Below are 72089 nucleotides of genomic sequence, written 5' to 3' on the forward strand. Positions count from 1 at the left end.
AGCCAGTAAAAGACCCCTAGACACTTTTTTCACCTGGTCATAACAGAAATTTGGGTGCTAGCATCCAGAATTTTACCGAACGAGAGAAATTAGAAGTGGGAAGCCAAATTGTTCTCAATCAAAAAAGAGCAAGGTATTCTTGTGGTTGCATGTGCTTGAATACTAACATGTATGAACATTACTAACTAAAATGAGTAGCTCTCCAAGCCAGGGTGAAGTAACTTGGGATAAGTTAAAAGCACTGTCTATGGAGGAGTTGAGAAAAATGGCTGAGCAGTGTGGGATCACTGTACGTTGCAAGGCTAAGAAGTCTGAACTCCTAAGGCTAGTGGCCAACCATTTTTCCCTTGAATCTGAAGAGGCAGTGTTAGAAGTAGACCCAGACAGGGTACTGCTAGCAAAGATACAACTGGAACAAAAGAAACTTGAATTAGAAATCAGGGAAAGAGAAAGAGAAAAGGAGAGACAGGAAAAAGAGAGAGAGTGTCAAGAGAGGGAGAGAGAGCCTTCCAGAAGGAATGTGAAAAAACAGAAAGACAGGAGAGAAAGAGAGAAAGAATATTCCAGAAAGAATGTGAATAAAGAGAGCTAATGTGGCTTGAGTTAACTAGGAGTGACAGAGTAACCCCAGTGAAAGCATGGCCAATATGGAGGATCAGAATTCAGGGTTGGGTACAAGATTGCTAAAACTCACTCAATTAATTCCAAAATTCAATGAGGAAGATGTGGAAGTGTTTTTTGTGTCTTTTGAGAAACTGGCAAGTCAGCTAAAATGGCCATTTGAGACCTGGTCTCTCCTATTGCAAAGCAAACTAATCAGAAAAGCCCATGAGACTTATTCCTTGTTGCCAGATATGAGTTCATCACATTATGAACTGACCAAAAATCCTATCCTCGGGGCATATGATTTAGTACCCGAAGCCTACCGCCAAAAATTTAGAACCCTCAAGAAGCAAGCTAATCAAACTTATCTGGAGTTTGAAAGAAGTAAACAGCTAGCTTTGACCAGTGGCTTAAGGCTCTAAAAATACAACTCTGCTATGAGAATCTCAGAGAAGTAGTCCTGTTAAAGGAATTTAAAAACTCTCTCCCACTTTCAATAAAGGCGCATGTAGAGGAGCAGTGCAGCCAGGGAGCAACGCAAGCAGCAGTTCTGGCCGATGAGTTTGCTTTAATTTATAATTCAATTTCCCAGGGGAGAACCTTTCCTAATCACCCCCACAAATCTGAAAAGGACAAAGGATGGGAAGGATAGAAGCCCAGGCAATCCTGGGAGAGAACGGAAAGCAGGAGACACAGGGGGCTCTCCTCCAGCCAAAAAGGAAGGTGCCATGAGCAACAGTGAGACCCGGAGACCTGTGTGCTTCCATTTTAATAAAGCAGGGCATTTAAAACCTGACAGCTGGAAACTAAAGGGTAAACCGGTAGGGTTAATCAGGGCACACCCTCTCAGTGAAGATGAAGGGACCCTAATGGAAAGCACAGCAGAACAGGCTGGGGCTTTAACTGCAGTAAGAGTGCAACCCAGGAAGATTACTACGCCAGTGCAGGAAAAGTTAATAGGATGCCTGAACGTTATCAGGGTTTTGTGTTTGAAGGGAAAGTAGCTCCATGCCCTTCAAGTGGGGCAAGCAAGCCCATCGTGATTCTCAGCAACACAGGGGTGACTAGATCCCTTTTATTGGGAAAAGGCCTGACCTTTCCCCCAGAGAGTGCAGTGAACACCAAACTGGTGGTGAATGATATTGGAGGGCAATGTATGCTTATACCTGTACCTGTACACTGGGTGTACCTGGAGTGCTGCCTAGTTTCGGGACTGGTGACTGTAGGGATTGTCCCTAGTTTGCCTGTGGACGGGGTTGACCTGCTCCTAGGTGATGATCTGGCAGGGGTGATGGTGGTAGCCCCCCCAGTTGTGAAAGAAAGACCACAGGAGGTCAGAGAGATAGGGGAGTGGCAGGAGGCAGTCACCTGCAGTGCCCCCGAATGTGTAGTAGATCAGGCCATGATCAAACCAGCTCCCCCAGAGGAGACTGCATTGGCACTGCAGGAAAATGACCATGAGGTCTGCCTGTTGCAATTTTCTTTGGAAAGTTAGGAAACACACGGAATGAATTAAATGGATTTTCCCTAGCTGAGGCTCAGCGAGCTGACCCAGTATTGCAAGAGTTAGCACAGGCTGCCCAGTCTGAAAGTGAAGCAGAGGGAGTCCCTGATAGCTACTATTTAAAAAATGAGGTACTGATGAGGAAATGGAGTTCTCCTCACAGACTTGAGGGCAAGGGGTGGACAGTTCACTAGTTAGTGGTGCCACAGAGGTACTGGGGAGAAATAGTAACAAGGGCCCATGAGACTACAGTGGTTGTACATACAAAAGACCAAAGCCCGCATAAGACAACAGTTTGACTGGCCAAAACTCCACAAAGATGTGGTGGAGTACTACAGGAGTTGCCACATGTGCCAGGTTGAGAGGAAACCCCAACCTACAGTGAAACATGGACCCCTAAGTCCTGTCCCGCTGTTAGGAAGACCTTCCAGCAGAGGGTTGGTGAACTGTAAGGGACCCCGCCGAGAACAAAAGGGGACAGGAAGGCACACGTATGCCAAAAGTTTGCAAAGAGAAGGGGAAAAAGTGACCTAGAGGGCAGATTAAAGAAAGTCCGGAAGGAATCCGGGATGAAAATACCTGCTGTCCAGTCAACCAATCCAAGAAAATGTAAAAGATTAGACCCCACAACCTCCTATGTAAATGCAGACACTGGAAGCACCCCACCAGAGTTGCTAACAGCATTTACAGGAACATGCAGAGGCAAAGAGAGACCTCTAAGGGGCAGAGAAACCATGAAGGTGAGGCCTCACCTAGTTGAAGTGACACAAGAAAGTGCAGTCAAGTCTGCACAAACATCTGCAGGCAGGAGTGACCCAGAGAACAAAAGGGAGATTAACAAAGAATCTTCCCCCACAGTCAGAGGAAAAGGAAACCACCCATCCCCTGAAGTCAAAAGTCTTTGCATGATTCAGAGAGTTCAGGATAGACCCGCCCACTACCAACTCTCCTGAGAGAAAAAACAGAAAATTAAAGCATCACTGGCACCCAGAAAAGAGCATTTTAAAAAGCTTTAAGATTGGTGAATGAATGGAAATGAATGAGAGAAATGCATGCTTTTTCTTTCTGTATCCTATATTTCTCTCAAACCTAGTAATGAAAAGTGCCATTTGTTTTCAAATTGCATTTCATTCCATTGGGTGTGGAGGTGTCATGCAGGCCCCCACCTGCCAAAACTGAGGCATACATTATCTTGCCACATGAAAACTTAAAATTGTGACTGGGAAGAAAAGAGGGCCAATCACAAGGAATTGCCAAGGCCCTGACTGGAAATACATTTGCATGCTAGCAGACAGTGTTGGAACAAGGGATCCAGTCCTTGCTTCCCCAATATACAGAAGAAGTGGTCAAACCAGTTTAGTCACATGACTAACTGAATTTTTTTGAATTTGAACTTGCTGAGAGAAAAAACTCAGAAAGATCATAGCTCCTGGACTGAAAAGACCTCTCTCCTGCCTGCTCTCATCTCTTTCTCACAGAACTAAAGACCCATTGAAGACACATGAACCCCAAGAGAGAAAAGTCTCCTACAGTGACCAAGGTTTAAGAAGAATACTGGGCCCCAATGACAAGCAAGACTGCCTACAATCAAGGACTACAGTGAGCTTGAAGCACAGTAAAATCCCTCTTCAGAGATTGCCTCAAACTTTTGTTACTTTATTTATCTTCTGCTCTTTTCTGTCTCCATTCGCATGTGCATATAATGTATGCATGCTAGCATTGGGTGCAACATGTATCCGTAGGCGTTAACCACATTAGAGTTTAAGTTTAAGGTTTAACAAATTTCACTTTTCTTCTTTAAACCTGAGAAAACCTGATTGTGCTCATGTCTTTACCTTATAATTGGAAAGTGGTGAACAAGGATTCACCAAGGGGGAGCACAAAACACAATGTGTTTAAAAACATAAATCCTGTTACATTAAGACTAGATGAAGACAGCCATAAAGACGGGGTTAAAGTGTTGCGAGTTGAAGAGACTTAGTAGTTGGCAGGAAAAAAGACAGAGGCGCAAGGGGAGAGTCAACTGTGTAACAGCCCCAACAAACAAATTTCTCTGCAGCACCTGTGGAAGAGCCTGTCACTCTAGAATTGGCCTTTATAGCCACTCCAGGCGCTGCTTCACAAACCACTGACCACCTCCAGGCGCTTATCCATTGTCTCTCGAGATAAGGAGGCCAAAGAAGAAGAAGAGATGAAGACAGTAAAAGACCCCTAGACACCTTTCTCACCTGGTTGTAACACTAGTATTAACTGAAATCTGTGATAGCCTATCGTTAAGATAATTTTCTATTTAGTAAATGGCCTTGCCTTTTCATACCTTTAACCTTTCCCTGAATGTTTGTAATTGTGTGTGGTGAAGTTAACCCCCTTCCCGAGTTTAAGAGTGTGTAAATAAACCCTAATTCCTTGATTTAACTCTAACAACAGCGTTGTTGTTGCGGTCATTTATTATCAAGGTTTAAGGGAGGGAAAGAAATTCAATCACTAATCTATTTACGGACAGGTGGTTGGAAAAACAGGGAACAGTGTTCAGAGAAAAAACAAGGATTAATGACCTGTTCATAACAATGCCACACCCTGGAAGCATCATTAAGGCCATAGACACATTTGTTCAGTTTCCATACGTTTCCTTCTGCATCTGTTGCCTCTTTAGGTGATATCAGAAACATTCCTGTCTGAAAAGTATCACCCAACAGAAAAGCAGCTTTTATATCAATTGATCTACACACCCATGAATATGTGGCCAAAACAGCTAAAAAGATTTTCGAGATTACTTTTCCAGCTGTGGGAGAGGTAACTCTAACACCTGTATCATCCATTCTCCAAAAGCCCTTGCAACTAGCCTCGCTTTAGCCTTACGAATCCCCTCTGCAAGGATTTTCAGTACGAATCCTTCTATATGACAAGGCTGGTTGTCCCTTATATGGTACCTCAGAATATACATCAAATTCTCTCCAACTTTCTAACTCCTTGTGTTTTGTCTCTTATTAGTTTAACATTCGGTTTATTGACAGCCACCAGAACTTTATGGTCATGAGGACTTCTGCTTCTAGTTCTATTGTGAGACTGTTCCTCATCCTTCATTTCATTGTGTAATCTGTCCAAACTATGGCCTCTACTAGCACTTTGATGTCTTTCGGGACTACAAATGTAAGATCTCCCTTTTACCCTATCAGTGGCTGTTCCTTCAGGATGTGATCGTTTCCTGATGCAAGAATCACTTCCAGACCCACTACTAGAACTTGCATTGTGTTTTCTTACTCTCTACTTTTTCACCACACTCTACCAGTCCATGGACCTCGCTTCTTGGCCATCACCATGAACATTCAACCAATATTTAAACTTAGATGGTTGGAATGTACAATCCCTATTAATTGGTCTGTGGGCAAAATCCCAAATTGGCTTCTGTGCTATGCAACAGAAAGTACTACAATTAGTTGAATTTTTACTTCACAGTTGAATGCTTTGACAGAGCCCATTGCTGAAACAAATTTCAGCTGCAGTATGTATAACCAGAATGTTCATGTTTTCACACATGTCTGTGAACTTGTCATTTGCAAATTCTGCTCCATTATCAGTCAGAAACTTAGTTGGTGCCTCAAGTCCAGTCCCTATCCATTTCTCCATGATTTTTATCTATAATAATCCATTTGTCTTTGTTATGTATTATTGTAGAAAAATGAAATCTGGCAGCTAGGTCTATAAAATGTAGAATTAAATTATTTCGCAAATCTTTTTTAAAGTCTTTCTATTTCCTGTTCCTGCTCAAGTTTTTTTCATTTGTAACTGAACTTTAGCTAATTCAATTGCACTACCCTCTGGTTTGTTTTCTTCTACTTCCAATTGTAAATGTTGTGCTATTACATCAATTATGTCTGCTTTCTTAACTCCTGGCTTTAACACTAACCCCAGTTTTGTTGCCAATGCTATTAGCTTAGCCTTGGTTAAGTACCTCAAATCACTCAGGGATACATCCTCCTTCCCCAGAAAAGTCACAACTGTTAAAGACATTCTGCTGGTATAGACTTTCTCTATTACACAAGAAACCTGGTTCTTATATTTTTCCTTTTTCAATTATTATTACCCCACTAACAATTGAATGTCATTTGTGTTGGGTTTATCTCGACAAGAGCTCCCAATTATATGTTTACATATTTAAATTTTCCCACTTACCGATGCAGTCAATCATGTACTGTTTTTTCCCCAGAATAAAAAACGCTAACCAGGCTTTTTTAATAAACAACACAATTATTATTTTATTATAAACCAACTCTTAACCAATAATGAAGTAAATCATCACATAAATTGAAATATTAAAGCCCTTCATTTATCTTAGCCCCTCACACATACGCATATACATACACACCTGTTAATGGGAAAATAAAAGGGATTTTTGCTTATTGCTGTTACAAAGAAAACAGAATGAAAAAAAAACTTAGGCTGAAAAGAAGGCATGGAAAGATGTCCTTTGTTTTGGTTTGGCATCCTAAGCATGAATAGACGGCCGTCACAAGGAGCTTCCCAGAACAATGCTTTCCAGGTAATGTTGAAGGTCAGTTTGGGTAGGCTTTCCAAGAAATGCAGCTACAAAGGCTCCAAATAGACCTTACAGCAGAAATGCAGCAACAAAGTTTCAGTTGCCACAAATTTGGTCTGCAAAGGTTTCTTCAATCATGAAGGGTTTCTTCAAATACAGGAGGAAATAGGAATCTGACACAGTGGATGCAGGATTTGTTTTCAAGAGAGAAAGCTGAGTTGTTCTTCTTCTGTCAGGCAAGAAGCAACTGACTGTTGTAACAATTCAAACTGAAACTAAAACCTTCCAGGAGTCAAGTCTCCTGACATTTATAAATCTTGGCCTGTCACTTCTTCGTAAACATCTCCCCTAGTCAAAAACAAGCCCTGATGGGTGATTATCCACAGACAGGTGCCTTCCAGTAAGACTTGTTTCCAGGAACCTTCTGGTAACTTCTTTGGGGAAAAAAAGTTCAGTAATCTCTTCAAAATTCCAGATGAATCAGCGTACATAATTCATTTCAACCCTTCAGAAGAAGGGTCACTGACCCGAAACGTTAACTCTGCTTCTTTCTTCACAGATGCTGCCAGACCTGCTGAGCATTTCCAGCATTTCTTGTTTTTATTACATAATTCATTTATAAGTTTGTAAAACATATTTTGCAAAAGAAATAGAAGTAATCTCGGATCAGCAGGTTATTCACTTAAAGCAGCAGGGGAAAATGATGTAAATGCATTTGTATGTCTTTTTAAATTTTGATCGCACATTCTTGGGTAGGAAATTAAAGTTAAAAGGGGCATAACGCGTTCCTATTAAACTCTGCAATGAAGTGATGTTATTCAAGAACTCTTAAGTACTGTGCTCACATACCTGCCACCCCTAACAGTTCGCAGGACCGCGTCCCTCGGACAAAGTCTGCAGCTCAGAGTCCAACCCTTGCCCTCTATTGTAACACCTTTGATTTTTTTTTAAAAAAGATTTCTTTATAAGAAACGCAAATCCCAACCCTGTATAACGTGCTAAACTATAAGGCCCTATATAATGTGTTTTGTGACATTGATATGACTACAGCACATTCCTGGTCTACCGCAAAATGCATGCATATGTATTCTGATTGGTATGAAAGCCCTGTAGCAGCGTTGGACGGCTGAAGGTTCGCCCCTTCCGTCTGCTGTATAAAAGGGTCTGGTCCTGGTCCTGGTCCTGACTGTAGAAACAGGCGCGATGCTGCAATCGCACTACACAGCACACTGGTGGGTGTGCTGGCAAGGGATTGAGTTTCAGTAGGTCACCGTGAGCTAGGGGTTGTGTGGACTTTATGAGAGAACAATGAGCGAGGTGGGCGGAGAGCGGGCACACCGAGAATCAGCTCGACCGAAAGGGAAAGGAAAGCAACTCTCGCGGAAGCTTCAACATCTCTCTGACAGAGAGCAGCATCTCCGCAGCAGCGCGAAGTGAAGCCTAGTACAAGAAGCCAGGATGGTGAGCGCAACCCCGGAGAAGATCCCAATGCTAGACTACATGGCTCCATCTGAATGTGCCTGTCTTCACTTTGGAAGGAAGTAACTTTATCATATATATATATATATTTATATATAAGGCATTTCATTACATTTCAACGACTACATTTTAAACCGATTAGTCTGTAACACTGTTGTAAGTGCTCCGGAAAACTCAGCTTTTAATGTCTCAAAGGAACATCGTGAGAAGATTCCCAACTAGTCATGATTAGTGCTCTGGCTGGTTTTTCAGTGGCGAGTTTACTGACGTTTGGTTACTTGTCCTGGGACTGGCTCGAACCTGAACTCACAAACCCAGGTTTACAGGATTCGTTGATAAACCCGTCTAAACCTCACATCATCTTCATCCTAGCTGATGATCAGGGCTTCCACGATGTGGGTTATCACGGATCCGAGATCCATACCCCTACCCTGGACAGACTTGCTGCTCAAGGGGTTAAATTGGAGAACTACTACATCCAACCCATCTGCACACCGTCCAGGAGCCAACTCATCACAGGCCGGTTAAGTATTGAACGCGGATTCTCCTCACCCTCAAAGAATAACATTTTGTTACTATCATGATGATCATACGCAAGTTTGTAGGATCCACATGAGGCGCAGATTTCCACATAGTTTGTCAGTTTAGCCCTTGCACACTGCTGCAAAGAGTTACAAGAAACCAAAAGCGGTAGCAGTCGGTAGTTGGGTGTTGCTTTTGTTGTGTTAGCATAATGATACCAGCAGGTAATGCAAGTAAAAGCAGGTGAAGTTATAAAGCCCTGCCGGAATCCTGTTAATGTGCTGACATGTATTGGTTATATATATTTCTTCTGGATTAAGAGTAAAAACTGAACTGTGTGTTGCAATAGGTAAGCGCATGGCTCTTAAAAATGAACGTACTGTTTATGAGGTGTTGACAGAAGAAGTAAATGCTGCTTGCTTGACTTAAAACTTTTTGTAATTCTTCACAGCAAGTACCAGGATAAAGTATCCTCCGTATCCCACGTGTAAGCGATGTAAACGTTTTCTTCAAATATGATTTGTTCCACCAAGGGCACAGAGAAGTTATTCTCATATTCATTGCAAAGAAAGGAATAGACAGTTGCATACCCAAGTTTGTGGATGAAATTAATTTGTGAAGCACAGTGAGTTGTGTGGATGGGAGCAGGAAGTTACAAAGGGACATAGACAGGCTAAGTGAATGGGCAAAACTATGCCAAATGATATTTAATGTGAGATCATCCACTTTGGATCTGAAAAAGACAAATTAGAATGTTTTCTTAATGGTGAGAGACTAGAAGCTGTGGAGGAGCAAAGCGACTTAGGTGTCCATGTACACAAATCATTAAAAGCTAGTGCAGAGGTGCAAAACATAATTTGATAGGCCAATGAAATGTTTTTTTTTATTTCCAAAATATACTTTATTCATAAAAATCTGTAAAAATTACATTCCCAAACAGTTTAAAACAGCATCAAGTCAAAAAATACAAACAGTGCAAAGGTGATCAGTGTCCTATACAATCATGAGTTGCCTCACAACCCTTCCATTTCATTGTCATGCCATATACATTTACAGCACACAAAATTTTCCGGATACAGTTCGAGGGGTTTCCCATGGATCCAGCCCCTCGGTTCAGCTTGGTGGGGGGACCTTACACTGTGCTCTTTCCCCATTGAGCCTTTGCTGCGGCTGCCCCAAGCTTTAGTGCGTCTCTCAGCACGTAGTCCTGGACCTTGGAATGTGCCAGTCTGCAACATTCGGTGGTGGACAACTCTTTGCGCTGGAAGACCAGCAAGTTTCGGGAAGACCAAAGGGCGTCTTTCACCGAATTGATAGTCCTCCAGCAGCAGTTGATGTTTGTCTCGGTGTGCGTCCCTGGGAACAGCCCGTAGAGCACAGACTCCTGTGTTACAGAGCTGCTTGGGATGAACCTCGACAAAAACCACTGCATCTCTTTCCATACCTGCTTTGCAAAGACACATTCCAGGAGTAGGTGGGCAACCGTCTCTTCCCCACCACAGCCACCGCGGGGGCATTGTGTGGAGGGGGCGAGACTTCGGGCGTGCAGGAATGATCTGACGGGGAGGGCCCTTCTCACCACCAGCCAAGCTACATCTTGGTGCTTGTTTGAAAGTTCTGGTGATGAGGCATTCCGCCAAATGACTTTGGCGGTCTGCTCGGGGAACCATCTGACAGGATCCCCCGTCTCCTTTTCCTGTAGGGCTTTGAGGACATTCCGTGCAGACCACTGCCTGATGGATTGGTGGTCAAAGGTGTTTTCCCGCAGGAACTGCTCCACGAAGGATAGGTGGTACGGCACGGTCCAGCTGCATGGAGCGTTCTGCGACAATGTGGCCAGGCCCATCCTTCGCAACACCGGGGACAGATAGAACCTCAGCACGTAGTGACACTTGGAGTTTGCGTACTGGAGGTCTACACACCGCTTGATGCAGCCGCACACGAAGGTGGTCATCAGGATGAGGGCCACGTCGGGTACATTTTTCCCGCTCTTGTCCAGAGATTTGAACATTGTGTCCCTCCAGACCCGGTCCATTTTAGATCCCCAGATGAAGCGGAAAATGGCTCGGGTGACCGCCACAGCGCAGGAGTGGGGTATGGGCCAGACCTGCGCCACGTACAGCAACAACATGAGCGCCTCGCACCTGATGACCAGGTTCTTACCCACAATGGAGAGAGATCGCTGCCCCCACATGCTCAACTTTTGTTGTACCTTGGCTACTCGCTCCTCCCATGTTTTGGTGCAGGCGCCGGCCCTTCCGAACCATATCCCCAGCACCTACAGGTAGTCTGACCTGACGGTGAAGGGGACAAAGGATCGGTCAGCCCAGTTCCCAAAGAACATGGCCTCGCTCTTGCCGTGGTTAACTTTGGCTCCCGAGGCCAGTTCGAACTGGTCGCAGATGTTCATCAGTCTGCGCATGGACAGCGAATCCAAACAGAAGACGGTGACGTCATCCATGTACAGGGAGGTTTTAACCTGAGTGCCTCCGCTGCCTGGGATTGTCACCCCTCTTATGCTCGCATCCTTCCTAATAGACTCAGCAAAGGGTTCAATACAGCAAACAAACAAGACCGGGGAGAGGGGACAGCCCTATCTGACTCCAGATTTGATCGGGAAACTTTCCGATTCCCACCCATTGATTGAGACTGCGCTACTGATGTTTGTGTAGAGCAGTTTGATTCAATTGCAGATTCCCTCCCCAAACCCCATTTTGGAAAGCACGTCCATCATGTAGGTGTGCGATACCCTGTCAAAAGCCTTCTCCTGGTCCAGGCTGACGAGGCAGGTGTCCACCCTCCTGTCCCGCACGTAGGCGATCGTATCCCTGAGTAGCGCGAGACTATCAGAGATCTTCCTGCCGGATGCAGTACAGGTCTGATCGGGGTGGATCACCAACTCCAGAGCAGACTTGACTTGACTGGCTATGACTTTGGACAGAATCTTGTAGTCAACATTAAGCAGTGAGATGGGCCGCCAATTTCTGATTTCTGCCCTCTCCCTCTTCCGCTTGTAAATGAGGGTGATGATGCCTTTCCTCATGGATTCTGACATGCTGCCGGCCAGGAGCATACTCTCGTATACTTCCAGCAGGTCCGGCCCGACCCAGACCCACAGGGCCGAGTACAACTCGACCGGTAAGCTGTCGCTTCCGGGAGTTTTACTCGTCTCAAAGGACTCGACGGCCTTTGTCAGCTCGTCCAGAGTTAGCGGCTTGTCCAGTCTCTCCCTCCTGCTGTCATCTAAGTCCTCTGTGATAGATGACAGGAAGGACAGGGAAGCTCTGCTGTCTGTGGGCTTCGCATCATACAGCCCAGCATAAAAGGATTTGCTGATCCTTAGTATGTCAGACTGCGAAGACGTTACCGAGCCATCTTCTTCCTTCAGGCTGCTGATAACAGAGCTCTCTCTGTGTACCTTTTGGAAGGAGTAACGCGTTGATAGGCCAATGAAATGTTGGCCCTTATCTCATTGGGGTCGAAATACAAATGATTCAGTTGTACAGAGCCTAGCCTTGGTCAAACCCCATTTAGATCACTGTGTTTATTTTGAGCACTGAACCTCTGGAAAGATCTGTTGTCCTTGAAAGGAGTACAGCTCAGATTCAGCAGATTGATGCTTGGGCTTTAGGGTTAAATTTTAAGCACATGTTGCATAAACTGGGCTTGCATTCTCTTGAGTTTAGAAGGTTGAGGGCTGATCCAATGAAGTCTTTAAAATGATGAAGGAATTCAGTGGGTAGATACAGATAAATTATTTCCACTCGTGGAGAATCTAAAACAAGAGGACAGAGTCATAAAATTAGAGGCAGGCCATTTAGAAGTGAAATCAGGAAGTGTTTTTTCACACAAAGGGTAGTGGAAATCTGGAACTCTTCTGAAAAGGCTGTTGATGCTGAGCCAATTGAAACTTTCAAGACTGAGATTGATGTATTTTTGTTAGTTAAGCATATTGTTACAGTCAATTGAGGGAGAGTTGAAGGGCATCCCTCTTTGTCCTCTCCTTGTTAAACCACAACAGATTTAATTATTTTTTACTGGCCAATTCAGTCGGTGTTTAATTACTTCCTTGCAATGATCATAATAAGAACCAGTCGGACAGGTTTTCTTGAGTTAACAAAGAAAAAAGGTTAACTTTATTGTACATAAACCGAACTAATAAAAATAAAAAACAACGTACCAACTTTCACTCTCACACACACACTCGAGGTTTAAACACACAAAAAGGTTACAGAGTGGGGAAAGGTAGATTGTTAGAGTTAGAGTCCATAAACACGGTATACAGTCTGTGGAGTTTGGTGGTTCGGCTGGCTTCTAGCTGAATTCAGTGGTCCTGAGGCTTTTAGTTTGAAGAGATAGATGACTGGTTTGGTGAGTCTGTTGGAAATAGTGATGCAGATGATTTCCTCCAACAGGGTTTCTGATTGTAGCCAGAGTATGCAAAGGTGGTCAGTCAACAAGCAGGATTTGAAAGCTTTCAAGCTGGAATGGAGAGAGACAGAGAGGGACTTCCACTTAGGGTCTGCTCATGTCAGAGTCCAGTTGCTTCTCCTCTGTTGCAGAGAAAACACCAGCTTTAAACCACAGATGGGGAGGGGCTTGTCTCATGACAATCACTCAGTCATTCAAACATAGCAATTAGCAGTATTTTTCTGCTTACTGAGAGAACTTCCTTTAAACTTCCTGGGTCCTGGTTCTTGCTGGGCACTGAGCAGACATTCTGTCTCCTCACAGTCCTTTGCAATGCAGCATATAGTGTAGCAAACTAGGTGATCATCTTCAGCTGTTAGCAGTCATCCTGTTTTAAATGTCTTTTTAAAAAAGTCTTTTAAAAAAAATACAAATTCAGATCTCCAGTCAGTGGACTAAAGAAAATTATCATTCAACAAAATACATTGGTGTAACAATATCTATTTATATGGAACAAAGGCAGTAATGAAGTTGGTGTATGGATCAGCATGATCTAATTGAATGACAGAGCAGGCTGAAGGGGCTGAATGGTCTACTCCTGTCCTATGTTCCTACCTGGTGCACAATTAGTTTAGCCATCCATTGGGAGATCTGGTTGGAGCACACTAAGCTCTACTGAGACTTACTCTCCTCTGCTGAAGCCATTCAGTATGCTAGGATTATCCTGCAGGTAAAAGATAACGCCGTGCTACTTTTTTCCATTACCAATACTCAGCCCTAATAGCAAGTGTGAGCAGTTTATGGAGTTCTCTTTTATAGAAAAAAATAGAGACCAGACTGACATGCAGTCTTAGATAAGTAGCAATTTCCTCCAGTTAAACAATGGAAAGATGAATGCCAATGGCATAAAATTTGGTCGTGTAGCACCTGTATTTTCTGTGCCAGGGATGTCATTTCGGTACCAAAATGGCATCTGCACTGCGCGCAAATACCTCTGGGAACGTGTACTGGAAGTATGCAGATAAGGCAGATGGTGAGATCAGTAAGCATATAATTCTGTTTTTTGACCTGAGCACTCCAGCTAACAGCCTTTCTTAACCTTGCACAGTTGAACATGCATTCAGCAGCAGGAACAACCTCCACCAGCACCATTTAAAGGGATCATAAGCTACTTTTAGTTTAGTTGCTGATTGATTTCTACTGGCTGCTACTGAGTTAGTAGAAGTGGCTTGTACTGCTGTTTAAAGTTGCTGGAGTCTACAGGAAGTGGAGTGACATGTGATGTAGGCCTTGGTTATGACTTCAGTGGTTCTGCTCAGATCACTTGTTGCCAGACCTGGGTGCAATATTGTCTATCCTGTTTGGCCTGTAGCATGACATGGAGAAGGAGCAGAGGCGACATGGAGGTGGACAAGCTACTTGAAGTGGAAGTGGATGGAGGGGGAGAAGGCTCTCAATAGGAGGCCATATCTGCCCCAGGGTCGAGAGGGAGTAATTCTGTTATCTCACTCACAGCGAGGAACAATGTGTACAATGTGTGTGCCTGAAGGTGAATTCATTTTTTTGCGTCAGGCTCCTTCCGGTCTGGAGCAGGTGATAATTGCAACATCTCCCAGTTCACCATCCATTGTCGCACACAGGTCACTGAGGCTCTGTATACAAAGACAGTGGAATACATTTCATTCACTCTTTCCAGAGAAACAGACACAGTGAGCATATGGTTTCACAAGCATTACAGTCTTCCCCATGGTACAGGGTCCCATTGACTGCGCACATTGCTTTTTGGTAACGCATGTCAATTCAGAGATGTACTGCAACTGCAAAGGGATTCCACTTCCTCAATGTACAGCCTCTTTACAACCATACTTAGTGCATGAATGCAGGTCAATGCCCTGAACTATGACAGCAGTCATGATGCCTTTATTCTCGCAGTTCGCTGTAACATCAGCATTTGAGACACCAAGTGAAGCCAGAGGGTAGCCACTGGGTGAGGACAGCTATCCAGTAACCACTTGACTTATGACTCCAGTGCACAAACCATGCACACATGGGCAGCATGCATAGAATGAGAGCCTTGCTGCCACACGAAATGTCATCAAGCAGACCATTGCTTAAGCAATGTTTCCACTGCCTGGACCACTCTGGAGAAGCCCTGCAGTACTCTCTAGAGTGCGTGTCACAGTTCATCATGGTCTGCTGCATCCCACACAACCTCACCACCATGAGGGCGCAGCCCTTTCCACCAGGTGTACAAGAGAAGCTGAGGAAAGGAAGGAGGAGGCAGAGAACAAGAGGGGGAGGAGAAAGGGAGGAGGCCACAACACGTCCCCTTTCCAGCCATGATCAGCTCATCCAATTGAGGTACCAGTGAACGCAACCTTAATTTCTCATTCACCAACAGTCCCATAACTTCCCATTCCTCTATTACTAACTATCACAGCATCTTCTTGGCCACAATGCTGGAATAAAATCCACTACAAAATAAACATTCCAAACCACCTTTCTAAATCAAACCATCCACTTTTCCATACAAAAGTCAGCTATTCACGCTTATGTATTCCTTTACTACCTGCCTTCCGTGTACCTTTGTCTGTTCTCGTGCTCCTGTGCAGTGCTACCCCTGAGGCTGGTGGAAGGCTGCTGACTTTCATGAGGAAGACTGCAGATGGCCTAGCAGGACAGCCTCTCGCAGCTCTGGCCTTAGAGCACCTGGCTTTGGACTGCACCACCTCGGCATGAGAGGACCAGTCTGGGCTGGCTGACTGAAGGCAACAGCAAGGGCACTGGCAGAGTGACAGTAATGGGAGGATAAATGCTGTTGTTCCAAGAGAAGATAGCAGGTTTGTTCTCCATGTAGCCGCTGCCACTCTCCAGGGCAATCTCAGCAATGTGCTGGAGGATAGATTGCTTTACTGCTGTTAGAACCTGCAAGCCCCTTTGAACACTGATAACTGCAGCCAACCTGACAGCAGTCCAAGCTTGCATGACAACAAGTTGAGTTTGCACGGGCTCAGTCTGAGCTTCCACTATAGCACATAAGACATTGGGTGGCTTCAGCTTGTGCTGCAATGGAAACTGAGACATCGACATCAGACGCTGCACCACGGTTCAGTCCACAAGCGTAGTTATGGAGTTGGCCACCACTTCCAGGCTGGATAGGTTTGTCTCCAAGCTCTGTGCAAAGCTCTGTGCAAGATTGGTGTCAGGCTCCTCCAGGCTCCTTGCCAGTAACTGCAGGATTTCTGGGAGGACTGTCAATACCTTTTTTTCTGCCCCATCAAAGTCAGCATCTAAGCCCTCTGCAGCAGAACTTGTCTGTGACCTCGCCCTCCAGCAAGCTGGCACTGCGCTACCTTTTCTCCTGCCCTAGCTGCAGGCCCCTCAGTCCGGTGTCTCACACACGCAGATCCTGCCTGTATGCTACCCTCTAAAGTGCACACTTTATCTGTATCTGAGGGAGTGAGATCAAGTAATTCTTGCTCCTGCACCACTTCCTGGGCAGTGGCAATTCTTGGGTATCTGAGAGGAGAAAGGCACAAAGGTAGGGTTGTGGTGAGGAAAGGGGGGAAAGCACCAGATACATTTTTACACCATGTTCAGTTTGTAAATCAGAAGAAATTGTGGGATGAGGGGGGAGCGGGATGAGAGAGGGAGGATTTGCTATGAACATACCATCCTATTTGATGGTTTCAGCCCTGTCACCGGCTACAGGTTCAGTCATGGTCATTCCAGTATTAATGAGCATCACCTCCACTGTTGGTACAAGGACATGCTGCCGTGCATGTCCTCCACTGGTCAGTTGTTGCTGCCTGTAGTTGTGCACCAACTTGTCCTGCAAGAAAGGGAGGGAATTGTGTCAGTGAGCATGGTGCAATATGTTTGGGTGATGTGGCTGCCTTGATTAAATAGCTAGCAGTGTATACAAGCTGTGAGATGTGGGTGTGAGGCTTGCAGCAGTGCAAAGTGTGTGAGGGTGAGGTGAAGCTATGAATGTGAGGTTTGTGTTGTGGTTGATAGAGATTGCTGACAGGTGAGTGAAGGGGGGTGGGGGGTGGGGTGAGGGGTGGTGAATTGAGCAGTGTGTGAGACTAGTGGTTCAGTTGTAAGGATATGCATTTGAAGATGTAGTCACTCACCTTGACCACTTGCTGAACTTCTTGCAGCACTGCATCCAGGTCCTCGGAGCTACAGTGCTGGCATTGGCTGCAACCTCTTTTAAGAGGTGCAGGTTGGTTTGAAGTGGTGCAGGCTAGCTTTAAGTGGTGCTAGCCTCACATGAACTTGTGCCCCCTGCTGAGTATGCGGCCACTCAACAGTACATATCCAATTTTGCCCCCATAGTCTTTTGACCCTATTACAAACTCTGTACCAAACTCAGTTGCCTTGGTCACACCCTGTGAAATCTTTACTCAAAACCCTTCTATCTCACCATTCCCCTCATCCTTTAAGACCATCCTCATACCAAGCTATTGGTCACCTCTCCTAATAGCTCTTTCTTTGACTTGATGTCTGTCTATTTCATTGGAATATCGGAACAGGAGTAGACCATTTAGTCCCTCAAGCCTGTCCTGCCATTCAAAGAGATCGTGGCTGATCTGTGACCTAATCCATATACCTGCCTTTGTCCCATATCCCTTAATACCTTTGGTTAACAAAAATCTATCAAGCTCAGATTTAAAATTAACAATTCCCCCAGTATCAATTGCAGTTTGTGGAAGAGAGTTCCGAACTTCTACCACCCTTTGCTTGTAGAAGTGTTCCTGACTTCATTCCTGAAAGGCCTGGATCTAATTTTCAGATTATATTCCCTAGTCCTAGATTTCCCAACCAGCGGAAATAGCTTATCTCTATCTACCTTATTAGTTCCCCTTAATAGCTTGAAAACTTCCATCAAATCACCCCTTAATCTTCTAAATTCCAGGGAAGACAATCCTAGTTTGTGTAATTTTGTAATTTAAGTCTTAGAGTCCAGGTACAATTCTGGTAAATCTACACTGCACTCTCTCCAAGGCCAATATATCCTTCCTAAGATGTAGTGCCTAGAACTGAAAACAATCCTCCAGGTATGGTCTAACAAGGGCTTTGTAGAGCTGCAGCATAATTTCTAACTTCTTGTATTCTAGTCCTCTAGATATAAAGGCCAGCATTGCATTAGATGTTTTGATTTTGTTTTTATATCTCTATATGACATTTAATGAACTATGCACATGGACCCCTAAGTTTCTTTGGATCTTCACTGTTTCTAGATTTTCACCATTTAGAAAGTACTCTTACGTCCAAAATGGATAACCTCACACTTGCCTATATTGAAATCCATTTACCAGTTTTACCCATTCACTTAATCTATTAATATTTCTTTGTAATTTTATGCTCCTATCTATGTTGCTTACAGTGCTGCCTATCTTTGTGGATAACTTGGATATGTGGCTTTCTATCACATCATCTAAGTCATCAATAAATAGTAAATAGTTAGGGCCCCAACACTGATCCCTGTTGGATGTCACTTTCATATCCTGCCAATTAGAGTTTCTGCCCATTTCTCTACTCTCTGCCTCCTGCCGGTCAGCCAATCCCCTAACTAGTGTCATGCAGGCCCCCGCCTGCCAAGAATGAGGCACATTAATTTCAGCAGGTGGACATTAAATTTCAAATTGTTGCCGGGAAGAAGAGAAGGCCTGTGACAAGGGGTTGCCAGGCCACTGGCTGGAAAGACACATTTGCATATTAACAGACAATGCTTGTAGACAAAGGAACTATTCCCTGCTCCAATTCAATCCACAAACAGACATGGTCAGATCAGTTAGTCACATGACTATCTGACTGCTGCAGAGATTGAACTGAGAGTTTTAAATTGGAGAGATAGTGTTTGAACTGAAAGGAAGCAGAATGCTCCTGGACCGAAGAAGACCTCCTGTCTGTCTGCCTGCTCCCATCTCTTTCTCACCAGCTTCTGAATCCACTGAAGACACATGAACCCCAAGCAAGAAAAGTCTTCTACAGTGAACAGGGTTTAAGAAGAATACTGGGCCCCAACAAAAAGCAAGATCTATCTGCAATCAAGGACTCGGCAGTGAGCTTGAAGACCCATAACAAAAACTCTTCAGATATTGCCTCAAACTTTTCCACTTTATTACTTCTGCTCTTTTCTGTCCCTATCTGCATGTGTGTATCACGTATGCATGCTAGTGTGGGCACATCGTGTATCTGTAGGCGTTAAACAAATTAGAGTTTAAGTTTAATAAAATTTCACTTTTAGATTTAGAGATACAGCACTGAAACAGGCCCTTCGGCCCACCGAGTCTGTGCCGACCATTAACCACCCATTTATACTAATCCTACACTAATCCCATATTCCTACCACCTCCTCACCTGTCCCTATAATCCCCTACCACCTACCTATACTAGGGGCAATTTATAACGGCCAATTTACCTATCAACCTGCAAGTCTTTTGGCTGTGGGAGGAAACCGGAGCACCCGGAGGAAACCCACGCAGACACAGGGAGAACTTGCAAACTCCACACAGGCAGTACCCAGAATTGAACCCAGGTCGCTGGAGCTGTGAGGCTGCGGTGCTAACCACTGCACCACTGTTCTTCTTTAAACCTGAGAAAACCTGTTGTGCTGTTTTCTTTGCCTTATAATTGGAAAGTGGTGAGCAAGGATTCACCAAGGGGGAGCTAAAAACACAGTGTGTTTAAAAATTCAACCCTGTTGCAGTAAAACCAGGTGAAGGCTGAAAGGGAACCCAAGACCTCTTTTTCACCTGGTCGTAACACTAGATAAATAATTTGCCCTGCATTCCATGACCTTCAAATTTAGCTAACAGTCTCTTATGAGGTGCTTGATCGGATGCCATATAAATAACATCCATAGACATTCCGCTGATCACTACTTCAGCTATCTCTTCTATTAATTCAATCAGGCTCACCAGGCATGATCAACTCTTTACAAATCCATGCTGGATCTCTCTGGTCACTCCAAACTTAATTATAGACTCTTGTAATTTCCTGACAACAGATGTTAGGCTTACTGGTCTATAATTCTGTGATTTCCCTCTCTCACCTTTTTTAAATAACGAAGGAACATGCACAAATTGCCATTGTTTTCTTCATTACTGTTAATTTGCTTATGTTAATTTTGGTGAGTCCCTGATTCAATATTAGCTTCCTTGGGATGTCCAGCATGCTATCCTCTTCATCTACTGTACATCACAGAATCACAGAATCATTACAGTGCAGAAGGAGGCCATTTGGCCCATCGTGTCTGCATTAGCTCCCTGAAAGAGCAATCCCCTCAGTTCCATTCCCCTGCCTTCTCCCCATAACCCTGCACATTCTTCCTTTTCATATAACTGTCTAATTCCCTTTTGAATGCTTCAATTGAACCTGCCTCCACCACGTTCTCAGGCAGCGCATTCCAGACCTGAACCACTCGCTGTGTGAAAAATCTTTTCCTCAGGTTTCTTTTGCTTCTCTTACCAAATACTTTAAATCTGAGCCCTCTCATTCTCAATCCTTTCATGAGTGGGAACCGTTTCTCTCTACCTATCCTGTCCAGAACCCCCATGATTTTGAATACCTCTTATCAAATCACCACTTAGCCTTCTCTTCTCCAAGGAAAACAGTCCCAACTTCTCATCCCTAGAACCATTTTCGTGAATCTTTTCTGTACTCTCTCCAATGCCCTCATGTCCTTCCTAACCCTAACCTTCCTCCAGCCCAAAAAACATCCATTAATCATTACACTTTGTTTCCTGTCACTCAGCCAATTTTGTATCCATGTTGCTACCGACCCTTTTATTCCATGAGCTACAAGTTTGCTTACAAGTCTGTTGTGTGACACTGTATCAAATGCCTTTTGAAAGTCTATGTACAGTAAATTCCCTTAAGAAATTCATGCTGGCTTTCCTTAATTAACTTTTATTTGTCCATGTGACTATTGATTGTGTCCCGAATTATTTTTTCTAGACGTTTTCCCACCACTGAAGTTAAACTGACTGGCCTGTAGTTGCTGGACTTCTCTTCAAACCCTTTTATGAACAAGGGTGTAATGTTTGCAATTCTCCAGTCCTCTGGCACCATCCCGAGCCTAAGAAAGACTGAAACTAATGGCCAGTGCCTCTGCAATTTCCACCCTCACTTCCCTCAGTATCCTTGGATGTATCTCATCAGGTCCTGGTGTTTTATCCACTTTTAAGTACAGTCAGCCTATCTAATACTTCCCCTTTATCAATTTTAAATCTTTCCAGTGTCTGAATTACCTCCTTTTCAACATTGCCTGGGTTGCATCTTCTTCCTTGTTAAAGACAGATGCAAAGTATTCATTTAATGCCTCAGCTATGCCCTCTGCCTCCATGTGTAAATCCCCTTTTTGGTCCCTCATCGGCCCCACTCCTCCTTTTACCATCCTTTTACTATTTATATGCCTATAGAAAACTTTGGGATTTCCTTTAATGCTAGCTGCCAGACTCCTTTCATGCTCTCTTTGCTTCTCTTATTTGCTGTTTCACTTCCCCTCTGGACCTTCTATATTCAGTCCGGTTCTCAATAGTATTTTCTACATGGCATCTGTTATAAGCAAGCTTTTTCTTCTTTATCAGATTCTCTACCTCTTTTGTCATCCAGGGAGCTCTGGATTTGTTTGCCCTACTTTTCCTCTTCGAGGGAACATACCTTGACTGTGCCAGGACTATCTCTTCTTTGAAGGTAGCCCATTGTTCATCTACCAGTTTTCCTGCCAGCTTTTGACTCCAATTTATCAACCCCAGCTCTATTCTTACCCCATTGAAGTTGGCCTTCCCCCAGTTAATTATTCTTACCCTGGATTGCTCTTTGTCCTTTTCCATAGTCAGCCTAAACCTTATGATACAATGATCACTGCCCCCTAAATCTCTCCTACTTATAGTTGATCCACTTGGCCCACCTCATTCCCACGAACCAGGTCCAGCAGTGCCTCCTTTCTCATTGGACTAGAAGCATACTGCTGTAGAAAATTTTCCTGAACACACTCTAGGAACTCTTGCCCCTCACTGCCCTTTACATTACTATTATCCCAGTCTATGTTTGGATAATTAAAGTCCCCCATTATAACTACCCTATAATTTTTGCACCTCTCTGTAATTTCCTTGCAAATTTCTTCCTCCACGTCCTTTCCACTAGCTGGTGGCCTATAGACAACACCGAGCAATGTAACTGCACCTTTTTTGTTCCCTATCTCTAGCCAAAACTGATACAAAGTAATTATTTAACATATCCTCCATTTCCTTAATATCATTTATAACATCAGCATTGTCAGTTTTTAAGGGCCCACGTTGCTCTTGACCATCCTCTTTTTACTAATGTAATTTTAAAATTTTTTTGTGTTGATTTTGATATCACTTATGAGTTTCTTTTCATGTTCACTTTTTGTAGCTCTTACTGTCTGATTTTTTACCCTTTGCAGTTCTTTGTATCTCTCCCATTCACCAGGATCTTGTCTTTTTTTGCATTCTTGTATGCTTCTCTTTTTAAAACTGTGTTGTCCCTTACCTCTGTAGTTGTCCATAGCTGTTCCTTTTTGGCAAGAAGAACTCTTGCCCCTTCGTATATAAACTGGTTCTGTATCACATTACACTTTCACTTCTGTGAAGTGCCTTGGGCAATTCTCTGCATTAAAAATGCTATGCAAATGAAAACTGGTGTAATATATTGAGAAGTTTAAAGTGTATTCTTGCACAATATATGAAGAAGGATGGAGATGGAAGCTTGCTGTGATTTTTCTCACCTGATTATGATAAAATGTAACATGTGACAAAATTTTATCAGCCTGAAGTAAATGTGCAATATCCCAACAAAGCTTTATCATAGATAACTAGGTTTCTGTGCAATTGGAAACCACAGGGGGAAAAAAAGTACAACAAATTACAACCCAGAGGCCTGGGAACATTAAGCAGAAAGCAATTCATTTAGCAACCATCCATTGACCAGGAGAAGTATATCAGTTTTGTTGGAGTAGTGAATCCATTCTATTGATAATCCATGCTCATTGAGCTGTGGTCCCTCACAAGCAAGAACGCAAGAAGACCTTTTGTAAATAACCTCAACAAGCACACTGCACATGCCAAGTATGGTATTAGTTTTTGATAGACTAGTGTTCTTTTTACTGCAGAATAGTGACTTCTGACTGCTGTTATAATTGTTATCCACTGACTGAATTAATTCTGACATCAATATTGTATATGTGCTATTACTGTATGAGAAAATTATTATTATACGGAACAAGAGTTCCTAGAGTATGTTCAGGAGAATTTTCTACAACAGTATGCTTCCAGTCCAATGTGAAAGGAGGCACTGCTGGACCTGGTTCTTGGGAATGGGGTGGGCCAAGTGGATCAAGTGCTCGCAGAGGAACATTTAGGGGACAGTGATCATTATATCATAAGGTTTAGATTAGCTATGGAATAGGACAAGTAACAATTCAGAGTAAGAATAATGAACTAGGGGAAAGCTGACTTCAATGGGATGAGAATGGACCTGATCCAGATAATTTGGAATCAAAGATTAGCAGGCAAAACAGTAACTCAATGATGGGCTGCCTTTAAAGAAGAAATAGTTCAGGCACAGTCAAGATATATTCCCATGAACGGGAACAGTACAGCAAACAAATCCAGAGCTCCCTGGATGATGAAGGAGATAGAGATTAAGAGGAAGAAGAGTAAGTGCTTATGACCGATGTCAGATGGGTAACACAACTGAGAGCAAGGTGGAATATACAAGGTTCAGAGGGGAAGTGAGAAAGTAAATAAGAGAAGCGAAGAAAGAGTATGAAAAGAAACAGGCAGATAATATGAAAGGGAATCCAAAAGTCTCCTAGGGGCATATTAATAGTAAAAGGGTGGTGAAAGGAGGAGTGGGGCTAATTGGGGACCAAAAAGGGGATTTACACATAGAGGTAAGGGGCATAGCTGAGATATTAAATGAATACTTTGCATCTGTCTTTATCAAGGAAGAAGATACTGCCCAGGTCATGGTGAAAGAGGAGGCAATTCAGACACTTGAAGAGTTTAAAATTGATAAGGAGGAGGTATTGAATAGGCTGTCATACTTAAAGCTGATAAGGTACCAAGACTGGATGAGATGCATCCAGGGATACTGAGGGAAGTGTGAGTGGAAATTGTGGAGGCACTGGCCATAATTTTCCAGTCTTTCTTAGACTCAGGAGTGGTGCAGAGAACTGGAGAATTGTAAATGTTACGCCCTTGTCGGTGTACAGATAAGTCCAGCAACTACAGGCCAGTCAGTTTAACCTCGGTGGTGGGGAAGCTTTTAGAAACGATAATTCAGGTCAAAATTAATAGTCACGTGGGCAAATGAGAGTTAATTAGGGAAAGCTAGCATGGATTTGTGAAGGGCAAATCATGTTTAACTAACTTTCTGGAGTTTTTTGATGAGGTAACAGAGAAAGTTGATCTTGTTGAATGCTGAATGCTGAAAGTTGAATGCTGTTGATGAGGTGTACATGGACTTCCAAAAAGCATTGGATTAAGTGCCACACAACAGACTTGTGAGCAAGGTTATAGCTCATGGATTAAAAGGGACAGTAGCAAAATGGATACAAAATTGGCTGAGTGACAGGAAACAGAGAGTAGTGGTTAATGGATGCTTTTCGGACTGGTGGAAGGTTTGTAGTGGAGTTCCCCAAGGGTCGGTGTTAGGATCCTTGCTTTCCTGATATATATTAATGACCTAGACCTTGATGTAGAGGGCAAAATTTCAAAGTTTGCGGATGATACAAAACTTGGAAACATTGTGAATTGTGAGGAGGATAGTGTAGAACTTCAAAAAAAAAACATAGACAGGTTGGTGGAATGGGTGGACAAGTGGCAGATGAAATTTAATGCAGAGAAGTATAAAATGATTCACTTTGGTAGGAAAAAGGCGGAGGGACAATATAAAACAAAGGGTGCAATTCTAAAAGGCTGCAGGAGCAGAGGAACCTGGTGTATATGTGCATAAATCATTGAATAGAGCATACAGCTTCCTAGGCTTCATTAATAGGGGCATACAGTACAAAAGCAAGGAGGTTATTTTAAACTTGTATAGAACAGTGGTTTGGCATCAACTGGAGTATTGTGTCCAGTTCTGGGTGCCACACTTTAGGAAAGATGTGAAGGCATTGAAGAGTGCAGAAAATGTTCATGAGAATGGTTCCAGGAATTAAGAACTTCAATTACACAGATAAATTGGAGAAGATGGGACTGTTTGCTTTGGAGAAGAGATGGCTGAGAGGTGATTTGGTTGGGGTATTCAAAATCATGAGGGGTCTGGAGGGGGTAGATAGGGAGAAAATGTTCCCATTTGTGGAGGGATTGATAACAAGAGGGCACAGATTTAAGGTAATTGGCAAAAGAAGTGATAGCAACATGAGGAAAAACTTTTTCACGCAGTAGTTAGGATCTGGAGCATGAGAGTGTGGTGGAGGCAGGTTCAATCGAGGCATTCAAGAGGGAATTGGATTGTTATCTAAAAAGGAAGAATGTGCAAGGCTACGGGGAGAAGGCTAGTGAGTGGGACTAAGTAAACTGCTCTTTCGGAGAGCCAGCGCAGACATGCTAAATGGCCTCCTTCTGTGCTGTAACAATTCTGTCATTCTGTGAGGATATTTTTCAATTCATGTCTACTTTTGAAAAATCTGTACTTCTAAATTTTGCCTATTCATTCATGCAAAATGCTGTACACTCTGACACATGAATTGAATTATTGTTCCAAGACCTTTTAAGTTGAATTTACAATCACAGTGTACGTAATGACCTCAACTATACATATTCATATCACCTCCCAGTGATTTAAGATTGTTTTAATATCTTGCATGGCATTGCAGTAACGCAGCAAGATGCTGCTGGCAAGCTTGCTTGGATCAGTAGGATGCAGGATCACACCTATACAATTCTCAAACAGCAAGTTGCTGATTTCTTGTCCATGATATGAGACAGGCTGCCAAGCAGTTTCTGAGTGCTTTCTCACAGCGACACAAAGTAGCTGACCAAGTCGGAAGCTGATCATTGAGCAGTTGCAGCAGAGGATTAGAAGTAGAATTTCTCACCCTGGGAATTGTATGTGTTGCATAAGGCTTACGAAATGGAAAAAAAGCAATGAGTAATTGGACCAGGAAACTTGGATCTGATTCTCATCCTTGGCTGACACTGACATTTCGGCTCCCATCAGGTGGCTTAGATTGACTGAAGCATTAGATACAACACGAAATTGAAATGAGACACTTAGCTTAAAGCCGTAGTTTACACCCAGTTGCAAGTATTGGCAGGGTACAGAGGATGATAGTAGAAACTGTAGAATTGTCAGCGGTCAATCACTTAAACTGTCAGACAGAATACGAGAGACAAAGCTCTTACAAAAGCTAACCTTTAGTAAAATGTACAAATATCAGAAGGATCAGACAAATGTATTGCAAAATTTGACTACAGCTACCGTTTTTATTCGTTCTTGGGATGTGAGCATCACTGGCAAGGCCAGTATTTACTTCCCATCCCTAATTGCCTTTGAGAAGGTGATGGTGAACCGCTGCAGTCCATATGGTATAGGTATATCCACAGTGCTGTTAGGGAGTTCCAGGATTTTGACCCAGCAACAGTGAAGGAACGGTGATATAGATCCAAGTCAGGGTGGTATGTGGCTTGGAGGGGAACTTGCAGATGGTGATGTTCCCATGCATCTGCTCCCCTTGTCCTTTTAGTTGGTAGAGGTTGCAGGTTTGGAACGTGTTATCGAAGGAAGCTGGGCGAGTTGCTGCAGTGCATCTTGTAGACAGTGTACACTGCTGCCACCAGTGGTGCGGGAAGTGAATGTTGAAGATAGTGGATGGGATCAAGCTGGCTGCTTTGTCCTGGATGGTGTCGAGCTTCTTGAGTGTTGTTGGAGCTGCACCCATCCAGCCAAGTGGAAAGTATTCCATCACACTCTTGGCTCGTCCCTTGTAGATGATAGACAGGTTTTGGGGAGTCAGGAGGTGAGGTACTCGCCGCAGAGTTCCCAGCCTCTGACCTGCTCTTGTAGCCACAGTATTTATATGGCTGGTCCAGTTCAGTTTCTGGTCAATGGTAAGCCCAGGATGTTGAGAACAGAACATAAGAAATAAGAGCAGGAGTGGGCCATTTGGCCCCTTGAGACTGCTCTCCCATTCAATAAGATCTTGGCTGATTTGATTGTGGCCTTAACTCCACTTTCCTGTCTGCCTCCCATAACCCTTTGTAGATCAAAAATCTAAAAATCTGTCTAACTCAATCTTCAATATATTCTATGACCCAGCCTCCACTGCTCTCTGAGGAAGAGAATTCCAAAGATTAACGACCCTCTGAGAGAAAAAATTCCTCCTCATCTCCACCTTAAATGGGAAACCCCTTATTTTGAAACTCTGCCCCTTAGTTGTAGATTTCCCCAGGATTCAGCGATGGTAATGTTGTTGAACATCAGAGGTAGATGGTCCGATTCTCTCTTGTTGGAGATGGTCATTTCCCTGCCACTTATGTGGCACAAATGTTACTTGCCACTTGTCAGCCCAAGCCTGAATGTTGTCCAGGTCTTGCTGCATGTGGGCATGACTGCTTCAGTGGGCTGAATTTTGTGCCCATGGTGGGGCTGCTGACGCCAGGCTGAAAAGGCAGGGGGAATTCCACCTTGGCCAGCTGGAGCCCCGCTGAATCAATTCTATACCACCGGGCCAACTAACAACTCGGTGCTGGGATCCCCGTCCCTTTAAAGACGGGCAGCCTGCCTCCAAGAGCTGCTGGCCAATCACAGGGCCAGCAGTCTCGATAGCGCCACCGAGTTTGGTGGCTACTGCTGGTACTGCAAGAACCCTTGGACCCAGGCCCAGCGCAGGACCCCAAATCCAAGGTGAGTGAGGCGGGATTGCTGGGGCTAGACCTGCAGGCCCTGGCGAGGGGTGGGGAGGAGTTTTGTGCAGCGGGAGGGTATTCAGGGAGGTGCAGGTTTTCCTGGCGGGAGCACTCCATGAGCCACAGATTGCCCACTGAGGAGAGTGCCCCTCCCCTTCAAAAGCCCACAGGCAGGTCGCCTTGTTTTACTGGGCAACCTCCCACGTGGCCTTAATTGGACTCTGAGCAGGAAAGTCGTCTTCAGCTTATCCCGCCACCGCCAAAGTTGCATTGCAAAGGGGAGGCGACGGGCCCTCCGCCCCTGCCTCCCGTCACAATTCTATGGGCCCCCTTCCCTCTGAACCCATCTCAGGGTGCCCATAAAATTCAGCCCAGTATCTGAGAAATTGCAGATGGTACTGAACACTGCACAATCATCAGCAAACATCCTCACTTCTGAACTTATGATGGATGGAAGACCATTGATGAAGCAGCTGAAGAACAACTGCAGCGAAGTCCTGGAGCTGAGATGATTGGGCTCCAACAACAACATCCATCTTCCTTTGTGCTAGGTATGACGCCAACCAGCGGAGAGTTTCCCCGTCATTCCCATTGACTTCAATTTTGCTCAGCCTCCTTGATGCCACACTCAGTTAAACATGCTATCTTAATGTCAAGGGTGGTCACTCGCACCTGAACTCTTGAATTCAGCTCTTTTGTCCATGTTTGGATCAAGGCCATAATGAGGTTTGGTACTGAGTATCAGTGAACAGGTTGTTGCTGTTTAAGTGACGCTTGATAGCACTGTCGATGACACCTTCCATCACTTTGCTGATGATTGAGAGTAGACTGGTGGGGCAGTAATTGGCTGGATTGGATTTGTCCTGCTTTTTGTGGACTGATTATATCTAGGCAATTTTCCACATTGTTGGGTAGCTGCCTGTGTAATAGTTGTACTGGAACAGCTTGGCTAGAGGCGTGGCTAGTTCTGGAGCGCAAGTCTTCAGTACTACAGCCAGATGTTGTTGGGGCCCATAGCCTTTGCTCTATCCAGTGCCTTCAGCCGTTTCTTAATATCACGTGGAATGAATCGAATTGACTGAAGACTGGCATCTGTGATGCTGGGGACCTCAAGAGGAGGCTGAGATGGATCATCCACTTGACACTTCTGGCTGTAAATACTTCAGCCTTGCCTTTTGCACTGACGTGCTGGGCTCCAACTAAGTTGTTTAATTGTCCACCACCATTCATAACGCGATGTGACAGGACTGCAGAACTTTGATCTGATCCATTGGTTGTGGGATTGCTTAGCTCTGTCTATCGTATGCTGCTTCCACTGTTTCACATACATGTAGTACTGTGTTGTAGCTTCACCAGGTTGGTACCTCATTTTTAAGTACGCCTGGCATGCTCTCCGACACTGCTCATTGAACCAGGGTTGGTCCCCTGTCTTGATAGTAATGACTAATCTGTGGGACAGCTCTCCCAATTTTGGCAGAGGTCTCCAGCTGGTAGTGAGGAGGACTTTACAGGGTGTGCCTTAGTTATTTCCAATACCTAGCTTGATGCCAGGTGGTCTGTCTGGTTTTGTTATTCTTATTTAACTTTCCCGTTGTGGTTTTGTATAACTGAGTGACTTGCTCAGCCATTTCAGAGGATTGTTAAGAGTCAAGCACATTGCTGTGGGTCTGGAGTTACATATCTGTCAGACCAGGTAAAAACAGCAGATTGTCTCCCTTGAAAGGCATTAATAAACCAGATGAGTTTTTAACAACAACCCAATAGTTTCATGGCTATTATTAATGAGACTAGCATTTTATGCCACATTTATTAACTAGTTGAGTTTATATTCTCCCAGCCGTTTTGGTGGGATTTGAACTCATGACTTCAGCGTATTAGTCTGGGCCTCATACTACTAATCCAGTAGGATTACCACTGTACTACCATCCCCTTGAATTTGTATTAAAAATAATTCCATTGTCTCTGACTCAGGAAAACAGCCAATGTAATGAACAGTCCATATATCTCCAAAATTTCCAAAAGAGGCAGCTTTCATGATATCCATTGGTACTCGTAACCCTGCCTATGCTCAGAAACTGATTAGTTCCAAATTTGGTAGTTAGGCATTTTTTCTTGCAGTCTGCAGACTGTGAACATGCTTGAGAAAGGTGTCTCAACATTAACACCTGTGAAATGAAAGGCTTGTTTTTGCACGAAGCTGCTCAATTTTAGCTCTGTCTAATTGACAGCTGAGATCCATGCAGTAGACAGGAATTTTGCACCACCCAAGTACACCCATTGTCTCAGGAAATTGCCAAGAGCTTGTTTCATTGAAAAGCCTTGCAGATTATCAGACCATGTAATGTGCCAAAGTGAATGTATTAATCTATTGTGAAATTATTATCTTTATTGTATTCTTAGTGTTTGTACTATCACAATCTTGTGTCTTTCTGGTTCTATGTAATTCTCTCATCAATTAATATTAGATTTAGCATCCATGTAGGTATGACAGTGTGGTATTTACCACTTCTTGAAACAGGAGATCTTGGTGGGCACCCCAAGAAGTCTCTTGTGGAATATACTACAGCGAAGGAATAATTGTTCATCGCACGGCATGCTATGCCATTCACATAAGAGTGCAGGTTTCTATTCATAAGAGACTCAGCCAGCTTATAGAATCTGCATTTTGGGTATGATAAAAGACAAAGTGTTGGAAGAAAACCTGAACCATAACAATAGTTATTCAATGATCTATTCTCAAATCTTGAAGCAATGAAAACTTTTCACTAGTGTCGACCACATCTGCTTTAGGAAACAGGCTACTTGGAAACTGCAGAAAAAAAACTAAAGAAGTGGATGGACAATGTCTTCTTTCAAACTATCACCTCATCGCTCTTTTCTGTCAAGTCCTTGAGTGTGTTGTTGCAACTCCATGCTTGAATTTATCTAATCTGGTTTCTGCTCCTAACACAGCACTGAAATGGCCCTAAACAAAGTCAAAAATTGCATCCTCCATGACTGTGACTGTGGTGCACTCTCCTTCCTCACCCTTCACAACTTCTCTGTAGTCATTGACATGGCCAACCACACCAGCATTCTCCATCTGCTCATCTGCTACAGCTTACCCTTGCAACAATGTGCTAACTCTTGTTCCTCTCCTCTTTTTCTGTTAATCAGATAGTTCGGGCCATGGGGTGGCATGGACTGAAGGGGAGAATCCTCCCCATGATGCGCCATGACTGATTCTGGCCTTTTCAAGCATTGGCACAGAAACTGGCACCCCAGCTGGAATTAATATTCAGTTAGAGGGGTCTGCACAGCATGGTTCACAGAGCACAAGTGAGTAGGTGCAGGTGAAAAAGACAATTCAAACAGTTCATTGGACGGCAAGCTTGTGTCCTAGCCCTGTTGAAGAGGACAGAAATACAGACTTAAGGGGCCCAATCCGTGCGCTAACAATTACTCAATGCATTGGACAGGGACCATTGGCAACATATCGACATTTCGTGTAGAGTGCATTACCATCTAATATGGGGTTTGGTTTGGTGCATGGCATCAACAGCCTGCAAAAAGGAAGAAAGACTTGCATTTATATATCCCATTTCATGACCTTGCTTTACAGCCAATGAAATACTTTTAAAATACAGTCACTGTTATAATGTAGGAAATGAGGCAGCCAATTTGCGGACAGCAAGTTCCTGCAAACAGCAGTGCAATAATGACCAGATAATCTGTTTGCTGTGTGTTCTCCCCTCAGTGGCTACTGTGGCTGTGCCCTGCCTGCGGGAGTCTATGGTATCAATAAAAGCATCCGTCAGGGATTCTCGTACTGGGGTCATGCAGGCTCTGGATTCCACCATCTACTCTGCCTTGGATAAACTTCATTCACCCCAACTTGTCCCCATGTAATTCAGAATGAATAAATGGGGCTGTGTTTTCAGTTTACTACCACCCTGTTTTTCAGCAGTGAGGTGAAATTTTCAACAAAAAAAAATACTGCCAACTTCCCGATGTCTTCATGACAATTTTGGAGAAAACCTTCATATAAATGGCCACAATCGTGCCTGCTCCTCCCAATGGAACTGAAAGTAGAACAGCCTACGCAGCGATCCTTAAAGAGTTCAGTTGGGGCAGTTCCAATAAAGGAAACAAACTTTGATTTTGTAAAATGATGTAAAATGGGTGATAGCAAATCAGCAGCCTGTTTTACATCTCTCCTGATTGTTAGTTTCATTTGACTCCACACAACATTCTCAAGAAGTTAGGGAAGGGCAATAAATGTTGGCTGTGCCAGCAATCATTATTCATTCTCAGCTCACATCCCAAGAATTAATTAAAAGAAAAGAAATGTTGTCAATGTAGAATAAGGGTCTGAAAGGATTAATTTTGAGTGTGTAAAGAATACCTCCTACCATGATAATGTAAGAGAGCATGTGAGTGAGACTTGAAGCTAGATGCAGTGTGGCTTTTGGTGGAATCGTACAGAACTAGTGTGAAGATGTATATAGTTCTAATATAATAAATATTAATGTTCTAACTAACCTAGACTGCAGTATCTCAATCAGCTAGACTAAGTAAGGTGGCAGCGTACCAAGCTAAAATACCACTGTGAAGACCCATAACCTTCACTGTAACCAGCGCACCTAGCCATTTATTAATGTCACATGAAGTCAATCATATAAACTAGACACTGGCATTTAAGATGGTGGGAACCTTGGGTGGAGGATGCACTCAGCAGTTTTAGATGAAGCCACTTGAAAAAACATCTGTCTTGTCTCTTAATTCATGTTTTGTATGCTGCATTGTGTGTTGTTAAGAACAAATCTTCAAAGAATCTATCTTTAAGATCAAGGATAGAATATCACAATAACCCAGGACCCTGCTGGTAGTTTTAAGTCTTCTATTTCACCTAGCTTTTTCAAGAAGGATGGAATAGAAACTATGTCTGGAATTTTACGTAGAGGCGGAGGCCCCACCTACTGATTTAAAAGTCAGAGCAAGCAGACCTCTGGTGGGCCTGGATGCCATGCTGTTATTTTGAGTGGCCCAGGTCCTTTACTGACCTTGAGCAGGACTTCCACCCCTCTTTGGCAGGAAGTCCCGCCTCCAAGAGTTGCTGGCCAATCAGCAGGCTGGCAGCTCTTCAGTCCGAGCAGCACCACAAGGAACAGTGGTCACTGCTGGCACTGCACCCAGCATGAGGGGTAAGAAGAATGCTAGCCCCAAAAAGGTAGATGAGCTTTCAAGCCTCGCCGGGGCAATTGGCTGGGGCCCAATAAAGGCGGTGGGGGTCGTTCAGGAGGGCAGGGGAGGTGCTTCATCGGGGATGGCTTGTGTAGAATTCCAGCCTCTGAACAACCATTAAATAGAAGTACCACTAAAGACTGTTTCCTAGAAGGCACTGAGAAAGATAAAGATTTGTGGACTCAAAGTCAAAATACTGCAGATAGTGGGAATCTGTAATAGAAACAGAAAATGCTGGAAATAGTCATCAGGTCAGTCATTGGCCTGAAGCAGTAATACTGTTTCTTTCTCCACTGATGTGGCCTGAGCTGCTGAGTATTTCCAAAATCTGTTTCTATTTGTTGATTCAGTTTCCTTCTTTGTTTTAAAGAGGCTGTAAATTTGGGTAATAGTACAGTTTTGGTATCTTGAAATGTCTTTATATTTCAGCTGTAAATGAAAATGACCATATAGTTTAGCCTATGCACATTGATCTAGTAGTGTGCTATTTTCCAGCTTCTGAGATAATGATATGATGAGCATCATAAATGTTCTTCAGCAGATATGTTATTGTGATTTGGGGTTTGTCTTTCAAGCTGAGCATGATAAGCGAGGAAATATAGGGCAAACAGTAAAATTGCAGGTTTCAACCATAAAGGATATGGACTGCTTATGGAAGGTTGATTCTAGTCAGAGTCAGAGTCATTTATGGCACAGAAGGGGGCCATTCATGAACATATGAAACATGTTTGGAAAAAGCCTGCCCTAGAGCATAGCTTTTGTTTAAAATAAGCTAAGTTCAATTTGTTTCAAATGCAAAATATCCATTTATCTCATACAGCCATTAACACTTTCGTGAGAAGCAGTTGCCAGGGTTACATATAATTACTGAAGCCTGATTATATCTGGCTATTGTCTGGCGTACAGACATTACCAAATAAAATTTTAAGAAGTAATAATTTAGATCTGTTTCCTGTGGAACATTAATTTCCTTATCAGAACGAGTATGTTGCAGTCAGTCATTATTTAGGTGTTTTTAAATAAATTTTTGCTGCCTACCCTGTTTCTTTGAGGCCCATAATAAGGAACACATTTTGAACCACTGCCAGTAAAATTCCACATGTATTACAGCACCATTAGTTAAACCAGAAAGTGTAGAATGGGTTTTAGCTTTCAAATGTGCAGAAATGTCAGACCAAATCAAATACACTGAACAAAGTTAAGCTGATTCTTTTCAGACAGATTGCATTTAACTACATTCTTTTCAATCTACTAAATGTTCCAATTTAGGATGGGAACAATTCCAAATAGTTTGCGTTCTGACTGTACATGTAATAAATATGGCTCGTAACTTTAAAGGGACATTGTTATCTCATTGGGGACAAGAAGAAGGAGAACAATTATGGTAACAGCTTGTCGTTGTCTTATCTCTGCTTCTAGCAGAAGCATAACTAATGACCTTCTGCAGTGTTATCAGGAATAGTGAAGAGTTTACATGATGAGAGCACATCTGAAATACTTCAATGGCAGCACAATTTCAGAAGAGTATGGCAATCTGAGGCTGCTACCATCTTGACTGTTACAAAGCGAATGCAATAACACCAAACTCTGTTAGGAAGACAGAAGTTCAACTTTTTTTAAAGATAATTATTAAACTATCAATCCAGATAATGATCACAGAATCACAGAATAATACAGTTTAGAAGAAGCCCTTTGGCCCATCGAGTCTGCACCGATACATTAAAACACCTGACCTGTCTACCTAATCCCATTTGCCAGCACTTGGCCCATAGCCTTGAATGTTATGACATGCCAAGTGCTCATCCAGGTACTTTTTAAAGGATGTGAGGCAACCTGCCTCTACCACCCTCCCAGGCAGTGCATTCCAGACCGTCACCACCCTCTGGGTAAAAAAGTTCTTCCTCAAATCCCCCTTAAACCTCCCGCCCCTCATCTTAAACTTGTGACCCCTCGTAACTGACCCTTCAACGAAGGGGTACAGCTGCTCCCTATCCACCCTGTCCATGCCTCTCATAATATTGTACACCTCGATCAGGTCACCCCTCAATCTTCTCTGCTCCAGTGAAAACAACCCAAGCCTATCCAACCTCTCTTCATAGCTTAAATGTTCCATCCCAGGCAACATCCTGGTGAATCGCCTCTGCACCCCCTCCAATGCAATCACATCCTTCCTATAATGTGGCGACCAGAATTGCACACAGTACTCCAGCTGTGGCCTTACCAAAGTTCTGTACAACTCCAACATGACCTCCCTGCTTTTGTAATCTGTGCCTCGATTGATAAAGGCAAGTGTCCCATATGCCTTTTTCACCACCCTATTAACCTGCCCTTCCGCCTCAGAGATCTATGGACAAACACGCCAAGGTCCCTTTGTTCCTCGGAACTTCCCAGTGTCAGGCCATTCATTGAATACTTCCGTGTCACATTACTCCTTCCAAAGTGTATCACCTCACACTTTTCAGCATTAAATTCCATCTGCCACTTTTCTGCCCATTTGACCATCCCGTCTATATCTTCCTGTAACCTAAGACACTGCACCTCACTGTTAACCACTCGGCCAATCTTTGTGTCATCCGCGAACTTACTGATCCTACCCACCACATAGTCATCTATGTCGTTTATATAAATGACAAACAATAGGGGACCCAGCACAGATCCCTGTGGTATGCCACTGGACACTGGCTTCCAGTCACTAAAACAGCCGTCTGTCATCACTCTCTGTCTCCTACAGCTAAGCCAATTTTGAATTCACCATATCAAGTTACCTTGTATCCCATGTGCATTTGCTTTCTTGATAAGTCTCCCATGTGGGACCTTGTCAAAGGCTTTGCTGAAATCCATGTAAACTACATCAACTGCACTACCCTCATCTACACACCTGGTCACATGCTCAAAAAATTCAATCAAATTTGTTAGGCATGACCTCCCTCCGACAAAGCCATGCTGACTATTCCTAATCAAATTTTGCCTCTCCAAGTGGTGATAGATTCTCTCCTTCCGAATTTTCTCCAATAGTTTCCCTACCACTGATGTGAGACTCACTGGTCTACAGTTCCCTGGCTTATCTCTACAACCTTTCTTAAATAGTGGGACCACATTAGCTGTTCTCCAGTCCTCTGGCACCTCCCCCGTGGCCAGAGAGGAATTAAAAATTTGGGTCAGACCCCCTGCAATCTCTACCCTCGCCTCCCACAGCATCCTGGGACACAAATTGTCCGGACCTGGAGATTTGTCCACTTTTAAGTCTTCCAAAACCTCCAATACCTTGTCACTCCCTATGACAATTTGCTCAAGAACCTCACAGTCTCTCTCTCTAAGTTCCATATCTACATCCTCTTTCTCTTAGGTGAAGATAGATGTGAAGTATGATAGTAATGATAGTATAAGTCTGTTACAATCTTTTCAGTTAGCACTTTATTTAAGTTTTATTCATCTACATGCTTAAGCAACAAATACAAGTCCCAATTTTTATTGGGGATGCTGCATTTAAATTTTGGAAAATTTACTCCTGCCCAAACCATGAAACAAGCATGTAGAGGTTGGCAGGCGGGTTGCAACGGGGCCTGGAGGGAATGGTTGGGGGAACTAAGGTAAGTCATGGGGATGGGAGGATTGGGAGGCAATCTCAGACAGGGGAGGAGGGGAGTTTCAAGACAGGGGAGGTCCAAGGTTTCTTTTTGAAGCTCAGAAAAGCACTCTGGCTCTTCCTGACCCATAAGGAAATCAATACAAAAAAGTGAAAATCTACTTTTCTGGGCCTCTTCTGAGTCCATCCACTGTCAATTTTCGCGGGCACATTCTGCACCCGTCGAGAGTTGCAGGACCTAGGGATAAACTTGAGTCAGAGTTTGAATTATATAATTGGATCCTGGCTTTTGAATATTTACGACACCTTCATGCAGAGGTAGATAGATTCTTGATAAGCAAGTGGGTGGAAGATTATCGGGGGTAGGTGGAAATGTGGAGTAATCAGTTCAGCCATGAACTTATTGAATGGGGGAGCAGGCTCGAAGGGCCGAGTGGCCTACTCCTGCTCGTAATTCATATGTTCATAAGTTCACCTGCCTACGGCAATGTCCTCATACACGTCCTGAAACTCAAGAGTGAAAATGTCAGCCAGCTGGCGTCTGACTTGATTGGGGGGTTTAAGTACTTTGAATCTGAATATAAAGACTGCATTCATTTAATGAAGACTTCAGAACACAGCGCAACACTACACCCCTGTGAGGCATAGGGGAAGGGGGTGCATTCAAAATCATCACTACAGTCATTGAAATTATTCTATGTGAATATTAGCATGCAAATTCTAAGTTATGCTATCAAATTGTTTTGCCTGCTATTTTAACATAAGTGTTAGCCTGATATTTTACAAAAAAATTCTGTATATATGCATTAAACATTCAAAAACTAAAATTCATGCAGCACAATTTCAGTGTTAGAATTTCTTGAGAAAGAGAATGGATAAGAAACCAACCAGTATTTCCCTAATACTGGTTCATGGAAGCCACTTGATGGCAATGTGGGTTAGGTTGCCTCTTCCATTTCTCTCCAACTCTATTTGGTGCCTTCTGAAATGACACACTGCATGGATAAACACTGAGAGCTTCATGGATACCACGTTTCTGGAGGTTGTCACCCCGCAGCTTAAAAATCTGTGGGCAGAGAGAGAATGGGTGACCGCCAGAAGGACAAGGAGGACCAGGTAGACAGGGCAGGGATCCCTTGAGGGCGTCTCACTCTCCAATAGTATTCAAGGTCTGAATATTTGTCAGAGTGATAGTTCCTCTGTGGACTGCAGGCAGAGCCATGTCCACAGCACAATGGGTAGCTCAGCTGCACAGGGAGGTAGGTAGAAGAGGGGAAGAGCAATAGTGGTAGGGGATTCGATAGTGAGGGGAACAGACAGGTGCTTCTACGACTGCAGACTTACTCCAAGATGGTGCGTTGCCTTCCTGGTCCCAGGGTCAAGGATGTCACTATGCACCTACAGGAAAGACTGAGGGGGGAGGGTGAACAGCCAGAGTTCGTGGTCCATATCGGAATCAATGACATAGGCAGAAAGAGGGATGAGGTCCTGCAAGCAGAGTTTAGGGAGCTAGGAGAGGAATTGAAAAGCAGAACCTCAAATGTGGTAATCTCCAGATTATTCCCAGTGCCACATGCTAGTGAGTACAGAAATAGGAAGGTAGAGCTGATAAATACATGACTGGAGAGATGGTGTAGGATGAAGGGCTTTAGATTCCTGAGGCTTTGGACTGCTTTTGGGAGAAGTGGGACAGGTACAAGCTGGATGGATTGCACTCAACTGGACTGGGGCCAATATCGTTGTAGGGGGTTTTGCTAGTGCTGTTTGGGAGGGTTTGAACTAGCTTGGCAGGAGGTGGGGGTGGGAACCTGAGAGTAGATTCAGAAGGGAGAGAAGAAAAGTTGGAAATGGAATGAGAAAATTAGCAAGCGTGTTTTGAAGTCAGATGAAACAAAGGCTAGAAGATAGGCAAGGGAGTTTGGCAGTGCTAAATGGTATATACATCAATGCAAGAACTCTAAGGAATAAGGCAGATGATCTGAGAGCTCAGATTGATATGATGGAGTATGATATAGCTATTACTGAGACATGGCTTAAAGGTCAGGAATGGCAGCTCAACATTCCTGGTTACAGGATTTTCAGACAAGATAGAGGGGGGATAAAAAGAAGGGGGGATGAAAATATTGATTTAAAAGAAACAATTATAACTGTGGGAGGGATGATATGGTAGGAGGATCATCAAAAGAGGTCATATGGGTTGAACTGAGGACCAAAAAAAAAGAGGCAGACACACTGCTGGGAGTGTATTATAGACCCCCAGACAGTCAGAGGGAGATGGAAGTGCAAATATATAGGCAAATCTTTGAGAAGTGCAAAAACTATAGGGCAGTAATAGTGGGGGATTTCAACTAACTTAATATTAACTAGATAGAATTAGTGTGAAAGGCACAGAGGGAGCAGAATTCTTAAAATGCTTTCAGGAGAACTTTTTTTAGCCAGTATGTAGCAAGCCCAACAAGAGAGGAAACAGTTATAGAATCATTAGAGCACAGCAGAAGGCTATTCGACCCATTGTGCTAGCTCTCCTAAGGAGCAATTCACATACTGCCACTCCTTCGCCCTCTCTCCCATCCCTGCATGTTCCTACTCTTCAGATATTTAGAATATTTAGAAAATGTAGAAAAATTTACTACACAGAAGGAGGCCACTCTGCCCATCGTGTCTGTACCTGCCGATAAATGAGCCACCCAACCTATTCCCATTTCCCAGCACTTGGTCCGTATCCCTGGAGGATACAGGACTTCAGCTGCATATCCAGACACCTTTTTAAATGAGTTGAGGGTTTCTGCCTCTACTACCCTTTCAGGCAGTGAGTTCCAGACATCTACCAACCTCTGGTTAAATCCTCAAGGCTAAAATGCCAAGCCAACACTTCAATAATTTCTGCCTTTTTAGCTTTTGATTTCAAACTAACCCCCACGTGCTCTGCTACCATAATTAACACATCCACTATTAACTAAGTTAAATCATTAAAAGTCAAATTTTCTCTCTCTGCAAAAGTTTGAGGATTAAATGTCAACATGCTGACTTTTCCTTATGAGTACAGAAAAAGTAATTGTGAAATCTTGTTCATTTAAATTCTCGCAAATTCCAATATACTTGTTTTACAGCCTCTGAATTCATATCCCAGACCCAAGCCCCAATCTATTACAACCTCAGTGAGACTGGTAACATTAACATACAAGATATGAACTCCCCAGACCAAGTTAAAAAATTACCCGACAAGATTCATGTTTTAAGTCTTTTATTATAACAACTAAACTAAAAGAAATCCCCATTAACTAAATAGCACTTTGTAAGTCGCTGTTTTCCCAAATTACAGAGAAAGGTTCTGGACTTTGTTTTAGGGAATGAAGCAGGGCAGGTGGAAGGGGAACACTTTGGTGGAAGTGACCATAATTCAGTTAGATTTAGGTTAGTTATGGAAAAGGGCAAAAATAGATCAGGAATAAATGTTTTGAATTGGGGAAAAGCTAATTTTACTAAGCTGAGATAGGATTTAGCTAAAGTGGACTGGAAACAGCTACTGGAAGGTAAATCAGTGCCAGATCAGTGGGAGGCATTCAAGGAAGAGATCGTGAAGATTCAGAGCAAGTATGTTCCCCTAACTAAAAAGGGTGGGACTAATAAATCCAGAGACCTCTGGATGTCAAGCAGCTTAAAGGAGAGGATGAAGAGAAAAAGGCAAGCTTATGACAGATACTGAGGGCTCAATACTGCAGTAAACCTAGAGGAGTATAAAAAATATAGAGGTGAAATTAAAAAAGAAGTTAGGAAAGCAAAGAGAAGGAATGAAAAAATATTGGCAAGAAAATCAAGGAAAATCAAAAGATTTTTTATAAATACCTAAAGAGCAAGAGGACAACTGGAGAAATGATAGGGCATATTAGACACAATAAGGGTAACCTGTGTGTGGTGGCAGAGGACATTGGTATGGGTCTTAATAAATACTTTATATCTGTTTTCACAAAAGAAAGGGATAATACAGACATTGCAATCAGGGAGGAGGAGTGTGAAATATTAGATGAACTTAACATAGAGAGGAGGTATTAAGGGGATTTGACATCTTTGCAAGTGGATAAATCTCCAGGCCTGGATGAAATGTATCCTAGGCTGTTGCGGTAAGCAAGAGAAGAAATAGTAGAGACTCTAACCATTTTCCAAACCTCTCTGGCTACAGGTGTGATGCCAGAGGACTGGAGGACAGCTAATGTTATACCATTGTTTATAAAAAGGAGAAAGAGATAGACCTAGTAATCACAGGTCAGTCAGCCTAACCTTGGTGGTTCTTGGTAAAAAATCTGAGGGACAGCATAAATCTTCATTTAGAAAGTCACAAAATAATCAAAGACAGTCAGCGTGGATTTGTTAAGGGAAGGTTTGTATCTGACTAATATGATCGAATTTTTTGAGCGGGTAACAAGGAGGGTTGGTGAGGATAGCACATTTAATGTAGTCTAGATGGATTTTAGCAAGGCTTTTGAATAGGTCCCAATGGCAGACTGGTCATGAATGTAAAAGCCCATGGGATACAAGGCAAACTTGCAAGTTGGATCCAAAATTGGCTCAGAGGCGGGAAGCAAAGGGTAATGATCGATGGGTGTTTTTGTGACTGGATGGCTGTTTCCAGTGGGGGTCCACCAGGCTCAGTACTAGGTTCCATTCTTTTTGTGGTATATATCAATGATTTGGACTTGAGTGTAGGGGATATGATTAAGAAGTTTGCAAACCATATAAAAATTGGCCATGTGGTTCATAATGCAGAAGAAACTGTAGACTGCAGGAAGATATCAATGGACTAGTCAGGTGGGCAGAACAGTGGCAGGTAGAGTTCAATCCAGTGAAGTGAGAAGTAATGCATTTGGGCATGGTTTATAAGGCAAGTGAATACACAGAAGTCTACAGGAACAGAGAGACCTTGGAATGCATGTCCACATAGCCCTTAAGGTGGCTGGACAGGTAGATAAGGTGGTCAAGAAGGCAGACGGGATATTTGCCTTTATTAGCTGAGACATAGAATATAAGAGCTGGGAGGTTATGCTGAAGCTGTATAAAACACTAGTTAGGTCACAGGTGGAGTACTGCATGCGGTTCTGCTCACCACACTTAGGAAGATGTGATTGCACAAGAGAGGGTACAGAGGAGATTCACGAGGATGTTGCCTGGACGAAAATTTTAGTTGGGGGCTGGATTTTGTGCGGGTGACGGGGCTCCTGGCTCTGGGTCAAAAAGGCGGGGGAACCCTGCCTCTTCCTTTTTCCGCCCCCCAGAGACATCCTCTGGTCCTTTTTAATCAACGTTTCAGGAGCCGGTATCCCCATCCCTTTAAAGACAGGGATCCCGCCCACAAGAGCTGCCAGACAATCAAAGGGCTGACAGCTCAGCAGTATCGGCAGCACCAGTGGGAGCAGTGGCAATTGTCGGTACTGCAGAGGTCTCAGACGCAAGCCCAATGCTGGAACCCTGGTCCAGAGGTAGGTGAGACAGAGGAGTCGCTGGAGCCAGTCCGAAAGTCCCTGGCAAGGGGCAGTGGGGGTGTGGTGGTTATGCAGTCCAGGGGGAGAGGGAGCACGGGGGGGGCGGTAAAGTCGTTCTCGGTGTGGGTCCTCTATGGGCCACAAATTGCTCACGAAGGAGGGACTACCTCCCCCCAAGCCCAGAGTGAATGCACCTTATGTTATAAGGCATCCTCCTCGCGCAGCAGAGACACCTTCTGCCACTGGTAAGATCCCAGCGGGAAGAGACCCTTAATTGTTCATTAATAGGGCACTTAAGGGCCTCAATTGGCCTCTGGGTGAGAAAGCCATCATCGGCCTATCCTGCCCCCAGGAAGATCACTTGGTGACAGGGAGGCGATAGGCCCTCTGCCCTGCCACTCAACCGTCACCCGTTGCGATGCTCTGTGCACCCCCCACCTCAGGGGCTACATAAAATCCCATCCGAGGAAAGATTGGATAGGCTGGGCTAGGAAAATAAGAGGCTGAGGGGAGACCAAATTGAAGTGTATAAAATTATGAAAGTTCTAGATAGAATGGATAGGAAGCCCTATTCCCTTTGGTTAAGGGATCCATGACAGGAGGCATTCATTTAGAGTAAGAAGTAGGAGGTTTAGAGTGGATTCAGGGGAAATATTTTCACCCAGATGGTGGTGGGGATCTGGAACCCACTACCTGAAAGGGTGGTTGAAGCAGAAATCTTCAAACCATTTGAAAGATACTTGGATATGCACTTGAAGTGCCATAATCTGCAAGGCTACGGACTATGAGCTTTAAAGTGGAATTAGGCTGGATGGCTACTTGTTGGCCAGCGCAGACACAATGGGCCAAATGGCCTCCTTCTATGCTGTAAATTTCTATAATTCACACATCTGCTTAATCCTGTCAGATTTCATTATAGTCTTCATTTGCACATAATATTTGCTGCCTGCAGCAAATTTAATATCACCAGAAATAGCCCCCTAAGTATCATTTATCTGTAAATACCAGGCATCCAGTGTTGACCTCTGCAGGACTCGACTGTCACTTTTGAGTGTATACAGGCAACCCCAGAAGTGAAAAGACAGGAAACATTGTCAGTAAAGTGAAGAAAATTCCTCATATCATCACTTGGAACAGATTTTTCCTGTTTCAAGAAATCGGTTGCAATCTGCCTGAATTTAGAGAATATGGGAGATTAAAGTTAGAACATATGCAATTGTCATGCCCAGTAAAGGCATGGCCTATTCATAACTTTAAAGATGGACTATATTCAGCACAGCATCTACTGGAACTGAATTTTCCTTTTGTTTTAAATGAACCACAATAGACATTAAAAGAGGACATGGGCTGCAAAGATGGCCACCAAAGATCAGCTGACCTTCAGCCTGTGTATTCAAAAACTGCCTGAAAGGACAAAAGAATACTTTCCAGACTAAGAGGTGTCATCAGCGCCCATCCTGAAACCATCAGGAGACATTTTTGAATTGAATAGCTTTCTCCCAAAACAAAGACAGTGATTGTCTTAACTCTCCTCAGGATGAATGTCTTACAACAATAAACCAGGATGGGGCTAATCAATCTAGACCCCACCATATTTGGAAAAGGAACTGTGAGAAGTCACATGGTTGGGCAGCCATGTTGATCTCCTTTTCAAGATCTTTAGAAACCCAACCTCCTAGTGATAAGACTGCAAGCAACTAACTTCATGACCTGCTGAAAATCCACCTCTTTGAGAGAATCCTGCAACGACTTCGATATACGACTCCGGCTATCGAATCCACCAAACTACACTTCAGAAGTGAAAATGCCTTCTTCACCGGGCCTGCAGCATATGCCTTTTTCACCAAGATGAGCCAAATCATGTGACTTACAAGCTATTCCTTTGTTTGCAAGTTGTAAAAGTGCATTATCCTTTAAAGGGCTTTCTTTCTCGAGTGTGTGTGTGAGTGGTGAGTGGGTGAGTGATGTTGTGTTAAACCTTTGGGGTGAAGAAAAAGAATCCTCTTTATTGAAACCCATGAAAAGCGTGCTGCTGGCTATTCAAATTGGCCATACATTCAGGGGTTAAGAAACACACGCACCTTCCTTTTCAAAAACATCCTGATTACGGACAGTAAAGGGAAAAGAACTGGGGTTTCAGTTCTCTCTCAATTCTGTCCGTAACACAATGTTCTCAGTATCAACTTTTGAAAGACTATACAACACCACAGATTTATTTTTGAAATTAATTTGATCAAGTTCATCAATGTCCAAATGGCAGTCATTTTATGAGTTTCCTGCAAATCCATTTGGCAGTCTATGCACTTGTGTTTACCTGGTCTTGCTCCTTCCCATTTTATGCAAATCAAGTACAGAAAGGTATTATGATTTTATAACAGTGAACTGAACTGCATACCTCCATGCTGAGAATGCTTTCTTAAGGATTCTGCCTGTACTGTAGGCTTGCAAGTTATTAACACGGAAAATTTAGGTCTGAGTTGCTATAGCAATAGAACACCACCTGCTTGAGAATGTGAATATCTGGCTTCCCTCAGTCCTTTGAAAGCATTTTCTGAAATTGCATTGCTCCTAAGTGGACTGAAAAGCCAAGATGGTTTACAAATAGCTATCCCAAGAAACAGGAATGAAGAATTGAATTCCCTCATAGATTCAATTCAAGTGGAGGTTTCTTAAAGCATTTCAGATCACAGTGGGCTGGATTTTGCTGTGAAAATAATGGTGAAGCTAAAAGCGCTCACCACTACTTATGTGCAAATTAGACAGCAACTTCCAGTGACTACACATAAGCAGTTGTAAGTAATCTATGACTTTAGACAAATGATTCATTGCAGTTCAGGTTTAAGTGTGTTGTTGAACGTAAGTTTACACACAGACACCTACAGCATAACAACTATTACACTTATATATTAAAAACATATACAACCTGGTTTCCCTGTGGGCCCATGGTAATTAGGCTTGGCCTTCGTGGGCTGTGGACTTCCAACCATCCCTAAGAATTGACTTTAAATGAGCTGACTCCTCCCTTTATATACATTGGTTGTCCCATTCTAAACATTTCTTGCACACTAATTTACTCACCCTGATGTGGCAACTTCTTGGTTCAACATGTTCTGATCCTGTAATTATTTTATCCAACTGCCCAGTTTATCAGCAGTGTCAGGCAAACCCCCCACCTACCAAGACTGAGGCACCCCTTATTTCGCCACATGAACATTAAAACTTAAAATTGCAAGCCCCTGACTGGAAAGACATTTTTGTATTGTAACTAGCAGTGTTGGAACAAAAGGGACCCAGTCATTGCTTCCCCAATACACAGAAGAAGTGGTTAAACTAGTTTTAGTCACATGATTAGCTGGCTGGATTTTTTTTTGAATTTGAACTTCCAACAAAGGATTTGAACTGAGACAAAGCCATGTGCTCATGGAGTGAAGATCTCTCCTGGAACTGAAGCAAGAATTACCTCCTCTCCTGTCTGCCTGCCTCCATCTCCTTCCCATGAAACTGAATCTTGTGAAAACACTTGAAACTAAAAGAGAGAAAAGTTTCCTATGTGAGAAAGGTTTTTAGAAGACTACTGGGCCCCAACAAACAGCAAGACTACTTACAAAAGGACTACAGTGAGCTTTAAGCACCGTAACAAGATATTGCCTCAAACCCCTGTCTACTATCTTTTCCTCTCCTCTTTTCTGACCCTATCTGCATGTTTATATCGCATGTGCATGCTAGCATGGGTGAGTCGTATATCCGTAGGTGTGAACTGTATTAGAGTTTAAGTTTAAGGTTTAATAAATTTCATCTTTCTTCTTTAAACCAAAGAAAGCCTGTTTGTGTTCATTTATTTCCTTATAATTGGAAAGTTGTGAACAAGGATTCATAAAGGGGGAGCTCAAAACACAGTGTGTTTAAAATTAAGCCCTGTTACAATAAGACCAGGTGAAGATAGTAACAGAACTCTAGACACTTTTCTCACCTGGTCATAACAGCAGTAAGGGGCTGTGCTTAGTCAACATGATTGCTTCAACACTATCCTTATTTTAGCTTGTCAGACGGTTATTATTTTCCTGAACTCAGGAATTTGCTCTCCGAGATGCGGGGTTCCTCCATAAGCTGTATGAAAATGGCATCTCACCATCCACTCAAATATATCAATGACATGACATTCCTGTACTGACATCATAGATACAAACTAAACTCACCAAAGCAAGTTAGGGTTTGCCCATTCCAGTTTAAGTATTACATTTAACTGTGGTAAATCAAACAATCTCTCTGGCACTGAAAATTAACCTTTACAAACATGGAATCTCATTCCTTCCGCTTTTAATTATTGTTGGAGATTTTTAAAGACAATTAAATATATTTTATGTTTTTTTTTCTCTTTTATCTCTCTCTCTCTTAATCCAGTCTTTCTTTCTATCTGTTTTATTTCACTTTCTGTACCTGATTTGACATTGCACTAACTATTCTAACTTACACTTTCTGGTTCAGACTCTGAGATGCTCATTGTTATTGTTCAATCTGATTGGTTAAGGAGATAGAGAGTTGCTTGCCCTGTTCACACAGGTCCCAGATGCCCTGTAGAGTCCACTGTGCTGTTTGGATATTTGGCTGACAGCAACTTGTTGTGCAAAACCTCATAGTGCTGATTGTTCACAGCAAAATTTGGCCTATTGTGTAGTTTTTTATTCATTTGTTCTTGGGATGTGAGCATTTATTGCCCAGCTCTCATTGCCATGAGAAAGAAGGTGGTGGGTCACCTTGAACTGCTACAGTACATGAGGTGTAGGCACACCCACAAAGCTCTTTTTTTCCTGTAGAGGTTTGATACAACTGAGTAACTTGCTATGTTATTTCAGAGGGCAGTTAAGAGTCAGCCACATTTCTGTGGGTCTGGAGTCATGTGGAAGCAAGATGGGTAAGGACGGCAGATTTCCTCCCCTGCATGACAAGAGTGAACCAGATGGGTTTTTACAACAATCCAGTAGTTTCATGATCATTATTAATAAGACTAGCATTTCATTCAGATTTTTATGAAATGAATTTAAATTCCCACAGCTGCTGTGGCAGAATTTGAGCTGATATCTCCAGAGTATTAGTCCAGGCCTCTGAATCACAAGTCAAGTAATATTACCATTATGCTATCTTCCCCCTATGTTTGTGATATGACATTACACAACGAAACTGACTGGTATTGTCTTGTTTTATTTTGTAGGTACCAGATACACACAGGACTTCAGCACTCTATCATAAGAGCTGGGCAGCCTAACTGTATACCCCTTGCTAATGTAACACTACCTCAAAAACTTCAAGAAGCTGGCTATTCAACACATATGATTGGAAAATGGCATCTAGGATTTTATAAAAAAGAGTGTCTACCTACACGAAAAGGATTTGATACATTTTTTGGGTCACTTACAGGCAGTGGTGATTATTACACCCATGAAATCTGCGATGGACCCAAGTCTTGTGGCTATGACTTACATAAGGACGAAAATGTGGCTTGGGAGTACAGAGCTCACTCTTATTCCACTTACCTGTATACTCAAAAAGTAGTAGAACTTTTAGCATCTCACAATCCTAAGGAGCCAATCTTTCTGTACATTGCTTTCCAAGCTGTTCACACACCTCTGCAGGTACCCAAAAAGTACCTGGGCCGGTACATGTCAATTAACAACATAGGCCGGCGGAGATATGCTGCTATGGTAACGTGTTTGGACGAAGCAGTAAATAACATTACAAGAGCATTAAAAAAATACGGTTACTATGACAATAGTGTAATAATCTACTCCTCAGACAATGGAGGGCAACCGTTAGCTGGGGGGAGCAACTGGCCGCTTCGTGGACGGAAAGGAACTTACTGGGAGGGAGGAATTCGTGGTATTGGCTTTGTGCACAGTCCTCTAATAAAAAACAAAGGCAGTGTGAGTCGAGGTTTGATGCACATCACAGACTGGTACCCTACTCTAGTGACACTGGCAGAGGGAGAACTTGAGGAGAATTTGGATCTTGATGGATATGATATATGGGAGACAATCAGTGAAGGTAAACCTTCTCCACGGACTGATATACTGCATAACATTGATCCCCTTTACACACGAGTTAAAACCAGATCACCTCATGATGGATTTGGAATTTGGGATACAGCAATCCAAGCAGCAATCCGAGTTAGAGATTGGAAATTGCTGACAGGGAATCCAGGTTTCAGTGACTGGATCCCCCCTCAAACATTCCCAAATTTTGGTGGGAAGTGGTGGAATCTTGAAAGAGTATTATGGGCTAAAGGAAAATCAGTATGGCTGTTTAACATAACAGCTGATCCATATGAAAGGGTTGATCTTTCTCAACAGTATCCTGAAGTTGTCAAGAAGTTACTCTTGAGACTTGCTAAGTATAACAAAACTGCAGTTCCTGTCAAGTACCCGCCTAAAGACCCTAGGTGCAACCCTAACCTCAATGGCGGTGCTTGGATACCATGGGATAATGGGGATGAAGAGGAAAATAACCTAATTAATAGCAATGCAGAAGAAAAATCCTGCAACATCTGTAACGCAGTACTACGTTTCAAAAAACCCGTTTGGGGTTAGTGCTCACTTTAGAAATATAAGTTATGAAAAAGGATAATATTTAGCAAGTGCGATGATGGCACTTTAAACTTTAATATGGTGCTAGTATTAGTAATTTGGGCTGTGTAAAAACAAATTGATGTCCAATCTGAGAGGCTATTTTTGCTTCTCTGTGCCTCTCACAGGACCAATAGATGATAAATGAGGGCTGCTCAGGAGAAGGGCAGCTCCTCCCTCTGCACTTTGCTCACCAAATACAGTGAGATACAGGGTGAAAGTTACAAATATGTGTTCATTTTTAAAGAATGCATAGATTTGTAGCAGTGGATGTCCCTTTCTTCTCAGGTGTACTTAAAAATATATTTTTGCTAGCATTTGGGTCAAGTTTGGGAACAAACATTTCGAATGATAATGTTTATATAAGAATTTTTAGTAGTATTTCTACACCAAATAAAAATATTAGTGTGTTTAAATAAATAAAACACAGGAAATGGATTATCTCAGATTCTGAATATTTCCAGGAGGGATGATTTTAACTCCTGACAGGAAGCCAGCAGGAAGGCAGTCCTGCATGGGAATGGGATTGGGAGACCCTGGAGATTTTATTGGCCTGATCTCATTTGAATGCTGCTGGTCAAATATTTGGCCAATTCTGATGAAGAGCGATAGCTGGTCCATAGGGAAGGATAAAAAAAGCATGTGGCCTGGAGGCGACCTACCTGCATTAGCAGAAGGTTGCTGGCAGCAAGGTTATGTCTGGGTGGCAGGTGTTGAGAGGCTAGGGAGGGAAGGAGCAAAGGGCAGTAGAAGCACAGACTTTCCTAGTAATCCTGCTCCTCTGGGTCCACTGAGGATTTATTTTTTAAAGTTAGTTTTGAGGGCCTAGCTGGCATCCTGACAGGATCACTTGGTGGGCCTGGAGGAATGGGGTAAAATTCCATCAGAGAACCATGAGCTTTAATTGCATTTATTAAGCAGCATCTCACCAGAGTCCAGTGACCATCAAAACAAGCAATGTTAAAATCAGAGATCAGCGTGAATTCACAGGAAAATGGAGCAACTCCACTTTAGTCCTTCCCCATTTTGTTCCTGCCGATCAAAGAAAGTGAAAATCTGCCCTATAATCCCTCCATGCCTGTTATTTACCAATGGCAATGGAATCCTCAAAACCTCATTTTATTAAAGGAACGCTTGACCCTGCAGGGTCATGTGCAAGATAAAGTCTGTCTGGGAATCAATTTTTTGTGTCAGCATTGCAGCACTCACATTATTCTCTATCCTCTTTTGAAACCAATCTGTCGGTGTTTTTTGAACTGGCAATTTTCAATCATTAAAGCTGCAGGGCTGTATGGAGTTTGAAAACACTTTACAGAGTGAGGAATATGCCTTCTATATTGATATTGCTTGGGTGCAGCATTTCATGTCCACATTCAACAACGTCTCATTCCCTGTCTTTTTCACTTAGAGGCACAGATATCACACATGCATACAAATGTCATTCTGTACAATTGTAATTACAAAATAAGAATCATAATCCTCTGAGGGGCTGTAGCCCCATGACTTACCATATTTTCTGAATGAAATCATTGTGCTACAGTTAGAATGACATAAAACATTTATGATTTCCATTTTTTGTCTTATTTGAGAATTATTGAATAGTCATAGCCCATCATGATGCTTTTTGAATTTTTTTGCAAAGTGATACCTCCTAGAAATTCAGGAATATGAAAGATTTCTTTTTAGCCAAAACTGAACATCTGTAACATTTTTACTTGGTGAAGGAAGACTGTCTGATGGGAAAACCAGAATCTTTATACAGCATTTCCAATCCTGGCATATGGCCTAAACTTATCAGGATCTATTCAAAAATTGTTATTTTTTGATTCGAAACTAAGTCTGAACAATGTAAGCAGATGTATCAGCCAAGACAGATCCCATGGGAATGCACATCCTATACACTGATGTAGGAAGTGGTGGGGAAAATTCTATAGGTGGCATATATTTTTGAAATAGGATGTTCTTGTTCTACTGAGCAAATTAGCATAATATCAATCAGCAAATAATAAGCTAAGGCTGACTAGGAGCAGTTTGTCTGGGTTTCTGCACGTCAGTAACTAGTGAATCTTGTTCAATTGCTTTACAATACGATTTATTTCATTCATTTATACTGCGACTTGATTAATTCCTTTACACTATGACTTGTTCAACACCTTTATGCTGGGATTTGTTCAGTTCCTTGATAGTGGGACCTGTCCATCTTTTTCTTTATAGTGCAACTTGACAATCTCTCCAATGCTTTCTGGCATTCTCTTGCTGTATCCTAAGAATTACTATAGGATGAATTATTCAATTGAAAATATACCAGTTAAATATTATTTTGTGCAAGGTTTAACTGACTTGTGCCCATTTCCCCCTGGACAACTACTAATGACTCATTACCAATGTGGTAGATTAATAGTCATCACAGGGGGAATTTGTGGAAACAATGCCAGTCCTTTATTTTGAATTTCAACAAGAGTACAATGTTAAAAACAAAACAGAGCCCAGTTTAAATGCTCTCCTTTTTGACTCACTTGGACTGTCTGGTCAGTAAAGCAGGCCTCCAACTTCATGAACAAACACTATTCATGGCTGTCTTTATTAATTGTAAATTAGATTTACTGCTGGCATGTATGACACTTCTTCCTGTGCTCACTGGCAATATTCCACATTTCATACATAAAAATCCCTGAGAATGAGTGGTACAAAACTGAGATACAAAAGACAAGGGAAAATAGAGATGGAGGGGAGAATTTTATGCTGTTCCCCACAGCGGGTTTGGAGGCGGGGAGAGCACGTAATTGAGTGGGATGTAATTGGGTCCCACCAGCCACATTCCCACCTCCGCTGAAATTAGATCTGGGGTGGGAAAGCCTGTGAACGGCCTACCCGCCCCACCACCAATTGAGCCACTTAAGTGGACAATTAATGCCCAATTAAGGACCTCATCCCACTACTGCTGCAATGAACCCAGCAGCGGACAGGCCTGTTGCCACACAGGAGCACGGCAAGAAAAACCATGCAGCTGTTTGCCGGCTCTGGGGTGGGGAGGGATCCCTCATTAAAAGGCACTTAGTGCCTGAACGAGGAACCCGGCTTCGGATAACCCTTCACCCCCTCCCCCGCGAGACCCCTCCTAGCCTGATCTACCTGTGACCTGGGTCCAGTGCCGCTCCTAGGCGTCAGGTGAGTTCTTGACCGAAGGCAGCCACTGCCTCAGCGGTGGTGCTACTCAGTTAAAGATCTGCCGGCCTCTGATTGACGGGCAGCTCTCAGAGAGTGGGACTTCCATTGCTGGGGTCCTTGATCCCGTGGAAGGCTCACCGCTGAATGGTTATGTGCCTAATTGGCACTTGATCTGGCGGGCCTCCCACAGAAGAGGGACACGGAGTTCTCACCAACGCTTTTGCTGGAGGTTGAGATGCCTGTCGCCCAGATAAAATCCCAGCTGGTGAGAGACTGTAACAATTGTCTGCTAATTCTGAGTATTGGTACATGCCCACTGGACAATCCTGCTCCATGGGATTTGTGCTAAATAATTCTGAAATGTGGAACATGGAACAGCACATTAAAAAAACGACAGTTTCACAAAAATCAAAACAAGATGACGGGCTTCCAAATTGCAAAAACTTTTTCACAGGAAGAAATAACAAATCATCCTAAATTTATCGACCTCCTTTAGTATAGAAAACATTTCAGGCACTTCACAGATGGCGATTGGGAGTGAATGTACTGCCAGGAAGAAAGAAGTTCGGAAATGGATGGAAAGCTTGTCTGAAGAAATGGATTTTGAGAAGACTTTTCAACGTGGAAAGAGAGGCAGATATGTCCATGGAGGTTATTTCAGACAACACATTAGTACAATAAAAGCAAAATACTGCGGATGCTGGAAATCTGAAATGTAAACAGAAAGTGCTGGAAATGCTCAATGGGTCTGGCAGCATCTGTGGAGAAAGAAACAGAGTTATTGTTTCAGGTCTGTGACCTTTCATCAGAGCTCTCCGCTACTTCCTTGAACAGAGGCCCAGCCAGTCCCCATCCACTACCACACGCCTGGCTGAACTTATCCTCACTTTGAACAACTTCGCCTTTAACTCCACTCATTTCCTCCAAGAAAAAGGTGTTGCTATGGGTACCTGCATGGGTCCCAGTTGTCCCTGTCCTTTTGTGGTGTTTGTGGAACATTCCTTGTTCCAGTCTTACTCAGGCACCACCCCCCCCACCCAACTGTATTTCCGGTAGAGTTCTGATGAAAAGTCACAGACCTGAAACGTTAACTCTGTTTCTCTCTGCACAGATGCTGCCAGACCTGCTGAGTATTTCCAGCACTTTCTGTTTAAATTACAACAACAGTACGACTGAATTTTCCACCAGCAAGGGTAAAGTAAAGGCCGGGGACGAATAGGAGACCAGAATTGGAGGATGGAAAATTTCAATGGGTTTACAGGGCTGGTGGAGGTTGCAGAGATAGACTGAAGCAAGACTATACAGGAATTTATGAATAAGGTTGAAGATGTTAAGGTATGGGCAACAGCGAGCCAGTTGGGATGGGGGCGTTGGGATTTAGCAACTAAATAATTCTCACTTCTAACATCTTTCAATTAAAATGATCATTGCAGCACAACTGGCTGTCAGCCAGAGTTCCTCAAAGGGCAGCACAGTGGCGCAGTGGTTAGCACCGCAGCCTCACAGCTCCAGCAACCCAGGTTCAATTCTGGGTACTGCCTGTGTGGAGTTTGCAAGTTCTCCCTGTGTCTGCGTGGGTTTTCTCCGGGCGCTCCGGTTTCCTCCCACAAGCCAAAAGACTTGCAGGTTGGTAGGTAAATTGGCCATTATAAATTGCCCCTAGTATAGGTAGGTGGGAGGGAAATATATAGGGACAGGTGGGGATGTGGTAGGAATATGGGATTAGTGTAGGATTAGTATAAATGGGTGGTTGATGGTCGGTACAGACTCGGTGGGCCGGAGGGCCTGTTTCAGTGCTGTATCACTAAACTAAACTAAACAGTGTGGAAATATCACACAGTGGTAATAGGAGAAAACCACAGCTTGACAGCAATATAAATGTCTTGAGAATTTACAGACAAGCTATTTTCACAGTTCCAAGAAATTTCTGACACTTTTCAAGTAGTGGGCGGCACAGTGGCGCAATGGTTAGCACCGCAGCCTCACAGCTCCAGCGACCCGGGTTCAATTCTGGGTACTGCCTGTGTGGAGTTTGCAAGTTCTCCCTGTGACCATGTGGGTTTTCGCCGGGTGCTCTGGTTTCCTCCCACAGCCAAAGACTTGCAGGTTGATTGGTAAATTGGCCATTATAAATTGCCCAGAGTATAGGTAGGGGGGATGTGGTAAGAATATGGGATTAATGTCGGATTAGTATAAATGGGTGGTTGATGGTTGGCACAGACTCGGTGGGTCGAAGGGCCTGTTTCAGTGCTGTATCTCTAAATAAAATAAAGATAGTGATGTTATCATTGTAGAATACACTATATATTCTGAGTGTTATTCTGCAGTGGTCGCCTGAAAAAGCACATTAATTATGGTAGTTGCATGATGTAGTTTTAATGACGGTCACACACCCCTAACAGTTTTGTGCCTTTATATCTTTACCAATTTAGCACTACTTTTATCTAACGCTTACTATTGGCACCACACTACACTGAAAGAGTTGGTTCTAAAGTTTTGAACATTAACAATGTTGTTTTTCAGCAAAATACTGAAAATGGCACCAAATTGCCAAATACCTCAAAGCTTTCTTCTTGTTACTGACCAACAACAAATGAAAGTGTTGCAGGCTGGAAATGCCAGAAAACATTAAGAAACCTGGGATGGAATGTGTTTGATCTGAAATTACTTCAGTTCAAACTACAGCAGTGAGAAAGACCAAGTATAACAGATAAAATTGAAGCAAAAATGTGACAGTTCTGTTTTCTGAATCAGGCAGGTCTGATCTTTGGACTGTGAGAGATGGCATGGGGATTGTAGAACATTGGATATTTATTATGTGTAGGTATTGATAACAAAATTAATAAATTCCATGGCTCTGATATTTACAGGGAGGCAGCAAGGGTACGGGTAAGCACAATAGCTCAGAGGAAACCTGGAAAGGCTGGGGACATGGAGGTCCTGCTGAATTTAATGGCAGGACCACACTATCAATTTTTGTTCCAATTCTCTCCCGGAAGCTGGCCTAATTGATAGTCTGGCTAGCTGCCAGGTGAGTAAATCACAGGGAGGATGCCCTTGTGGACAGACCTCAGCAACTGGGAGCAAAGGAGAGAGAAATCAGGGCTTTGTGGTGGGGCGGGGGAGAGACAGCAGCAATCGGGAATGAGCGAGCTATTGACCATCTATTCATGGCAGGGGAGAGAGAGAGGCTGTAATTGCCAAAGGAGAGGCCAAAGGCTTCTTTGAAAGGCTGGTGGTGGAATTCTGCTTCTCTTGGCCCACAAGGAGAGTTGTAAGGCTCACGCCTTCATTTTGCTTCCACGGTTCCAGAGCCTTGGAAAACCTGGCTGATTTAAATATGTTAATAAAGTGTCCTGCCTCTCCATGACAGGACACTCACACAGCATAGGAACATAGGAGCAGGAGTAGGCCATTCAGCCCATCGAGCCTGCTCCACTATTTGATACGATCATGGCTGATCATCCACTTCAATGCCTTTTTCCCACACTATCCTCATATTCCCTCATGTAATTTGTATTTAGAAATCTGTCAATCTCTGCTTTATACATACTCAATGACTGAGCTCCCACAGCCCTCTGGGGTAGAGCATGCCAAAGATTCACAACCCTCTGAGTAAAGAAATTTCTCCTCATTTCTGTCCTAAGTGGCTTCCCCCTTATTTTGAAATTGTGTCCCCTGGTTCTAGACTCCCCAACCAGGGGAAACATCTTACCTGCATCTACCCTGTCTATCCTTTTAAGTATTTTGTAGGTTTCAATGAGATTACCTATCATTCTAGAGAATACAGGCCTAGTTTCCCCAATCTCTCTTCACAGTACAGTCCCGCCATCCCGGGAAGAAGTCTGGTGGACCTTTGTTGCATTCCCTCTATGGCAATAATATCCTTCCTAAGGTAAGGGGACCAAAACTGCACACAGTACTCCAGATGCGGAATAACCAAGGTTCTATACAATTGAAGCAAGACTTCACTACTCCTTTACTCAAATCCTCTTGCAATAAAGGCTAACATACCGTTAGCCTTCTTAATTGCTTACAATTAAAACTGGCAGCAGGCACCAATTTGGTGGGTTGGGGACATGTTCCCCATTTCAAATTTTTAATCAATTACAGGAATAGAAAGCATTGTTCACAGACCTCAAGGACTGGAGGAGGAATTCCAGATATACAGCCTCTCTCAATGGCTGAGGAGGAGGCACTGGAGTTAGCAGGGTCCCAGGTGGCCACTCAATAGCATATGGTGAGATTGGAGTCTTCATACAAGAGAGTGAGGATTGTCTTCATTCGACATCCAACACATGTCTGGATGCATCCTCTCTGAATTGTTATTGCACAATATTTCTGGGTGCAGAAAGTTCAGCACTACACAAAGTTACAAAGAAAGTTACACACTTTCAGGAAGCAAGCAATGAGTATTTCCTAAAATCTTACAAGAAATCACTGCCTGCCATCAATCAACATCAAATAATAGGAGGCACAGTTTCAAAACAAGAGGTCTTTTTAAGATGGGGATCAGGAGGAATTTCTTCTCTCAGAGGGTTGTTAATCTTTGGAATTCTTTACCCCAGAGAGCAGTGGCGGCTGTAAGTTAAACAGATTTTTGATCTACAAGGGAGTCAAGGGGTTTGGAGGGCAGGCAGGAAAGTGGAGTTAAGGCCACATCAGATCAGCCATGATTTTACTGAATAGTGGAGCAGTCTCGAGGAGCTGAATGGCCTACTCCTGCTCCTATTTCTTTTGATTTTACGATCTTATAAACCCTTGGCAGAACAAATATGCCACAGAATCAGGAAGATCAATTTTGAGGTCATTGGTATATTCAACTCCTTCCAGTACACCTTGTCATCACTGCACTCAAGTTAATCACTGAAAAATGATTCAATTCAGCAATGAAGCCAGAGGTTAGCCTGAGTCAGGCACAAGACCAGTGATTATTAACTATGAATGCTGCTGACATCTGTTTAAAAAAAACAAGACCAATAATTCTAAAAAGAAAACAGATTTGAGCATTAATGTTCTCTGGTTAATATCATTTGCATTTTAATAATTTATAATAAATATATTTGTAATGTAAACTATGTCTCTTTTTTCAATGGTTATATATTTTTTCTACTTTTGCTTGATGTGCCAACACATAGCATCATCAAATTAGTGAGTAGGTGCGTGACCTGTTAAACAACTTTCACCCTTGTTGCCCTGAAATTAGCTATATTGTCTTCATGGTGCTGCCTAATTTTTTAAAATGATAGCATTTGATTCCTTCGTAGTAGTGATCTCACTGGTAATTTGTTCCATATAGATAATAGGGAGAACTTTAATTGCTGGATAGGAAGCAGGCAGAACATGAGGGCCAATTTGTCGGAAAGTGCTGTGGGAGTGTCAGTCCATTTTAACATTTAAATGGAGCCGGTCAGCTGCTGTCGCTGAAAACGGGCATCAAGAGGCAGCTCACTGTATTCCTGCCATTGAATATCAGGCAACCACTCAGGTTAAGGAGGTGTTCAGGAGGGAATCATGAATGCAGAAGCAAAGAGGGGGAGGCCTGGGCTGCAAAACTTAAACTTTCCTGGTAGGCCTCGAATTAGTACTCCTGTTCCTCCTGGCCCGATATGTATTCATTTTGTACTTCCCTTTTGGGTACTCCACAGTTTGTTGGACTGCTTTGACTGAGCAGAGCATCTATGGTGGACACTTCACTCAGTTGACCATTTAAATAGCTTCGGGGTCCTATCTAAGCAAAGTACCTTGAGTTGTGTATATTAATGAAGAAATCACCAGAGTCAGGCAAGTACCTGAACCACCAAGGAAAACAGCAGCACATAAAGGGTGGAATCAAAGCAGTAAGTGTACTGCCTTAATTTTAATTCTTATTCCTCCTGGTTTCAACTGGGCAGAGGGAGTTAAAATCCCTCCATAATAGCCCTGACCCACAAAGATGGTTGGGGACAGGTGGAAGATAGCAAGGTCTTTTCAAACCTCTCCTTCCATGGAGGGAAATCCACCTGTGAGGGCAGATGGGCCATGGTTTAACATCTCATCCCCATCCTCAATGATGGTGGAGCCCAGTGCATCAGTGCAAAAGACAAGGCTGAAGCATTTGCAGTCATCTTCAACCAGATGTGCTGAGTGTATTGTCTATCTCAGCCTCCTCCTGAGGTCTACACCACCACAGATGGAAGTCTTCAGCCAATTTGATTCTCTCCATATGATATCAAGAAACAGCTGAGCTCATAGCAAAGGGTATGGGCCCTGATATCATCCTGGCTGTACTGCTGAAGACTTGTGCTCCTGAATTAGCCATGCCCCTAGCCAAGCTGTTCCAGTACAGCTCCAATATTGGCATCTACTCAACAAAATGGAAATTTGACTAGGTATGTCCGGTCCACAAAAAGTAAGACAAATTCAATCTGGACAATTACCACCCCATCAGTCTACTCTTAATCATCAGCAAAGTTGATGAAAGATGTGGTCGACAATGTTATCAAACAGCACTTCCTCATCAATAGCCTGTTCACTGTAGCTCAGTTTGGGTTCTGCCAGGACCACTCGGTTCCAGACTGCATTACTGCCTAAGCCCAAACATGGACAAAAGAGCTGAATTTCAGAGGTGAGGTGAAAATGACTGCCCTTGACATCAAAGCAGCATTTGACTGAGTATGGCATTATGAAGCCCTAGTTAAATTGAATTCAATTGGAATAAGGGGAAACTCCTCCACTGGCTGGAATCATAGCTAGCACAAAGAATGATGGTTGTGGCTATTGGAGGCCAATCATCTCAATCATAAGACATTGCTGTAGGGGTTCCTCAGGGTAGTGTCCTAGGCCCAACCTCTGCTTCAGCAATGACCTTCCCTCCACCATAACATCAGAAGTGGGGATGTTCAATAATCATTGCAGTCTTCAGTTCCATTAGCAACTCCTCAGTTAATAAAGCAGACAGTATCTGCATGCAGAACGACCTGTACAAAATTCAGGTTTGAGCTGATAAGTGGCAACTAACATTCATGCCACACAAGTGTCAGGAAATGACCATCTCCAACAGGAGAGAATCTAACAATGGTATTACCATTGCTGAATCCCCCACTATCAACATCCTCAAGTCACTATTGATCAGAAACTTAACTGGATCAACCATATAAATACTGTGGCTACAAAAGCAGGTCAAATGCTGGGAATTCTGCACCGAATAACTCACCTCCTGACTTCCCAAAGCCTGTCCACCAACTACAAGGCACAAGTCAGGAGTGTTATGGAATACTCTCCACTTGCCTGGATGGGTGCAGCTCCAACAACACTTAAGAAGCATGACACTATCCAGGACAAAACAGCCTGCTTCATTGTATCCACCTTAAACACTCACTTCCTTCACCACTGTCACACAGTGGCAACAGTGTGTACCATCTACAAGATGCACTGCAACAACTTGCCAAGGCTCCTTCAATAGCACCTTCTAAACCCAAGACCTCTACCACCTAGAAGGACAAAGGCAGCAGACGCATGAGAACACCACCACCTTTAAGTCCCCCTCCAAGTCACACACCTTTCTGATTTTGGATTATTACCTGAGCCACATGCCAATTGGCAGAGGGCACAAAAGATTAGTGAAATGAATACGTGGCTCAAAGACTGGTGTGGGAGAAGTGGGTTTCAGTTCATGGGGCACTCGCACCAGTACTGGGGAAAGTGGGGCTGTACCATTGGGACAGTCTGTACCTGAACTGTGATGGGACCAGTTTTCTAGAAAACCGTATAACTAGGGAAGTAGAGAGGGCTTTGAACTAAACAAGGGGGTAGAGGGATCAAGCTTGAGTAGAAGTAACAAATCAAGGGATAGAGTCAAGGCAGGAGAGTAGAATAGTAATATGGGAAATGAAGGTCAGAGAATGGCAGGAAAGGACAGAGAGAAAAAATGTAAGAACACGGTGCGGCACGGTGCGGCACAGTGGCGCAGTGGTTAGCACCGCAGCCTCACAGCTCCATGACTACAGGATGACAAGGATTGAGTCCTCAATATTGAGGGGTATATAACATTCAAAAAGAATAGGAAGCTAGGTAAAGGTGGAGGGGGAGCACTGTTAATCAAGGATGGCATTGGTGCAATAATTAGAGATGACATTGTTTCAGGAGATTAGTTTGCATGAAGATGAGGAATAGTAGGGGAAAGAAGTACTAGTGAGAGTGGTCTCCAGGCTCCCTAACTGTAACCACAATGTAGGACAAAGTATCCAAGAAGAAATATTGGGTGCTTGTGATAAAGGGACGGTAATAATCATGGGTGATTTTAATCTACATATAAACTGGAAAAACCAGATTGGCAATGGTAGCCTAGATGAACAGTTCATAGAATGCTTTTGAGATAGTTTCTTAGAGCAGCACATTCTGGAACTAACCAGACAGCAGGTTATATTAAACATGGTATTGTGTAATGTGACGGGATTAAATAATGATCTCAGAATAAAGGCACCTCTAGGCAGCAGAGACCACAATATGATTGAATTTTACATCCAGTTTGAAAGAGAGAGGAGTGGGTCCAAGACTAGTATTTTAAACTTAAATAAGGGCAACTATGTGGGCATGAAAGCTGAGCTAACAAATGAACTGGGTTACTAGGCTATGAGATAGATCAATAGAGAAGCAGTGGCAGACATTGAAAGGGATATTTCAGAAAACTCAGAATAAGTATATGCCGACTATGTAAAGAAAAATTCTAAGGGGAGGATCCACCATCTGTGGTTCTCTAAAGAAGTTAAGGAAAGCATCAAACTTAAGGAAAAAGCATATAATTGTGCAAAGATGAGTGGCAGGTCAGATGATTGTTCAAAATATTAACAGCAGAGAATGACTAAGAATTTAGTCAGGAGAAAGAATTAGAGTATGAGAGGAGTCCAGCTAGAAATGTAAAAATGGATAGCAAGAGTTTATTTAGCTATTTAAAAAGGAAAAGAGTAAGTAAAGTGAGTGTTGGTCCTCTAGAGAGTGAGAATGGGGAGTTAATAGTAGATAATAAGGAAATGGTGGATGAAATGAACAAATATTTTGCTTCTGTCTTCACTATAGAGGATACAAAAAACATTCCAGTAATAGCTGTAAATCAGGAGGTGGAAGGAAGAGAGGAACTTGGTGAAATTACAATCACCAGGGAAGCAGTACTGACCAAACTAATGGAGCTGCGGGCTGACAAGTCCTCCGGTCCTGATGGGCTTCATCCTAGGGTCTTAAAAGAAGTGGCTAATGAGGTAGTAGATGAGTTAATATTAATTTTACCAAATTCACTAGATTCTGGAAAGGTTCCATCAGACTGGAAAGTAGCAAATATAACCCCTCTATTCAAGAAGGTGGGGAGGCAGAAAACAGGTAACTATAGGCCAGTTAGCGTGATGTCTGTCGTGGAGAAGGTGTTAGAATTGATCATTAAGGACACTACAGCTGGGCACTTAGAAAAACTCAAGGTAATTGGGAATAGTCAGCATGGTTTTTTGAAAGGGAAATTATGTTTAACAAGTGCTGTGGATAAAGGGGAGCACATTGATGTACTGTACTTGGATTTCCAGAAGGCATTTGACAAGATGCCACATAAAAGGTTATTGTGCAAAGTAGGAGCTCATGGTGTAGTGGATAGCATATTAGCATGGATAGAAGATTGGCTGGCTGGCAGAAAACAGAGAGTATGCATAAATGGGTCCTTTTCTGATTGGCAGGATGCGACAAGTGGAGTCCCGCAGGGGTCTGTGCTGGGGACTCAACGTTTTGCAATTTATGTCAATGACTTAGATGAGGGGAGCGATGGCATGGTAGCTAAATTTTCAGATGACACAAAGATAGGTAGAAAAGTATGTTGTGAAGAGGACATAAGGAAGTTGCAGACCGATATAGATAGATTGAGTGAGTGGTCGAATATCTGGCAGATGGAGTACAATGTGGGAAAATGTGAAGTTGTTCACTTTGGCAGGAAGAATAAAAAAGCAGAGAATTTCTTAAATGGGGAACAACTGTAGAATTCTGAGGTACAGAGGGATCTAGGTGTTCCAGTGGATGAGCCACAAAAGGTCAGTATGCAGGTTCCTCTTTGGCCTCCTTTTCTCGAGAGACAATGGATAAGCGCCTGGAGGTGGTCAGTGGTTTGTGAAGCAGCGCCTGGAGTGGCTATAAAGGCCAATTCTAGGGTGACAGGCTCTTCCACAGGTGCTGCAGAGAAATTTGTTTGTCGGGCTGTTACACAGTTGGCTCTCCCCTTGCGCCTCTGTCTTTTTTCCTGCCAACTACTAAGTCTCTTCGACTCGCCACACTTTAGCCCCATCTTTATGGCTGCCCGCCAGCTCTGGCGAACGCTGGCAACTGACTCCCACGACTTGTGATCAATGTCACAGGATTTCATGTCGCGTTTGCAGACGTCTTTAAAGCGGAGACATGGACGGCCGGTGGGTCTGATACCAGTGGCGAACTCGCTGTACAATGTGTCTTTGGGGATCCTGCCATCTTCCATGCGGCTCACATGGACAAGCCATCTCAAGCGCCGCTGACTCAGTAGTGTGTATAAGCTTGGGATGTTGGCCGCCTCGAGGACTTCTGTGTTGGAGAAACGGTCCTGCCACCTGATGCCAAGTATTCTCCGGAGGCAGCGAAGATGGAATGAATTGAGATGTCGCTCTTGGCTGACATACATTGTCCAGGCCTCGCTGCCATAGAGCAAGGTACTGAGGACACAGGCCTGATACACTCGGACTTTTGTGTTCCGTGTCAGTGCGCCATTTTCCCACACTCTTTTGGCCAGTCTGGACGTAGCAGTGGAAGCCTTTCCCATGCGCTTGTTGATTTCTGCATCTAGAGACAGGTTACTGGTGATAGTTGAGCCTAGGTAGGTGAACTCTTGAACTACTTCCAGAGCGTGGTCGCCAATATTGATGGATGGAGCATTTCGGACGTCCTGCCCCATGATGTTCGTTTTCTTGAGGCTGATGGTTAGGCCAAATTCATTGCAGGCAGCCGCAAACCTGTCGATAAGACTCTGCAGGCACTCTTCAGTGTGAGATGTTAAAGCAGCATCGTCAGCAAAGAGGAGTTCTCTGATGAGGACTTTCCGTACTTTGGACTTCGCTCTTAGACGGGCAAGGTTGAACAACCTGCCCCCTGATCTTGTGTGGAGGAAAATTCCTTCTTCAGAGGACTTGAACGCATGTGAAAGCAGTAGGGAGAAGAAAATCCCAAAAAGTGTGGGTGCGAGAACACAGCCCTGTTTCACACCACTCAGGATAGGAAAGGGCTCTGATGAGGAGCCACCATGTTGAATTGTGCCTTTCATATTGTCATGGACTGAGGTGATGATACTTCGTAGCTTTGGTGGGCATCCAATCTTTTCTAGTAGTCTGAAGAGACCACTGAGCTGGACATGCAGCCAACCAAATCGGAACTCAGTGATGCCATTGATTCTCTAGCCAGCGGAAAAGCCCCTGGGAAGGACAGCATTAGCCCTGAAATAATCAAGAGTGCCAAGCCTGCTATACTCTCAGCACTACATGAACTGCTATGCCTGTGCTGGGACGAGGGAGCAGTACCCCAGGACATGCACGATGCCAATATCATCATCCTCTATAAAAACAAAGGTGACCGCGGTGACTGCAATAACTACCGTGGAATCTCCCTGCTCAGCATAATGGGGAAAGTCTTTGCCCGAGTCGCTCTAAACAGGCTCCAGAAGCTGGCCGAGCGCGTCTACCCTGAGGCACAGTGTGGCTTTCGTGCAGAGAGACCGACCATTGACATGCTGTTCTCCCTTCGTCAGATGCAGGAGAAATGCCGTGAACAACAGATGCCCCTCTACATTGCTTTCATTGATCTCACCAAAGCCTTTGACCTCGTCAGCTGACGTGGTCTCTTCAGACTACTAGAAAAGTATGCAGGTACATCAAATAATAAAGAAGGCTAATGGATGCTATCCTTTATTAGGTGAGGAATTGAAAATAAAAGTAAGGATACTGTGCTTCAGTTATACAAGGCATTGGTGAGACCACATCTCGAATACTGTGTGCAGTTTTGGTCTCCTAATTTAAGGAAGGATGTGAATGCGTTGGAGCTAGTTCAGAGGAGGTTTACTAGATTGATACCTGGAATGAGTGGGTTGTCTTATGAGGAAAGGTTGGACAAACTGGGCTTGTTTTCACCAGAGTTTAGAAGAGTGAGGGGAGACTTTATTGAAATGTATAAGATCCTGAACGGTCTTGACAAGGTGAATGTGGAGGGGATGTTTCCTCTTGTGGGTGAGTCCATAACTAGGGGGCACTGTTTGAAAATTAGGAGTCATCCTTTTGGGACAGAGACGAAGAGACATTTTTTCTCTCAGAGGATTGTGCGACTTTGGAATTCTCCGTCTCTTAAGGTGGTGGAGGGGGATCATTGAATATTTTTAAGGCGGAGGTAGATAAATTCTTGTTAAGCAAGGGAATCAAAGGTTATCAGGGTTAGATGGGAGTGTGGAATTCAAGACAGAAACAGATAGGCATGATCTTACTAAATGGCGGAGCAGTCTCGACAGGCTGAACGGCCTACTTCTACTCCTAATTCGTATGGTCGTATGAACTTGGAACTTCCTTTACTGTCACTGGGTCAAAATCTTGGAACTCCCTCCCTAATAGCACTGTGGGTTTACGTTCACCACACGCACTGCAGCAGTGTAAAGACACAGCTGCTTTTCAACTGCAATTAGGATTGAGCATTAAATGCTGGCTTTGCCAGTGGTGCTCACATCCCACGACCAAATGATAAAAAAAAACAAGGCAGGACCTGTAATTAAATATTTTAATCTGCCAAACATTCATTTCAGACAGATGCCATGGACACCTAAGGAGCACTCAACCAATATGATGGACACCATATTTCATGTGTTCCTTCAGCATTGACATCCTATCATGGAATTTGTAAGTAAAAAGCCAATTTCACACCTAAAAACTGAGCCAAGTGCTATTGACTTTCTACCCCTCAGTAATTTAAATTCAATACATAATTGGAATGTTATTTAATTATGAAAATGCACCATTCAATATTTTTTGTCCTCATTTATATCTTATACAGTTGGCATTTCACAGTTCAGCTCCAGGAGGCTATAATTCATCAATTCTTCCTGTTTCACTGTACTGCAGGCCAGGTAGAGATAAACCTGTGAAGGCTCAATGCAGCTGCATTAAACCTCTGGTATAAATTTGCGTAATAAATATTCATTCACACTGAGTGTTATTAGGAAAGTTAGTAAAGTGTTATGTTTTTTGTTATTTGTGTACTCAAGGACATTGTGGAATCATACAGCACAGAAGGAGGCAATTCGACCCTTAATGTCTGTGCTGGCTCTTTGAAGAGCTATCCAGTTAGTCCCACTCCCCTGCTGTTTCCCCATTCTACTGTAAATTTCTCCTTCTTAAGTATAAGGATGGGCAGGAAAAGGGAGCAGAAGAAGTGCAAGTTAAACATATTTTAATTTATAGAAAATATTTATTGCTGAAAAAGAGACATGCTGTCGGAGCTTTTCATCTTGCACTCATCTGGACAGACACAAGAATGCCAAATTTCAAAGGGAGAAACAATTTATACTGTTGCGCATGAGAAAAGGGTGCTGATTGGTTGGCAAGTTGACTCTGATTGGTCGAGGCGTTGCCATGGAAATGCATCAGGCAACTATTGTCCCCCATGTTTTTGTTTAAATCAAAAAAGGCATATGCCTGGACATGTTCCATTTGACTGCAGCAGACAGATCCCTGCATATGAATATATGTAGCTTCTAGCGAACCCAACTGATAAATTGGTTGTTCGTGTAATTGTTACCACACTTGGGATTGTTCAGTAAGTGATGAACAATCATGGAATCTCATCTAACATTAACATTGTGTTCTGAGTTTTGTAACTACGAGGTGGTTGAGTATGGTGTTACGGGCAGGTGGAAAGGGGTGTGGGTGGTTCCCACTGTTCACCTCCCAATTCTGTTTTGTTAAAATATTGCGTTGACCCGATTGTCTTTCGGGTAAAATAAACAGACAAATGATCGGTTTATTCGTACATTAAAGAAAGGGATAACTATTTTTACACAACTCCCGAAATGGATGCAACCTCATGCACACGCACATTCACTCACACACGCACACACACCCACTAGAATAGATAGATACAAGAGAGAAAAGGGTAGGAGGTGGTTCAAAGTGAGGTAAGTGTTTCTGGATTACAGTAAACCTGTTGAATCTTCTCAGGAGGACAGTCTTTTTTAAAGGTGCAGGCCTGGGTGTTTGTAGTTTTGAACTTGTTGAGGTGTTGTACAGTTCTAGTGGTTACAATTCAGCACAAAGCTGGTGGTATGGATTTTGTTACCTTCACAAATGGAGAGTGTTAAAGTCACTTTTTGATGTCTCTGCTGTAATGGCTGTTCCGTTGGTATTCAGCAGCATTCTTCTCGCTTTGCTGGATCTCTTGCACAGCCTCTGACTGGATTGCTTTCTGAAGCTGTTGGCTTGATCGCCTCTCTCTCACCAGAGGGCTACCTTTTAAGGTAAAAATCCATCACATTAATTAGAGTTTCTGTTAGAAGACACATAAGAACATACAAACATACTAATTAGGAGCAGAGGTAGGCCACTCGACCCCTCAAGCCTGCTCCGCCATTCAATAAGATCATGGCTGAACTGATTACTCCACATTTCTACCTATCCCCGATAACCTTCTATCCCCTTGCTTATCAAGAATCTATCTACCTCTGCCTTAAAAATATTCAAAGACTCTGCTTCCACCGATTTTTGAGGAAGAGAATTCCAAAGACTCACGACCCTCTGAGGGAAAAAATTTCTCCTCATCTCTGTCTTAAATGGGTGACCCCTTATTTTTAAACAGTGACCCCTAGTTTGAGATTCTCCTGCAAGGGGGAATATCCTTTCCACATTCACCCTGTCAAGCCCCCTCAGGATCTTATATGTTTCAATCAAGTCACTTCTTACTCTTCTAAATTCCAGCAGATACAAGTGTTGACCCTTTTTCTCTGTAGGGTATCAACTGACATGACAGACAAAGATACACTAAAACCAAAGTCTCGTATAACTTCACTTTATTAGTACTAAAATCACTTAAAGCATACAAGTGCTTAATTAATTCTTAAACTTTGCGTCTATCTCTATCACACTATTCTTGGTTATTACTGCTTACAATAGGTTGCAAGACTCATAACTTGGACTTAAATACCACCCGTGAGAGGTGAACTGGCCAGGCTCCCTCCGATGGGTTGGAGTCTTCTCTGATTGTCAAACTCAGGGTCTTCCTTTGCGATGATTGGTCCCAGGTTGTTGCTGCCGGGGCTTCGAAGCCCCTGCTTTTATATGTTTTTTTCCTCTGATCTCCAGAATGTTTGAGAAGGTTACATCACCATCTAGGACCCTCATGATTCTAAGGTCAGCCATCCAAGTGTCTCGTAAACAGGACACATCTGCTCCATTGTTCCCTTATTCATTCTCGATATAGCATCCTTGATAACCACAAGTCTGACGACCCTTGATACCTAGGGTCTGTTCGGTCAACAGTCTGGTTTTACTTCTTTTTTCTTCATAACAGATTGACCCTCATAAAATCACAACCTCAGCTCTCTTCCTTTCGCAAATCTGGTGTTTGTGTGAGGTTGGCCTCTTTCCCCATCATGCTTTGTAGAGACTTGATGTTACAAGCCTAGCCTGCCCAATCTTTCCTCGTAAGACAGGCCACCCATTCCAGGTATTAGTCTCGCAAACCTTCTCTGTACTGCCTCCAACGCATTTACATCCTTCCTTAAATAAGGAGGCTAGTGCTGTACACAGTACCCCAGATGTGGTCTCACCAAAGCCCTGTATAACTGAAGCATATCCTCCCTACTTTTGTATTCAATTTCCCTCGCAATAAATGATAACATTCTATTAGCTTTCGTAATTACGTGCTGTACCTGTATACTAACCCTTTGCGATTCATGTACTAGGACACCCAGATCCTTCAGCATTTCAGAGCTCTGCAATCTCTCACCATTTAGATAATGTGCTTCTTTTTTAATCTTCCTGCCAAAGTGGATAATTTCCCACTTTCCCACATTATACTCCATTTGCCAAGTCTTTGCCCACTCACTTAACTTATCTATAACCCTTTGTAGCCTCCTTATGTCCTCTTCACAAGTTACTTTCCTACCTATCTTTGTATCAACAGCAAATTTAGCAACCATACCTTCGGCCCCTTGATCTAAGTCAGTTATATAAATTGTAAAATGTTGAGGTCCCAGAACTGATCCCTGTGGCACACCACTCGTTACATCTTGCCAACCAGAAAATAACCCATTTATGCCTACCCTCTGCTTCCTGTTAGCTAACCAATCTTCTATCCATGCCAATATGTTACCCCCTGCACCATGAACTTTTATTTTCCGCAATAACTTTTGATGTGGCACCTTATCAAATGCCTTCTGGAAATCTAAGTACAATACATCCACCGGTTCCTCTTCTTCCACAGCACATGTAACTCCCTCAAAGAACTCCAATAAATTGGTTAAACATGATTTCCCTTTCACAAAACCATGTTGACTCTGCCTGATTACCTTGAATTTTTGTACATTGCCTGCTATAACATCTATAACATGGCACTTTCCCCTGGTGTGATCACACAATGGACAAGGATGGGGAGACCATGGTTATTGATTGATATCAGAATGGGGACCATTCCATTAACATGGTGCTATTTCACACCTATTTAATCATGGTTTAGGCTGTGAGTCTGTTTCCAGAATCCTTTGTTAGTTCATTTATGTCGAAAAGAGTCATTAATATGCAATTGTGCTCCTTTCAATTTCAAAGAAGTTCTCCCAAGAGCTATTTCAGATGAGATTAATGAATTCCATCTTGGTAGACAAGTTTGTTGATTTCCAGCACAGGAGTGGTCATGTGACCACAACTCCATTTTGACCATGGTACAAGTGGCCATGTTCTTGTGGTTTTGTTTAACAGTTGACTTTTTAATTCATAATTCTTCCATGTCATTGTTTATTTCATCGCGGCTGCTTCTGTGCATAACAACAGTCAGTGTTCTGCCTATTGCAAACAGCCGAAGGGACATGCTGTTTGATACCATCCGCCAGTCATTAGGACGTATGGCCTATGTATCTGGCATTGCACCAGCACTGAATTCATATACCACATTACTCATTTATGTGGTAGACAGAACGTCTTTTTGGCTTGATGGCAGCATCCTGTTAGTGGAAAATACTACTTGTGTTGCTACTGCATAGTAGTAGTGTGAAATGCTAGCTTCACCTGTTGCTCAGATTTTTGAGATACCTTATCCTTCCAGGATAATTGAAGGTAGACTGGGCACTTTTGAGGTCCAAAAGTGGTGGCCTTAGGCCCATTCGTGAGTATGCGCGATACACAATGAGCAACGATCTGAAAGAGGTCGCCATTATCCCACAGAATAGATTTGATGTGCCATATTTCGGCATTAAGCTTGCACGGTGAGCAAATGGCTTGGGCCCTATTTACAAGATTGTCGATCAGGCCAATCTTATAGCATGTGAAGTTGTAGGAATTCCAACGTGCATATTGACCAGTGAAGGTAGGCTTGCGGTAGACTGTAGTAGAGAACACATTAGCGGATTTCTCAACTAGCACATTGATAGGGAGCTGATTAGACTGCTCCATTTCAAAGGTGAATTTAAGCACAGGATGGAGCACATTTAGGTGTGTAAGGAAATTCTTACATGCAGCTCAGTCACGCTTCCTAGAAGCTACATATATTCATACGCAGAGACTTGTCTTCTGCAGGCAAAAGGTACATGTCCAAGCATTGCACCTTTTTGAATTAAACAAAAGCCTGGGGATAATAATTCCCTGGTGCAATCTCCATGGCAACACCTCTACCAATCAGAGTCGACTTGCCAACTAATAAGCACCCTTTTCTCATGCAGCATAAATTGCTGCTCCCTTTGAAATTTGGCATTCTTGTGTCTGTTCTTATGAGTGCAAGATGAAAAGCTTCGACAGCATGTCTCTTTTTTTCAGCAATCATCGAGTTCTGTATGACCAAGCGACTAAAAGATTTATTGTAGAAATTAGTCAAAAAAAATGTTTTTGTAAATGTCTTTAGCCAGTTATTTAGAAAAAACTGTTCTTTTGCTATTGTTTAATCTTTTACTTTGTAATTTATAACATAAGTTGCAAGATCCAATAGAGTGTTACTTCTCCGTAATCCAAAGACTGTGTGAACAAGAGAGAACTCAAGTCATTTCCTCCAATCCTCAACCTTCTGAGATATTGGCATTCTTCTAAGTCTGGCCTCTTGAGCATCCCTGATATTAATCACTCCATTGGTGGCTATGTCTTCAGTTGTCTAGGACCTAACTTTGGAATTCCCTCCCTCCACCTCTCCACCTCTCTACCTCACTTTCCTCTTTAAGACACCAACCGCTTTAACCAAATTTTTGATCATTTGACCTAATGGGCTGAAATTTATGTTGCCACCACCGTGATCAGCAGTAGCCATAAAATTTGGCGGTCCACCCACTTAGACTGCTTGTTGCAGAGCCGCTGTGATATTAAATGTGGCAGCTCATTTAAATGGCCGTGGAGGACCGCCACCCTCCTGATGACGTGGAGGAGTCGGGTGGCTGTCCCCATCAACAGTGTCGGGGCCCCTGCGCAGGCACCAATGCCATTTTTAAAGGGCTTCCAGCTCTTCCATTTAATTTAAACATTTAAAGAATAATGATTTTAAAAAATTAAATAGTTATCCTGACCATCTCCCACCAACCCCCACAATAACCATCAAATTCATTATTTGCCCTCTCCCCTGCAAAAAAATTACCTTGTGCTCCCGACTCTCCTCCCCAGCCAAATTCATAAACTGTAAACTTTACTCCTTCCCACCACGCCCTAGACTAATCAGAAATATTTGACACCACTCTCTCACCCCGCCGCCTTGAAAACTTACCTGCTCCTCTCTCCCCACCAGTGTCCCACATCGGATCTCTGAATGGGTATCCAAAGGCACAGGAGTGCCGGCCACTGGCACGAATATCACCCCAGGACCGACTGCAGGAGAGGGTAAATATTTAATTCATTACTTTAAATAAGTTTACATATTTAAATTTTGATCCCGCCGCCCAGCAGCGGAGGGGCTGCCACGAGGCCTTGCCTCCACCAACAATATGGGGCCGGGCCTTCCCTGCATCGAGGCCCATAGCGGGCCTCTCCCGGAGGCATTTTATGGCCCCCAACCCCCGATGTCTCGGGGTCTGTAAAATCCGTCCCAATATCTTCTTATGTGGCTCGGTGTCATATTTTGTTTTAAAATGCTCCTGTGAAGTGTCCTTGGAACGTTTCATTATTTGTTGTTGTTATCATTTCTAGAGAGTAATTTACAGTAACAAGGAATAAAACAGAAAATGCTGAAACTACTCAGCAAGTCTCACATGGGCTTCATGTTGCGAGCCACCGTGATTCCAAACGCAGAGACTCATCAGCATGCCCAGAGCGGCCGCACTGCACCCCGCCCCCCCCACCCCCCCACTGCCAGCACAGGAGCTGTTGAATGTCATCTTGAAACCAAGACCCCAGCAAGGCACAGGAGATGGCAGAGGAGTGAGGAAGGCTGGCCCCACGGTTCAGCGATGCCTCCCACTCACTCTCCTCCAGGCTGCACGGCAAGGCAGGATGTCCTTTTCCCCAGCGATGGCAAGAAGAGGCCCTCCCGCCTGACCAAGCAAACCTGGATGGAGATTGCAGGGGAGATAAGCTTCTACGGAGTCACCCGCCGAGACTGGGTCCAATGCCGCAAGAGGCTGAATGATCTCATGCGCACAGCAAAAGTAAGTGGCACTATTTATTGCGGCCCCATCTGACCTGGGTTTGCCCACACAGAATGGCACATGGGTGCCACTGCCATGTCAAAGACAGGGAGGTCGGGCGGGAAGGATTGCTGCCACATGGGCGGCTGAATGTGTGAAAGAATCCACCCTCATTAGCACCCCGGAGCATGGCACCTATATGACAGGCTGAGTCCATATTACACACTGAATGTCCCCCACCTTTTGTTGTAGCACCCCT

The 72089-nt window shown here is 43.3% G+C and overlaps 1 protein-coding gene across 2 annotated transcripts; it reads left to right on the top strand.

Moving 5' to 3' along the window:
• Window positions 1-8347: 8347 nt before the first annotated feature.
• arsj (arylsulfatase family, member J) lies at window positions 8348-48813 on the top strand. 2 transcript variants are annotated; one of them, XM_068018042.1, is made up of 3 exons: window positions 8348-8651; window positions 18187-18223; window positions 47442-48813. In XM_068018042.1, exons 1-3 carry the CDS (start codon window positions 8348-8350, stop codon window positions 48811-48813), a joined length of 1713 nt encoding a protein of 570 aa, XP_067874143.1. The 2 variants fall into 2 exon arrangements, with proteins under 2 accessions (XP_067874143.1, XP_067874224.1); XM_068018123.1 differs by lacking the exon at window positions 18187-18223 and having other exon boundaries at window positions 8348-8646.
• Window positions 48814-72089: the final 23276 nt, after the last annotated feature.

The sequence above is a fragment of the Heterodontus francisci genome, chromosome 1 (assembly GCF_036365525.1).
Source record: "Heterodontus francisci isolate sHetFra1 chromosome 1, sHetFra1.hap1, whole genome shotgun sequence".
NCBI lineage: Eukaryota > Metazoa > Chordata > Chondrichthyes > Heterodontiformes > Heterodontidae > Heterodontus > Heterodontus francisci.

Coding starts and splice junctions, on each gene's coding strand:
- arsj (XM_068018042.1), top strand. CDS start 8,348: ATGATTAGTGCTCTGGCTGGTTTTTCAGTGGCGAGTTTACTGACGTTT. Junction 8,652..18,186: donor ACTCATCACAGGCCGGTTAA/GTATTGAACGCG, acceptor CTAGTCCTCTAG/ATATAAAGGCCAGCATTGCA. Junction 18,224..47,441: donor GCATTAGATGTTTTGATTTT/GTTTTTATATCT, acceptor TTTATTTTGTAG/GTACCAGATACACACAGGAC.